Below are 53,888 nucleotides of genomic sequence, written 5' to 3'. Positions count from 1 at the left end.
TAAATAATAAAAACACAGATAACTAATTCTGTTTTACATCATTTAGTTATTTACTAGCTCGAAAATACATTAAATGTGTCGAGACTAATATTATCGTTTGAGTTGAGTACCCAGGTCGATAGTTGTCAATCGCTCATTTTATTAGTGCGAGCGAGTAAGCGAGCTCTGCTATCATAACGGCATCTCGCTCTTTTTTCCGACTTAAAATTTTTATTTTTATTTCATAACAGACACACAATATAAAGTAATAATTATGCACAATTATAGCATATGATCCCGTTTCATCCCATATCATAAAAATATAGATGCCCTTAGAAGGAAAAAATCAGTTTTAAAGCAATTATTGACAACCTAAATCTGTCAAGTCTAGCGCGATGCCGTCCTAACAGCGCGCGCTTTGACCATGTTCCGATGAAAAATTTTACAATAAACTTACACTTGTAAATTTAAAATTATTGAGTTATTTGCATAAGTTAAAAATTCAATATTACTGAAATGTGTTTAACAGAAGTCTTTTTACTATTAATAAATTTAAATTTTCAAAATTTGCTTGAACACAAAGCCAATAAATGCATTCAAAGTTTTGTCGACATATTGTCGACGTTCGAGTACAACGCTTGAAATACGATGTCGACACATAGTCGACTTACGAGCGCAAAGGGTTAATAAGGATGAATTAGACAATATAGTGTAAAGAATGGGACCACACAAAAGTCCTCGTTACTTCTAGAAAAAAAAGGGTTTCACATAAATATTACTCAATTATTATCCGATTCATTGAAAGAATATTTCTTTGTTCCGAAACGGTCACAGGAAGCAATATATTACCGGAAGACAAAAAGCATCGTAGTCACAATATTCTCGTTGCGCAATTCGACTTCAGTAAGATGTCCATGAAGCAAATGTCACTTTCTAGAAGCATTTAACTAATAAATTATTACCAGTTTCAACAGCGTCTTTTTGGTCGAGGTCATATTTCATAGGGTTAGAAAACTTGATTGTCAAATATATTTTATTTTTAATTTCAACTGATAAATATTTTTCTCTATTTTTAAATAAAAAAGGTGTAATTATAGAAATGTAAATTAACTAATATAATTGTAAAATATTTTAAAAACTAAAATATTTTTAAATTATCTATTATAAACAGAAATTTTTGTTGTTTGAAATTTTCACTGTGCGCAATTTTTGTTTGTGTAATAATCAACTGACAGAAGCTCGTTTTATCGAAATATGTTCTAAATATCTGAATTTTGTATTAAATGGCGACTATTAAAAAATAAAATTAATTGATCCTACTCAATGAAACAATATATTAAATATGGAGATTGATAGAAATATATATAAAGGTCTTCTTATGATAGTAAAAAATAATACATACTACATTGAAAGTATAGAAAAGATTGAAATTTCAATACCTATGTTTAATAAATTAGTTAGATACGATAATGAAACATTTAATGTAAAATTTAGAGAGTTTTAGAAGAAACATATATTGTAAATTTAAAAAATAAACGTGTATTGATGAATTGGATGTGAATATAATTAAAGAAACATGGGAAATATTAGGAACTAAATTAAAAAGCAGTATAATCCCAAAGAGAGCATCGGTCTTCGAGCAGATGTGGAAAATAATAAAAAAAAATTAATACTACTCAGAGAATAGATTTAACAGCTTAACGCCCGTAGACTCGTGTACAAGTCTTGATAGAACATTATATAATGGTCGTGGACTCAAGCTTGAGTCCTGCGTCATGCGTTTTCCTTTATTAAAAAATACTGGGATACTATATAGTTACCACTACACGATAATGAAAGATGGTAGCATACTATTTTTATATAATATCAAATAAAATTTTTTTTTTTTTAAAAAGAGTCGTCTTATCAATGCAATGAGTTATTATTGCCTTTTTCGGGTATGTGACTTGTATGAATCACAATTATTTATTTCATTTAAGATATATTATTTTATGTTACACTCTTTGAACAGAAATAAAATTTAGGGGCAAAACTGTTGGACTATGTAAACATAAAAAAACCCAATCAAAAGAAATTGAAACATCCGCATTTGATAGCACATCAATTAACATAGTTTTCCCACTTGAAATACTGTATATTATTGCAAAATTAAAAAATAAAAACGTTACAGTATATGTAGATAGTTCTTTGATAACACAATAATCAAAGAACTTCCAAGAAATAGCATTCATTAACCCACGAACATTTTTACCGGCTGTTTGTGATTTTGATATTTCCCCACCATTTGGAAAACCGCAATGATTCACAAATTAAGAAACCAGGGGAAAAAGCTACAATTCGGATAAATTATCGTTGTATTAGTTTATTGCTGTCATTAAGTAAAATATTTAAATAAAATAATATTATTGCGCTTAAAATAATCTCTGAGGAATAAAATCACGAGCGAATAAATATGTTTTTTTCATTCCTAATATTTCGTGTAAATTGGAAATATTTGCAATGGTTACAACCCAGTTTTTTATAATTTAATAATATGTATGTTTAAATTTTTTGTTAAAAACAATTTATAAAAAACATCCATTTATAATATAATATAGTTTGCATTCACCAAATTTTTCAGCGTCCGTTTTCTGCATACAACTGGCACAAACACATTTATTTTCACAATTACACTTATACACTACACTATATTCTTATTATTATTTATTTTTATTATTAACACTTTTTTATCTATTTCAATATATATTTTTTGAGTGATACGTATAAAAACATTCCTCAATATGAAGAGGAATTTCACAATTTCTGCAAATGTATGCCGTACCTTTCCTTATTCCACGTGCAGAACAAACACGACACTTTCTTCTCACATATTACTCCCTACATTTTATTTTTATTGGCTGATAAATTTTCAGCGTATCCGAAAGCCTTTCTGGTGGATCAACAGCACGGGCACGGCAAGATGTGATAGAAACCGATAATATGTCTTCAAAATCGATAGATTCCACTGAATTCTGCATCCATTCTTTAGCCTTACTCAAAAGAAAATCTTTGAATTTAATTTTTCCGTTACGATTCAAATTTTGATAGACACTGAAAGTATAAAAAAATGCACATTAAAATAAATAAACAACAACGTTTTTTGTTTATTCAATTGTTTTTCGAAATATTAGGTAACTACGTAACTAGGTATTGATCGGCGAGATCAACAAATACCTTTCATGTATTTTTTATAGTCCTTTATACATTGAAGCTTATATATTGTAAGTCTGGTCGTTCTGATTTTTCCCCCGTGTCTATCATCTGGCTGTTATGAAAAGTAGATATCATTTTAAAATTTTGTTTTCTAAATTTGGATAAGCATTTGACCTTTTCTGGCGTGTTTCATATGTAGGGGTCTTAATTTTATATTTTTTTAAGGATACTGGGAGACTCCTATTTCTATGGATAGTTCCACAAAATTCTGTTTTCCGTATAAATAAATCTTTTGCGAGTAAAACGCTTTTATAAGAATCGTCAGCATAAATCCAGCGGGAAAAAATCCACGAGCGTTAAGCTGTTAATAAATATGGAGGTTGTTGGAAATATATATAAAGATAAAAAATGAAAAATATACTATTATACATTGAGAGTATAGAAGAGATGTGCATTCAATACATAAGTTCAATAAATCGGTACTGATGAGTACTTTAGCAAAAGGCTAAAATAAATTATGCTTATTCCAAAGAATAAATATTTCTCACAATATACTACAGGGGTCCAAATTAAGACTAGTGTTGTTTATAGAAAAATTTAAAATAAATCTGTTTTCAGACGACATTTTAATTTATTGTATAGGTGATAATGTTAAAGAAGTTGTAAGTAAACTGAAGAATAAATTAGGTATATAAAAAAGATTGTTGAAAAATAATGTAATTGAACTAAATGAAAATAAAACTAAATGTATGAATATAAATTATAAAGATTCGTTAGATAATGATATAAAAATAGTTATAAATAGCCCTTTTATAAAAATAGTTGATAATATTAAATATTTAGGAGTAATTGTCGATAAAAATTAGTTGAAAAAATAGTAGAAAAATAGGTATATCTAGGATTTTTAATACATTAAATAAAATAAAAAATTAAATGTTTTTTATTTATTATTTTTTCAGTTATATATGTAAATATGTAACTATCTGGGTGACTTAAAAACAGTGAAAGATCAGGCATCGTACATGTATGCAAAGTATTCATTATTGTATATTACAATCATTTTTGTCATCAAATGAAAGTGAACGCGTAAGGCTTTTTTCCTCATTTGGTTATAAAATGAAGAACGAACTACCCTTCGTCACCGTAGAGTACTGGAGGGCGTTTGACATATGACCCGCGGGTCAAAGTCGAGGTCTACGAGAGCTGTGAGCCTTTTCTCGTGTCTAGTCTAATTCGACATTTTCCCAAATAAATTGTGGCGAGAACAGGGCGAGCTCTAGAAACCGGCAATTTGAGTGTCAAATCCATCAATGGTCAATCCGTCCGAGAGATTTACGAATGCGTTCGGAAAAATTAAAGCGTCAGGATAAAGACCGACGGCGAGATCTGACGATAATAAAAACTAGACGATAATTGGAACCATTAAATCATTTGTAACATATCCAAACGGACGATCACGAATCTTCAACGTTTCGAGGTGAACGCATATTTCAACGCGCTCTAACTGGACTTGTGAACCAAATTGGATTATTATGATTTATTTTCATATTTAGCAATTAAATATATACTAGCATCGTATCAGTTAAAAATGCTATTCATGTAAAAGTAAAACAATAATAAAATGTTATATTGCAAAAAGACTCGTGTGTCAGAAAAAAAACTTAAAATTATAAATCAAGGGCTCAGCGAAATAGTGTACCCTAATGTTAAAAATTAAAGCTTTTTTTAATACATAGGTGTACGCTTTTTAATATTTTAATAATAAATACTATCTAAGTTGTCCCTTAAACAAATATCGTTTCCTGATTAGTAGTGATAGAGGTACTAAATCACTCCTGATCCACAAAAAGAGTGATAAATTGTCTATAGAAAACTCTAATCGCCGTTCCTTAAGTACTAGCCAAGTTGCTTATTATAATTATTTAAATATATATCAGGCTTTAGTGATTTTGTAACACGGTTTTTGATCCCGTTTTTCCAGTCATTTCTTGAAAGTATTGGCAAGTATCTCAAGTATAAAATCATTGACTTTCAATATAGACTTTTAAAAATCATTCGGCAAAGTTTTTGAAAGTTAAGCAATTTCGATTGTTCGAACGGTCTTAGTTTTTTCTCAAGTTACTGTAGTTAGTAGTCGTTATATGTAAGCTATAGTAATCGTAGTTGTGACGAGTATTTCGCTGGTTGATCCAAATTGGGTCCTCTGCTCTTTCTTATTTGTAGCAATGAGATACGTGCGTCAACTTAAAATTAATTTATATCAAACATTTACTTTGAATAAAAAAATCAATTCATGACCGGAAAATTCAACTATCACAAATTTTGGCGTATGGAATATTCTCTGTACGGAAAATTCATGTGTGAAACGAACTAGTCAATGAATTCACTGTCAAAGCACTTCAATTACACACAAAGGAATTTATGAACAACGTATAGTCCGTCCAAGATATGAACGCTCATCGTCACAGTATTGGTGAGAAAATATAATAGGGTGACCATGTGAAATTACAAGTGCAATTAATTTTTACTTTTTTAATTTAATTTGTTGAGGAAAGTGTAAAATATCACTTTCTTACTTATTTTGTTTATTTATATACATATTTAACTAAAAAACATGAAATCAGTTTTGGTATCACTCTCCAGGTTGAATATCTGCTCAATATAATATTTTTAAAAATACCAATAGAATATTACAGGAATTGTTTTATTGATTACAAAATACCACAACATGACAATAATTTATAATAAAAATATAACACATTATAATTTTTAATTCAATATCCAACGTATGGTCACCCTACCCTTAAAACAGCCCTGATTTAGTATTGGTGACGTTTTCCTATCGGTGTAAAAAAATTCGCGGAAAACTGTGTATGTATGCATGCATGCGTACACGCACCCTTATTTCCAACACAACTATGACGAGCGCTAACATCTTGGACGGACTATAACTAGTTACTGTATGCTCTCACTGTTCGGTTATTGTCAAAGTATTCAAAATTAAACAATTTATATATTTAAAAGGTATTTTAAAATATTTATTTAAGGTAAACATTGTTGGCAATTTGTGTAATACTCTTTTTAAATATATTCGTTGCAGAGAATTATTCATGGGGTGTTCACTTTTTTGACCAAGACTTGTTTGTACCTAATCCGTGCAACGCTAATTTTGTTTTATAATTTATTGGCTCTATAATTAATTGCTCGTGATAAGGTTGGTTGTCAAACACGCTGTGTCAAATCTTGTTCGTTGACGATGTGACTAGCTCACGTCGGTGAGTTCTTACTAGTTAAAGCATACATTATCTAGTGAAAGTATACACTAAATGTAGCATTATAAGCATAAACTAAAACTAATAGTTAGTGCATACTTTGTCTAGTCATTGTATACTTTATCGAAATTTAACACTTAAACTGTAACAAATATAAGTAAAAAATAAACGCGCAATAAATCACTTATAAGTTAAATGTTTTTATCTATTTTATATTGTCAGTAATTTTAGGTTTGTGGTGATGTCAAAAGAAACAATTAAAATACAGTGAATTAGTATTTATATTAAAATACAGTGCATCTTTACCGATATTACTGTGCATTTCTAATGTAATAGGGTATATCAAAGTATATTCAAATCGAATTTTGGTCAATTGGAGGGCGCAAAAACAATTATCACTTCTCAGAAGTCAAAAATTCACGGCAAAAGCAATAAAATCGTGTCGGTGCCATCGCAGTGGGAACGCTCGGTAACGAGCGTTCCCACTGCGATGGCGACGGCACGATTTTATTGCTTTTGACGTGGATTTTTGACTTCTGAGAAGGGATAATTGTTTTATGCGCTCTCCTATTGGTCAAAATTCGGTTTTTATGTGCCTCATTTAATTTGTAATAATATTATAAAAAATCGTAGTATCAGTGCTAGTCGTAATGTTGATAAAAAACGTCCCATATCATATTAATCATATTAAAAGGTCCCATATTATATAAACATCCCCTTACATTTTTGTAATTTTAATCTTTATTTGGTAATATTTTTTAAAATTATATCGTTATTTTTTTACCGTCATTACATGATGTTTTTCTGTATAAATACATACAATAAAGTAATCAGTAATTCTTACAGTTGTTTTTACTTTACATTGTATGTACTTTTTTACTATTGGTGAAAACTATTATACAGGGACCACTATTTTCTTTAATACATTATCATAAACCAAATATATTTGCTCATTTTTCTATTTTTGAATTGTAAAAATCCTCAAATTTGTTTCAATTAAAATTTCAGTCTCCAGATTATATCTAAAAATGTAGGTATATAAATAATTAAAAGTAAAAATATAGAACTCTCACGAAGTCACAGTTCGGTCAAATTTGAATGGGGTAGATTTGTCATAACTCTTATAATATATTTTTATTTTCGCAATAGTTAATTAATAAAGGTTATCTAGTAAATATGCCGCACGAATGTGCGATTCATTAATAAACATATTATAGCGGACACGGTAAGATTTTCTCATGGCAGTGCTCACAATCAATTATCAATATCGAATCGTCGTATAAATTCTGTATAAAAATCAAGCACTAGCCGAGGTTTATGATATCTTCACTCATTTATCTGCCGTATCTCTAGATCTAAATGGTATATAGCAAGTGTCGGTGGAAAATAATGACAAATGCCTAGTTTGACTATAAAGAAGGCGAGACTTATTCATAGCTACCTCCCGCCGGCTCTCGCTCGTTCAACTTACTCCACAAACACCCCATAGTCGTTGTGTGTGACCTAAACGCTCTAAAATATCGTACGACTTGTCGGAAATCGAAAAAGATTACCGACGATATATGAGCGGATGACTTTCGAGATCGGAATACAAACATTTGTCATAGAGTAAAACGGTGATATTTAAATAATGTTGTTCACGTTACCAAATACTACTGCTGATTAATACTACCGGAACGATGACCCGTGCTACTCATTTCTACTCGGTGTTTGTAACAAACATATTACAAATATATAGTAAATAAATTTAGAGTAACATATACATAGATTACCGAACAACATAAACTTTAAAAAAATATTAAAATGTATACAAATGTAAAATTATATAAAAAGTCTTTAGTTAAAAATAGTGGAATGCATAAATAATCGCTTTAATTAAAGATTTTAATAAAAGTAAAATAACCTTTTAAAATTACTTTTCTAAATCAATAATTTTTAATTAATTATTTAGGAATTAATAAATAATTTATTAAGAGTCAGCATTATTAGCTTATTTACAGCATAGAAAAATAGAGCAGTTATGCATTTTCGGATCGAGGCTCATTAACAGTATCAATAGTGCAAAAGAAACTTGCGCTAAAACTATTGGTACGCTCGTTACCAAGCATTCCCACTGCGACGGCGCCGAAACAATTTTATTGCTTTTGACATAAATTTTTGCCTTCTGAGAAGTGATAATTTTAATTTTTGCGCTCTCCAATTGACCACAATTCGGTTTGAATATACTTTGATCAGCCCTCTTATATTAGAAGTGCATAATAATATCGGTAAGAATAGCTATCATATTTTTAAAATACAGTGTAATATCGAAATACAGACAAACTATGGAACAATATGTGAGATGTGATTACTGTCTGTACATATTCTTTTGTTTATTTTCCCCTGAGAAATTAGTTAGCTTAGTTTGTATTTTATACTTTATCTAATAAAAGTTCTAAAACTATAATTAGTTTTAGAACTTTCATTAGGTTAGGTTTGGGTTTGAACAGCAAATGGATGTTTCGCAACTATCAAATTGAGCTTCATAGTCAACAGCATATTAACGCCTATCAGTTAAATTATATTTTCGCTAGTAGAAATATATATCTATTGATCAAAATGTATTTGGACTTTACTAGTAAAAATAAAACTTATACACATTCACTGTAAAATTAAATAAATAGTGATAAGTATGTATATATTACTACATATAGAATAGTTGAAATCATATAATTGTAATAGCACCAGCCATATAATTTATATTTTCACTATAAAATATGTATCTACTAGTGAACATTTTTTCATATGCTTTTAAAATTTAGTTCATAACCTTTATATTTTTTTAAAATTAAAGATGGTGCAAAAATACGACAAACGTGTTAAAAGAAAAAATATGCTTTTTAAAGCTTTTATGAATTTAAATTTATTATAATAATAAACTTTTAGTACTATTTATTTAAATTTTTTACAGCTTAACAATAAAAAAAATTACTTATTCAAATATTACTTTTAAATTCGAAAATGTGATAATAATGTCAGGTTAAACTGCTTACAAAATTGTTATAATTTAGAAGTAGCTCTAACAACTACACAAGTAATAGAAGAGAGATCTCGTGACCAGACAATTGCGAAAATAATTGATAATATTGCATGGGCCATCTAATAGTTCTGTTCCGAGATGATATTCACCCATAAGTACCACAGAAAAACTATTATTTTTTTGGAAATGACGCGGGCTAGACAATGCATTTTACTTTGCAAATAATACTATTGCTACTTTACCTTTTAATGCCGATCGCCGCAGGGGCCACCAACACCTTTTATTTTTAAGACGTAAACAAATTTTTGTAGGTTTGTCGATACGACGCAATTGGACCGTAAACATCCTCATCTGCGACTCGCCATAGCTGTCTGAAACTAGAATTAATAATATTGTAAAAAACATCAGAAATTATTCAATATTGTTAATAAATAACACTGTATGATTAATAAATAGCACTTAATAACTGTTGAGATTTATTAAATGTATTTCTTTTTACAAAAAATATTATTATAAATTATGTTATAACACCTCAACAATCGTTTAAATAAAAAAAATACACTTAAGTAAGCGTGTTATAGTAATTTGATATTTATTTAATTTTTGCAATATTTTATGTATTAAATCAAACTTTTTGATATGAGATGATTACAATGTTTAAAAATAAACAATTTTAAAGTTCACAAGTATTTAAGATTAAGAACAAACTATGGTTTATATAAAACAAAAAACCGTCGAAAAATACTGTTTTTAAATTCCTTTTTTTCTTTAAAAACTGGTTTTCGAATTTCTACAGAAAACACTTTAAAAATATGTATTTTTAAATTTTCATGTTAAAATTTAGTAAAATCATCACAAAAATATTTATAATTTTTATATATTTTAGTATTGATTGAAGGAACTAAAATAGCCACTAGATGAATACTAAATCTTGTTCTTACTATATATGTAAATTACATAAACTATAAAACATCTCATTGTATATAGAACATATTTTTATCACTTAAATTGCATCAAATGATAAAAACTATTAATTTTTATGTTTAATGGTTGCTTTAAATAATTAAACATGTCTAATTTCAAAGGATCGGAAATTGTTCCCATACAAGAATTCGGATATATTCTAAGCAATATTATTTCGGGTTTAGAAGCTAAAAGGAATACATAGATTAATTTACTAAATTGTTTAACGTATTTGTCTTAATACTTTAAATAACTTTAAGGGATTTCGGGTTAAGAAGTTTAAAATTAAAAATATTTGTCTATAATATAGACTCTATAACATTTATTTACAGATTAAGTTGGTTTTTAATTTCTTCTCATAAAAAACTAATTTTGGAATTTTATTATTTGATCTAAAAATTTGCGGTTAAAACAGGCAAAATTTTAGGGCAAACTATATGTATAGTTTAGTCACCTGTAAGGTCGCATTTTACAGTGGTAGATGTTGAGATTTGATTGTTTAGTTTGCCTTTTAAATTAGTGAAGTTTGTCAATTATTAATATATTTTTTTCTTTATGTAAAATTATTTTTTATTATGTAAGCCTTTAGACATGTATATTCTAAAATAATTTTTTTGCTATGATTCTCGTAAAAGTTTGGAAAATATTTTAATGAAATAACAACATCTTATATGTCTGCTAACGTCAAATTTCATAAAATATAATGTCAAAACAATAGACGATATGGACTTTGCGGCCCTAAACGACGTAACAAAATAGGCCTCGAGTTACTTCTCGGCCACCCTGTAATTAAACGGCCGTCCACCGGTGGACACATGTACCGTGTAATCTTGATTAATGACAAAATTTTCCATAAGCTCTCATTATAATTTCATGGATCGTCGTGAATTATTGGCTTATTTATAACGTTCAAGTAACACGTAGAGCTGCACCAATAACTGGCGACACTGGACGTAATGTGCGCGCCTTATCATATAATCAAACACCAGCGGTTCCCAAACGCGCCGGCACGTAACTTAATCGATAAATATAAATTATGCAATCCTTTGTCATGTAAATATCCGAAATGCCGCGAATGCGCTTCCAGCGGTGCAAACATTGCACTTCGCAACATTTTGAGTTATATTAAAATAATTTAAATGCAATTTTGTATAATTTACTACTTTATAGCATCGTTAAAAATTTATTAATATCAAGATTTGAATAGATTTTTATTTTTCACAAAATCAACAATAAAGATCAGCGTGCTATTTTAAATTATGTTGCAATAATTTTAACTAAGTAGTATTGAGTATAAAAGTCGATTTTAATTTTTGAGAATTGCTTTCGCAAGACAAATTTGCAAGGATATTAAAAAGTGTTCGCCATTTCTCATATGGTCACGGTGATTTATATTAGTCTTCTTCATAATATTACCGATGCAATGTGTAATATAATATATGAAGTATGTTATACGTATAAGTATTTATATAAGTATATAATGAGATCGGTATAAAATTAATAAATAGAGACATTTAATTTATAAAAAAGTTGCATTATGTATATTAATTATTTAAATCTTTATAAAATACAAAATCATAACTAGTAAATACATTTAATTCTCTTACAATAAAGAATTAATTAATATTTTTTTACAATATGCTATTGTAAAAAAAATCTACAAAAATATGTATAAATTCCTCATCTTAAGCGAATCAAAATGTATTTACTAGTTATGATTTTACTTTTATATAATTCAACTTTTTATCGAAAGTAGATCTATGCATATATTGTATTATAATAACATACGTTTTTAATTTATTACATTATATTAAATGCACGTTTTTGTACAATACAATAGTATTCGAGTTATTATATAGGGTGTGCTATATTTAAAAAAAATATTATGAATTTCAAATTTTATACACAAATCTTTAAGTAATATCTAATAAATATCTAATAATTTAAATTCAGCAAAAACATATACTGACATCAATAAAATATTATGTCATTTAAACTGTTCAAGTAATATTATTATATATAAAAAAATAATTATAATTTATGTGTAGGATTACTTAAAAAATACCCGCTAAGCTAATTATTAAGACCAAGTAAGTTGATACCAAGAAAAAGAGTTAACGGCCAAGAAGCGCGCGGTTAATATTCTGCACTAATAAATGCTTCTTTCTGAACACTTAATAAATTATTAAAATTTAGCTGCATTTAGAAACTGATCTGGTAAACATTACATATATATGATATTTATAGAAAATTGATTAAAAATCTGGATAAATAATTTAAATTTCTGGAAATTGCTCAAGGGCATCGTAGACAATCCTTCAGTGCTCGAGCAGCTTCAAATGTGGGCTCCTGAAGGTGGATATAGTTCTCGGTCGCGTCCACTATTCTTGCCTGTTAAGTGTAGAACTGGAGCACTTGCCAACTCTTCTCTGGCCAAGGCCATTTATCTGCTCAATTCTGTCCATAGTAATATTGACATTTTCTCTTGCACTTATGGAGTTTTGGTTCAATTCGTATGGGACAATGCACACCTGTTGAGGTGATTTGTGTCTGTTGTTTTGTCTTGTTTATATTTGTATGTATTACGATGTATTAGTACTTTTGACTATCGTGACGCATTAGGTTTGCCTGTCAGGTCACGATGGTTATAATTTTAATAAATAAATAAATCTCTGAATAATTAAATACAGGTGGGTTTATTAATTAAAAATGTATTTACTCTGTTATGCAATAATTTAAAGATGTCTTCGTGGGGGTGTCCGTAGACTCCAGGTGTTCCTGAAGCAGATTAAACGTCCTGGACATTGAGCAGGACCAGTGGATGCGAAGAGAGAAGCGGCAACTTCTACGATCTTCGCTGGTCTGAAGCATAGTCGGTCTCTTGATCGGATGCCTTAAGCTGCAAAATAGAGTTTTAAGTGTGAATGCCAGTATAAGTAGTCTTTGAATATTTATTTTTATATTTATATTTTGAGATTTTGTTGTCCGCCTCTATCTCAGTAAAAAAATAATTAAATAAGAGAGGTAAGTTTTTTTTACAAATTGCTGTTAACCGCTTAAACAGTTTATGAACGGCCGTTTAAAGAAAAAACCTGAATGCACGCGTTGTCCTTTCTCAAGGGAACGAATTTTTTAATTCTTTTTGCTTTATGACTTCGTGACTTAAATGGTTTTCCATTGTAATATTCTATTTTAACGAAGACACCAATTTTTTCTAATATGGTTAAACGTACCGATTAAGCCATTTTATTATTACATAGCATAAGTTAAAATATAAGTAAATTGTTCAATTGATAAAGCGACACTTAATCGAAAAGTTCAAAAAATATTCATGAGATTAATAACGCAGTCTAATCGGTTGCGCCAAAATTATTTTATAAAACAGCAAGGAGGTAGAGTAAGGATGCTCCGTGAATTATACGACTGTATGGTCCACTGTAGTTTTAGTGATTTCTTTTTTATTTAATTAATTATTCTGTATTTATACTCTTACGATAATTACATTTAATATTTAATACATAAATATTATGATACGATTAATAGCTAATGTCTTAAGATTCCTACAATTATCAAACATCATAAATCTTACGGCAATTAAATATAATGATTATGACACAATTAGTGACTAATGTGTTACGGTAGTAATATTTAGAATTTGATTACATTATAAGTTATTAAACAATATTGATATTACTGAAATAAATTTGGTATTAATTTTAATAAAAAAATAATAACCCTCAGTATTTTGATAATAAAGCTAGCTTACTTATAATATTCAATCTAAATTTAAAAATTAAAATAAAATATAAAATATATAAATAATTACCTAGCATTTATGGATTAATAAATAATTCTATAAACGTAAAATAAACCTATTTCAGGGTCTCCCTTATTTATAAACACACGATTTATATTACTATTTTAAAAGGCAGTATTTGTCCATAATTTATAGGATCTTAATTTTTTTCGTATTTACAAAATTATTATTATAAAATAGTAAAATATATAAAATAGTGTGTTCTAACATAAGCCTAACCTAAACTAAGGAATTTACTTAAGAATGAGTCACTTGTGGCTATAAATTGTTTATGCGATCAATTGACGCGGCGGTAAACTGCTAGCGATTAATTGCTAGTGGTAAATTGCAGGCGATACATTTTTTAAACTCTCGAACATTTTTAATATTGCTTTTGACATAGATTTTTAACTTCTGGTTGAATTAAAATTGCAGTTTATATAATGAATTTTTTTTTTACAAAATATATAATATAAAACTACAACTTTAAGAGCCGCACTTTGATCATCCAAATTATCAGTAATTGCAACGAAAAATTGCCAGCTGTAATTTACGCAAGTATCTCAATTAAATATGATTATAACTAACTGATTTACTTTTATTAAAAGTGTAGATTTTCCTAAAAATATAAAAATTATTATAAAAAGAGTTTTTACAAGAGAGGAATACTAACAATGAAATTCATTTTTAAAAAATAATTTATGCATTGAAATTTTACGTATTTTTTTAATATAATATATGACTTATTTACTCTATCTTTTAGCAGTTCCTAGAGTCTAAGTCTATATGTATAATATATAGATCATGGTCGTGAATCTATATAGAACCGAACGTTCACAGTACGATGTTCACGTTATGACATGGATTTTTAAGGATTAGATTTTATATATTAATATAATAGAAGAGCGTCAACACAGTTATCACTTCTCAGAAGCGCAAAATTCAAGTCAAAAGCAATAAAATCTATTATTTTTGACGTGGATTTTTGCCTTCTGTGAAGAGATAATTGTTTTTTGCGCTCTTTTATTAGTCAAAATTCAGTTTAGATGTTCTCAATAAAATTATCACTTCTTTGAAGTCGTAATATTATTATATAAAAGTCATAGAATAAACGCTAGATAACCGAGAATTTCCACTATGACGGTAACGGCGGTAAATTTTATAAATATTCGGATGATAATTTTTTCAGACCCCTTTAAGAACACATAAATAATATACACACATGTAATGAAAAATTCATAATACGCAAAATGGTAAATAATCCACAATGAGGATATTTATGATTTTTATTTTTAATGAACAGAAGATAAATAAATGCTTAAAATATAAAAAAAATTGGGAATCATATATACAATAGTCTTATTAATGCTGAAAATTCAAGGGTTAAGTCGATTTTGAAGTCTTAATTTTTACGATTTTAAAAAATACCGATAATAAAATATACTGAATTTTTGCTTACAGCTTTTAAGAATACAGCGTTATGGATGTGTCATGTAATACGGAAATGAAAGCGTAGTTCTTTTACTACAAGATATAATCAGTTTCACTTTCAAAATTAATTCACGACATTTTAATGTATTTGAAGGCTCAAGAAAGGATTACATATTATAATGCTAAAACAAATGAAGTAAGTTAAACAAAATATAAAAATATATTTGTACATAAACAAAAAGCATAGTTACGTATTAACTTAAATGAATAAATAAATAATAATCCTCAGTATTTTGATAATATACCTTACTTTTAATGTTAAATGTAAATTTAAAAAATTGAAATAAAATCTAGAATATATATACATATTTTACCTAGAATTTATATATGTCAATAAATAGCTCTAGACACGTAAAAGAACATATTTAAATGTCTCCCTTGTTTATAAACACCCGATTGATATCACTATTTAAAAATACAATATTAGCGCATAATTATATATTTAGTATTTCTAAAATTAATATTATAAAATAGTATGTCCAAACAATTTGTATTTTAGATTACAGAATAATTTTCATCACAATTATATATTATCACGAGTTTGTCTGCTAGTAAATGTCATAAAGTACACAAATGTCCGATATGAAAGTGCGTCCGATAGGAAATCTCGCGAAATGCCGCCACCATCATGCGAAACATATATTTATCATTCAATTTGACATGATCCGAGAATGATAAATGAATAACAGAAATGGAGCTGCCAAAGATGATCAACCGGTACCCGCCAGCTAGACTGGCAACAAAAACCGACATTATACACTTGCTTTTAATGATAGTCTTTGTAATTTGGGGGTCGGAGGTCGCCGGCTCGGGCATTAGGCCCTGGTGATGGAAAACCGGGACCGCGAAAGTAAATTTGATCACTGTATTAATAATGCGCCATTATTTATTTTTTTCGCCGGTGTATTGTCGGTGCAATTACCACAGAATGCCTCGCAGTTACGAATGATCTGTTACGAACGTTTTTTCTAACTTATCCTCCCCTCTTTCTACAGTTTAATGTCTTTGTTTCGTACCGATCGAACGTTACGACTTTATTTGTACAAGCAACGTACCTCGGATAAAAACGATAAATTACGCGTAAGTGGATGTGAGAAAACATCTCAATTTACCCTTGAATTAAAATTGAAAACCATGATATATCAGGTTGTTCCAAAAGTTTTCACGTTTTTAAAGTGCGGGTTAAATGAGTTTAAAATTAAATCATGGAATACTTTTACTGAATCATATTTTTTTCTATAATTATTGTCCACAACAACAGTTTATTTTTATTTTGTACAATTTACCGTGTCGAGTTGTATATCGTAAACTGAGCGCTTTTGCTATATGAACTCTGCCGATATGACAAAGCGTCACATCTTGATTTGAGACAACTCTAACTTATCACAGATGCGGATTTTATTGGGTCAATTGCATCGAAATATGTTTGCGCTTAAAGTGAAAAATTCTAAATTGCTATTTTAACGGATGGATGCCAATAGCGGTTTTTACGCAGATTAGACAATTAATATTGTGCGTAAAGTAGTGCATATTGCACTACTTTACGCACAAAAAGATTTTTCTGGTGCTTACGAGTGGTTAATGTGCTAGCAGGTTAGTGGTCCGTTAAATCTCCTATTATTACGCAATTGTGGTGCTGAGTATTCCCTTCTACTGTTAGGCTTTCTGTCAAAAATGAGCTGTAATTTTTTTTCATAAGCTTGAAATGGAATGACTTCAGCGTTATTAACGGTGCAGATAGTTGGACTAAATATAAAATAATTAATGCCGAAGCTGATATTAAAAGAGTATTAAAAGTCAAGATATTTTTTTATTGTTTAATATACCAGCAGTTTTTTTTTATTTAGAATGATTTTAACAAAAAAAAGACTTAGGACCATTCAATTTAATATTTTTTCCACTGAATTGACCAGCTCAAAGAGATTTCAATATTTTTTAAAAGAATCAAAATTTTTTACCAATAGTTTCGAGACGCCTTAATACTCATGTTTTAATTTATTTTCTAGATAAATACAAAATGTATAAAAATCAGAATATTATTTAGAGATTTTATAAATAAGATAGACAACTGCTCTCATGGTCAAAGTAACTGCTAAAACATATTTTTAGTACTTTTTTAAAAGGATCAGATGTATGCACAATATTTTCGTAGTATTTAAAGAAACCCGATATGCTAAGAATACAAAAAGCCATTGGTTGTGGGGAAAGCTTAATTTTCATTAGATGAAAAAAATCATCTTTCTGTACTTTATTATGTTAAGAATACAATATTATTATTAAATTAAACAATTAGTGTATTCACAACTGCTTTTCTCATGAAATAATAGTACTATAGTAGTTTCACTTTCACCGTATGTTAGCCGATCGACTGGTGTTGCAAATCAGTAAAGATTCAGTAATAATAAGCCGGGAGCCGAAGGTGCGGTGCAGGTGAGAGCAGGATGACATTTACTTGCAGAAGCTCTATAACATATTTTTAATTTGCCATCAGCGACTAAAGGTCTGTCCCGAACTGCAACTCGAAGACTCGGCTCGCACACAGATGGCAAAGGTTCAATAGTTGACTCGTAAAATGATTTGAAATGGGTTCGATTCGATTCGCGCATTCTATTTTACGACTGTGAATATTATTCACACGTGAAGTCATATATTAAAAAATGTGTGAATATAATGCGCATCTAAAATGGTATTACCCGTGGCAAACAAAAATATCTTGATTAAAATTCCAGCCCATATATAATATATCGACAGTGAAGAAAAATAATTATGTCTAATACGCATTAGGAGGCAGACAGAAAATCCAAATATATATTTTTTCATACAAAACCTATATATTTTATTAAAACGAAATAATTTGGTTATTATTAATATGTCGCAAAGCTCCAAACAAAATTTTTTGGGGAATACCAAAAAGTCAGTATTGTACGAGTATTACAAGAAATGATTTAAAAGAATTTCTCGAGATTTTATTTCCAAGCCTAACCCAAGGATTCTTAATCAACGGAAACACAAATAAACACCCGTGTAATAACAAATTAAATATTAAAATAAAAATTAAGTTGTAGAAATTAAAATACAGACAAAGGCTCGCGTGAACAGGAAACTAAAACTTATTATATAATAAAAACATAAGTATGATTAATCCAAAAACAGTTACGCTTTTATCACAATTTAAGTATTACAATATACTTTATTAAAATATACTTATAATTGAATATATGTTTAATTATATAAGATTAAAATCACGTGGAAATAGGGAATAATAACGCATGAATTAATTAATATATGTTGAATAGAGGTAATATTAATCCAAAACTAGAACATATTGTGTTAATTATCAATTTACTCTCAGTCAAAAATTCACGTCAAAAGCAATAAAATCGTGTCGGCGCTGTCTCAGTACTACCGAGCGTTCACACTAAGACGGCGCCGATATGATTTTATTGCTTTTGACGTGAATTTTACCTTCGGAGAAGTGATTTTTTTGCGCTTTTCTATTGTTCAAAATTCAGTTTAGATGTATATAACTAAATTATTACTTCTTGCAAGTCGTAATATTATTACAAAAAAATCATAAAATGAACGTATGATAACAGAATTTCGACGGCAACGACGATACATTTTTCAAACCACCTTAGCCCTTTCACCACGCTTGATATTTGTGCGCGCCATTGTGAAATTTGCTAATATGTGAGGGAGCATTATTTATGCCATAAAAGTATGTTTCAACCCTAAATTATACAAATAAAAAACATATTGCAAGGCTCAAAGTTTCATGACACTTTAGGTGGTCAATGCATACTGTAGATTTTCGTGATGACTTCTATATGTGTTATCCGCGGTTAAAGGGTTAAGAACAGCTAAATAATATATATGTAATGAAACATTCATATCACGCAGAATTTTCGAAGGAATACATACAATATTTCGGACTTTAATTTTTAATGAGCAGAAGATAAATAAATTCTAAAAATATCTTTCTAAATCTGGGAATCATATATTAAAATGTATTATCAATTCCGGAGAAAGTTATGGGTTTGTTTTATTTAAAAGTCTCGATTTTTATGATTTTAAAAAATATTAAGAATAAAAAATACTGATTTTTTTGACTATATAGACTAAATTTTCTTTTAACTTTTAAGAATACAACGTTATGGATGTACTACGGAAATGAAAGCGTAATTCTTTCACTTTCAAAGCTTAGTTTCACTCTTAAAATATCAATTAAAAATTATATTTGCATTAATTTAGGCTTTAATAAATACATATAATAATGCTAAAACAATTATCGTATTTTTAATTAAATTAAATCAGAATTCATGTTTTTGCTATTTGCTGTTTTAGTATCAAGCCACAAATTCGTTTTTAAACGCATGCGCTTAACTCTCTTTTTTGTTATCACACAAAATCAGGTGCTTATTTTGATTTATTGCAAAATACCTGAATGTCCATAACGTTCAGTTTCATTATTTTTTTGTCGATGACTTCAATCAAAAGCGTTTTGGTGAAACGGAAAGGTCAGCAATCAAACAGTTCGATGAGTGGCGATGAATCTTCGCGTGACGTTGAAAGACAGAGGAGGCATATCGAAAACATTTCAACGAACGCCCGATGGAAACAAGAGGATAGACGCGTCTTAATTAATTTAATGAATCTTGAAAACATTAGTCAGACAATCAAGAGCCGACTCGTGGATCATAGCGCTTGATTGACAGATCTTTATCTAGCCTTTGACTCCGGCCAATCGAAGATACCAAATCTTGGACATGGGTCGTGTCACGGACGTTTCACATAAACGATTTGGGCGCATGCATATATACCATGCTATCGCTTCTTGCCAACCGACTGAACAATTGGGTATCATCTTTAAAATAAACTTACTCTAAATCTAAACGGTTTATACTAAAAACATGTATGCATAGAATGACAATTTGAAATGCCTATAAATATAAATACACCTTTATGCCTCAGTAGTTAATTGCTCCTTAAAAATATATTGCTAATAAAAATAGTCCCGGAAGATATACATACATACATATAAAGTATAGATATTTTCATGTAGCAAAATATTTTTTTTATTGATTTGAATAGTGAGTGCATAAGTTAAAGTAAGTTCTAATCGTTTACATCATATACTGCGATTGCGCACAATAGAAGTATTGTAAAAAATATAATCACACATGACGTTGCACGCGTCCTGGGCTCAAATGCACCATGACCCTTGAAATTTTTCAATAAAAGTTATATCGTTGCTCGATTGACTGAAACGGAGATTTAAAAATAAAAAAAACATCGGAACAATTGTGTCCGAAATAAGATGCGGATTCATTTGAGTGCATAAATAAAAAAATGCACGCCTCGAAGGCTGTCAAAAATTATTCTAATCTTTACTTTTTGTTGCATCCGTCACATCGAATAGAATTGAACGTGTGTTATTTTATTATCAACAATAGATCTGCAAAGCAACGTTTTAACAATGTATTTTGCGAGAATGCGATAGTGCAAAACGAATAAGCTTTGTGAATAGAACTTTGCAACTTATAGTAATGCAAATTTTACTGATCTTTTGACGCATTCGCATAACAGTTTTTTACGTAGTTTTTATTTAGTCTTATATTATTTAAATCATATGTAAAATTATTATATTATAATTTAAAAATATAAATTATTAACACACGGACCAATAAAGACTGCCGGATGTAAAATATACATAAATTTGTATAATATTTTTGTTATAAAATATACATTTATTGGTAATATCTTTCACTGTTTAGTAACATATATTATTATCTATATTTAATTTTTGTAATAATTAGTCGATAAAACTATATTAAAAAACAATAAAAATGTGCAGCTTATGTTCTGAAAAATTAACTATAAAAACGCAGACTGTATAGGATATACACAAACAAAAAAATCTGCGAAAAGGATAGTTCTCTTAGATTTAATAGTCGTGGCTGCAATACAAATTGTCATGCTTAGCAAATATTTATTGGTATTTATTACTTTAAGAAAGCGACTTTATTACTTCAAGGAAAAAGTCAGGAAGCGTTTAATAATGATTTTTTGAACCACTTCTTATACGAAAATCTTTAAGCATATAAATCAACGAAAAAAACAAGTAACATTTCAATACGAATCGCACCACTATAATAAATATCTCATCGCCGAAACATTGTCAAACGATGTCACTTTGAACATCATCATCACAATTCATCTTGTATCATTTAACAGTGCCCCTGGGCGCTTATATATCACGGGGCGCCGTGATTAATGGGCCAACTTTAATGGCCGCCTCCACTATCATCATGTTCGAGCGTTGATTTAGCTGCTTGTTCACAAATTGATCGCCCGTGAATAACAAATAAAAATCTGCGCTGGAATTAATTAAGAGCTTATATTTTGATATCGTGATTTTTGAACTTTGACCTTTGCCACCCTTATTGACAAACAATCGTCTCGGAAGGTCGTTCCATAAACAGTCAATCAATTTGTAATGATCGTATTATATGTTGTAGCTTAACGATTCGCTAGAAAATAATATTGCTCATTGTTCTGGCAGAATATATAATATATAAACCTGTAAAACTGAATTGTTTTTGAATGCATATTGTATTTTAAAAGTCATAGTAAATGTTAACGAGTGTTAAATTTTAATCGTTGTATGTTATTTGCGTTTTAATTTATTTACAATTTTATTAAAGTTGTTTTAATACAACTAATAATTACTCGTTAACATTTTATAGCTGAGTTGTTTTATTTCAGTACAATCCAGTAGCTCGATACAAAATTTATACATGTATTTAAAAGAAAAAAAGCACATTTAATAGGTAATTAAACCATATTGCTTGGAATGGAGTAGCACAAATATTTTTTTAAACGATTTTATATTTAATAAAAAACAACTTTAAATATAGCAAAATTTAAATAAAAATAAACCAATTTATCTACTATAATATTCATAAGTTTACGTAAGTAAAAATAAATTTTAAATTATTTTACAAATTGAACCCCGTCAAAAAATTACAATCTGTTCCTTTGAATAATAATGTTTATTGAAAAAATACTACATTGAAAGTGGGTGCTTTTGAAGGCAATGTTCCGCTCCTTTTATTTTTTGTATGTATAAAAAAGGCAGAAGGAACTTATACCTGAAATACATCAGTACATATATCTCAAACAGCTGTAGTTTAGTTCAGATTCATTATTTGAGGTCGATTTTTATTTTTTTATAAATATATTCATGCTATGATTTTTACAGAGTTAAGGAGGAATTTGTTCCCTATCCTTCCCTCTCAGTGGGCCAGCTCCCCACAACTATAATAATATGCTTTTTTGCTGGAAAATATTATATTTGCTATTACACTTTTTGTGAATTATATTCTATTAAATATTAAAATATTACATGTCATATATCAAAAAATATCACACATTACCCTTTATTAGATAAAATATATATTCTTGCAAATCATATTCATAAAGAAAAGTGGTAAGAAATTTATAAGCTTGAGAAAATTGAAATGCAATATAATATATGCTATTAAATAATAATTCACTAAAAACTTATTAGTAAATATATTAAAAATAACCATTTATAAGTATCTATAGTTAATTGTAATTAATTCGAAATAAAATTTAGTTTATATATAATTTTATATTATAATAAGATGACTTTCCTATAAATTTTAACACCAAGATCGCCGAGCGCATTTATATTTTGCTCTCTCATTTTTTAATATGAATTATTGCTTTCACACACGGGTATGTGAGATATTCTCCGATAATACATAATTAATTTGGTGAGGGGAAGTGCGGGGAAGAAACCCACACGACGATATCCCGCTGAGTCCATTTTGGGGCGTCGTTTGAAATCTTTTTAATTTTTAGTTCCTATAAAAAATCTGTTAATAATATTATTTTATTAAATAAAATAACATCTCACTTCCATGATTTAAATATCACACGCGCGACTTTTCTATGCTAGTTTTATTATATTCGCGGGTTTAAAATTAATCAACTTTTCGAAGGTTCGGAGTGTTAAGTTGTTGATAAGGGTCGATCTTCCGCGCTAGAGATGCTTCATTTGTATTGCTTAAGAGACCATTAACGCTGCCTTTCTGTATTTAATTAATGGCTCTGTTACATATACATAAATTAAAATTATATATAAAATAATAATCACGCGGAAAAATAATTCTGTGCGTAGAGACGCCGCGGTGAGTTAACCATAACTGGCCACGGGCGAAGCTTTTCGTTATTTATGTCATCGTGTAATGTATAGGTGTAATTAAAAATGTATTTTATAAAAATAACGATAATAAATATTAACGGCGAGGAAAACTGTTTGATGAATTATTAATTTGTATATTTTTAAAAATCATAAATTGTCGATCGCTTTGAAATTTTACTATTCTGTATATGCATAGATTTAAAGCTTGTCATTTAAAAAAAGTTTTATATCTTTAATTTATTCAGAAACGGCAATACTAGACATGACAGAAAATACACTATTCATGTATAAAAAATGTTACACATAAGATTATATAGTAACTATCATATGTGTTTTTAGAAATTAATGGAGTTCTCGATAACTTTTTTTGGGGTATATTTTTTTTTTTACAAATAACTATATAAAAATATATATTCAGTTTAGCCTCCATCACCAGCGATCTAAAAGATTCTGTTTTAGAGATTTTTAGTCTATTTGAAAATTAATAAAATGCTAATAATAGCAAAACTCGGAACTAAAGATAAAGTAGACCCAAAGGCTTATGTTCTTCCTGATTATCGGATATTCAAGCGAACATCCTTGTACAATGTTAGGAGAGATAACTCAAAGCCATGACGGAAAAAAACTATTTTTCAATTCACAAACGCAAAACACGCTCGATCCAACCGATATTCCGAACAACACAGTTACTGTCCACACAACACACACCAGTCCCATCTTAGTCGTTTTAGAATCAGATACTTCTTAAACTGTCACAGGTGCCAGTATAGTAATAAGAAATTGTGGAGAATGAGAAAACCCTATGCTATCGAGATGTGGCGTCATCCAAGCAAAACTTACATATCTTTAAGAGCATTAACCCTTTAAATATCAGACGATTTTGCCTTATGTGTTTTTTGTTGAAAAATCATCTTTTTCTATTTAAAAAAATGCTTATATATATATATATTTTAAAGAAATAAAAAAAAAATAGTGTGCTTTATATTATGTGTAAATTAATAAAAGGGGATAATATTATTATTTAAAAAAAATAAAACAATATTGTTTTTTTTAATAAATTATTAATAAAAATTAATAAATTTAAAAAATTCAAAATTTCTTACCCTTTTTATTTATTAAAAAAATGTATTTATATTATTATAGTTGAAAAAAAATAGCCATTTTATCATTTTGCAAAGAAACAAGCTTTTAAAACTTTCCAAAATTATACAAAACATTTAATGTGTATAATATATAATGCAATATATTTTAATTACAATTAAGAAAATTTGTTTTAGGTAAAATATCTAAATTGTGACTAAAATGTGTAAGTTTGTAAAAGATATCCGTTTTTGCGATATCTGCTATTATTTTGTTTGCATGAAAAAAAAGTTGTCTAGCGACTACTTGCTTTGAAATACACAAAAATACTAGGAAATGTCAAAAAATACATAAGACACGCCAAATTGATATCTCTGAAGAAGTTTAAATATGACAAAAAAGGCCGAAAAATCGGATCGTTAATGGGCCGAATTTTTGGCTCTTAGGCACTCCACGGTGATGTTTGTGATATCCACATATAATTTTTTTTACAAACGTATTTAATGGCCCTTACATCCCTTACAACATGTTTATTGGGCCACCTCTTCTTAATGAAATAACGACTTTGTAGAACTAAATAGTTATATTAAAATAACTAATTTAAAATTAATAAATTAATTAAATTTAAAACATACATTATTAAAAAAATCACTCAATCAATATTTTTTTTAAATTAACATTAGGGAGAAATACAATTAAGGATTACCTGAATAAATTGAAATAAAACATAATAAAAAACAATCTATTATTAAAATTTATTTTTTAATGCATGTAGTGCAGCTACACTTTTATTTTTGCGGATTGCCATAGAATAATTATTATACAAATTTACACATTAGTACATTATTCCCCTGGCCGTACTCATTTTCGTATACCTAACTATCCTTAAATTGTCTCTATTTCTAATACTACATCTATGTACATCTTTATTTATTTTTAAATGCTCTGGTAACATATTTTTTTAGCTTATGTATTAATACAATAGCAATAATCTCCAATATTTCTTGAATATTCTATCAACCATGCTTCTATAATACAACTAGTAAATATATTTTTATTTAAAACTACTCTCATTGTCCTATTTTATAATTTTTGCAACATTGTTTATTTAATTTATTAAGCATATAAAATATTTTTGGAAAATAATTCAAATGGGGTAATATAACACTATTGTAGATTATTTTTTTGTGATTATATTTATTTTAGAATATATATCTATTTTTTAAGTATGCAATTATTATTTTATCTACCAATATTTCTAAATATTTTATATTATAATGGAGCTATAGATAAAAAGTTTTTTCGCTTCTAGTGATATAAATATAGTATCACACATTTACTTGAGATATGTTTTAATTTTTTAATATTAATGTTAAAGTAGTTAGGTAACTTAAACTTAATTATTAAATTTATATAATATAAATATGGTTAAAAAATAATATTCCTAAAGTAAATAAGAATAAAACCAAGTCTATTTTTATATTATTATCCAACATATCTTAATAAATAATAAACATACATTTAGTTTTATTCTTATTAGGTTTAAGTACATTATTTTTCAATCATATTTATTGTTAAAGTGTAAGTTATCTACAACTTGAATTGAAAACAAATCTCAAGAAAAGGCATGATACTAAATTTATATCTCAAGAAGCGAGTACTTAAAAATAAAAGATGTATTAATTAATAATAAGATCTTACAATATTTACAGAATTTTATGACTAATGTGTTTCTTACATTGAGCTATGGAAAAACGGTTTTGGTGGAGCCAAATCTTTTACTTGGATAAACAACAATAAATTAGTTTGATCTAAAATTGAGAAAAATTATATAAAAACTGCATATAATGCAATAAATATGAATGAACTGTATGATTAAGTGATAATTGCAAGTCCTTTGATCGGCAAAATATGACGATTGAAAAATATTAGTTGCAATGGAAAATAAATATACAACTATTCTGTCATTTCAAAGAAAGGAACACTTTATTGGCAAATCTTGTCAAAATTATATAATATATTTTCGGCCTGCCAGGCACATCTGAACTTATTGAAACAAATTCTCAATAATGAATAATATATCGACTGAAGAAAGGGGTAGAATAGCTTTATTGAGTTGGAAATTTAATGGTGAATTTTTTGACGCGATTAAATGTATAAATAATTTTTATAGTTAATTCCTGTAAGTAATAAATAAATTTTACTTTTTATTACTAAGCTATGATCAGATAAGAATAATTGAAAATTTTTGGTAATTACTCTATTATTTAGCCTTTTCTGTTTTAAGCAAATTAAAAAAAATATCCCGCTTTGAGAAAAACACAGGAATCGTCAACGAATAGTAAGAATTTGGAATAAAGAATAACCTCATTTATATTATTAATAAACAGAATAAACTTTCGAGATAATAACATTAAAGAATACCTGATTAAGCAATCTATTAAACTATTATGTAGGTGGATATCTGCTAAGAAGTAGCATAATTGGAGCTCCAACTTTTGAAAGCAAATTATGTGGCAGTATTTTATTTTATTAATTAATTAAGCTGATATAGCTAATTGTTTATTTAATTATTTTATTCAAGTTGCTGGCAAAGTACTGTTTGTTTGCTATCCATTACCATGATATCCATTACATTTACGATTAAACACTTTTTTTAAATTTGCACAAAGTAAACAGAATAATATATTGAACACGTACATCCACTAAATGAAATATCAGATATGACAAAACATTTACTGTTAAAAAACTATTCGATTTATACCTTAGCATTATAAGTAAGACCATATAAGTACTATACTTAAAACTGAATCTTTCAGTAATATTTTTGTAAATTACTATGCAAAATTTATTTTAGACATGCCAATTATTCTGAAATGAATGCAAAACAAAACAGATACAAAATATGATTTATATATATAATAGTACTTAAAATCCATTTATTTTTTTATAGCAAATAGATTAATCAAACACGATAATGATTCACAAGATTGATAAAACAATACTTTTCGTGCGATTTGCCTTGTTCCGTCTCGCTTTTAATAGCGTTTCGAGGCTGAGCTATAAATTTATTATCATATGAACGAATTTGATTTTTAACCTTTGCTTTTGGAAAATCTCGTCATTGACCCGCATTTTGGAAGCGAAGTGTGGCGAAATTTTCAACGGCAATCAAATTTTCACACCTTTCACGGGCGAGTCGGTATCAAAGAGTCAATAAATCATCGGTCGCTTGTCGTCGCGACGCCATTTGCATTGCAAATGGCGCTGGGCCTACTCGTCTCCATTATTTCCCATTTCATTAGCATTAATTCGAAAACAAATAATAACACGCAGCTATTTGTTGCTTTTCCGCGTTCGACGTTTGATTTAACGCTTAACAGATAATAACACGGAATCAAAGTCAAATTCACGCCTGACAGTCGACGTCGACATTTTCGTACAAAGCCTCTCAATTTATATACAAGCTTCATCTAGTAAGATAGAGAAAGAGAGAGTTAATAGAATCAGTAAAACATATATTAAAAGGCAATAAATTATTATTTGATACGTTCGAACACATTAAAAATATTTCGTACGAATTTCGAAAGTAAGAATCAACACAATATGTATTCTTATATAGTTTTTTACTAAATAAACTAACGTTTCTCTGTTAAACTTTGACATAAATATAGCGAATCTGTAATCAAATAAAATCACGGTATATAAAAATATTGTAATTACTCAATTTGATAAAACAGTTCATAACTAAATCAGTCGAGTGAATTTTATAGTATTCATTACATTCTGTAATATATATGAAGGTACATGAAAAAGTTTAATAGTTAACAGTTGATAAAATATGAATATTTGAAGTATTGCTTGTTTTTTTTTTGTTGTCTTGACAAACACCGAGTCTTACAATTTTTTATTTAAAAAAATTTAACGTACATAACATATTTTTTTATCATATATGAAAGATATTTTAAATGCATTTATAATTAAAATATTTAAATACCTGATTATATATATTGTGTTTGAATTTGAAAGCCTTAAAAAGTGTTAATCTTTACTTATAGTTATGTTTAAATTTTCTCACTCATCATGATTGAGAAAATTGTCAAATTTATTAGTGTAAAAATCACGGGCGGCTCGATCGGGCCTCAGGGGCTTCAAAGAGCGGCCCACTAGTGTGGTAAAATAAATAACAGGCGGGAGGCATTAGGAAACGTAATTATCTAATTTGGTAATTCTTCACTCTCGACTTGTTATGATTTGTTACTTGCGCGCTTCGAGTTCGACTAAAGCGCGATACCGAATAACACCCCGATGCCTGGTCAAAAATATTTATAACACATATATTTTTCATTCGAAGGGGCTCTAAATCCTTAATTTTATTAATAATTGCATTGGTGATTTTACGAGTGGTGTGTTTAATTATTATTAAATCTTTATAATAATTAAACGTGAAGTTAATTGAATACTCGTACTTTATTGAAAAACATTAAACTTTTTATTAGAAAAACAATAATGTACTGATATTAACAATAATCAAGGTTTTATTTGTGTCAAATTAGGAATTCGTTATAATTTTAATTTTATTTAAAAGATTTTTTTTCTATTTTTGATAAAAAAATTGAAAAAAAAAACAGTGCAATAAATACTTTTTCTATATCAACAAATTATTTTTAATATTATTTATAACATTGATTACGTTTTTACTGATAATAATAATCAATGTTACGTGTATATTTTATAATAATTTTGGCAAAATATTTAGGTAACTGTGTTTAATTTCCTAATATAAATTCGTAACTGAATATATAAAGCTATTTGCTTAATTAGTAAATTCAACCTCAATTGATTCATTTTCAATAGCTTATAAAATAAATAATTAAAAATTAAAAATAATTTTGTATAGGTGTAATTTTACTAAAGCAATTTTTTTTATAAATTTCCACGTTTCATTATTTTCAGTTAGTTTCCATTTTTGTTTAAAATACTTATTGTCCATACGTTTAACTAAATAATATGGTAAAAAAGCAATCAAAATATTTATAGCAACAGCCCAAATTATAAGAATTTTATTTTACAATCAGAAGCTTATTTTTTATCTTGAATTTATTTTTTATGTAATTATGAATCCTCTACATTTTAGAAGGGATCTATCCCTTTATTGAAAGGATATAAATTTGGCTCTACCAAGAAAAAAAAAATCAGAAACCAATTAAATTTCTTACGTCTTAAATTGTGTTTTCACAAATGCCTTAGTTTTAATCAAATTGAGCCTATTTTTCGCACACCTGCATTTGCTATTATAAAATTTTCATATAAATTTAGTTCTTGTTATGGACAATATTTGTTTAAAAAACTTGTCGATTAAAATATAAAATGTGTATTAAGAAACGAAATCTTCGTCTATTTTAATGAAAAGCTATTATTGAGTGCTTTGATTAAAAATGTGTTAGCTGCTATAGTAATTATTAATAGTAAAAAGCTAATGTTTATGCAATTAAAAGTAGTCGATAAGTTGGATTTTGTTAATGTGAATTAAATTTATTTATTACAGATTTCTTATTTTCAGACAGAATATCCTGATTTTTTTTATTAACTGCTTATACAATCTTACCTTATTTTAATAAATATAAAAATAATAAATGTAAAAGCAAATTAATTAAATAAAACTAATAAAAAAATTGCTTTTAATAAAATTTAATATTAATACACTAAATTGCTTCGTTTCGTCTATATTATATTTATTAATTCTTTGATTAGAATAAGTTTTATTTTATAAAAAAAAAATTATCAACTTTTTGATTTATATGTAAAGTTATAAGTTGCTTTAAGAACAACAATAAAAATAATAGATATTAAGCAGTAAACTCAATATCTTATTTTAACAAAAAATATCATAATATAGTACAAAAAAAGATAATTTATACAAATTATTTTCATTATTTTTTCTACTTTAAAAATATATAATTAAAACAGAAACCTAAAATTTTATATATTTTATAACAATAAAAACTATTAATGTAATTATCATTGATTGAATTTATCTGTAAATCGAATTAATTATATCTTTTTGGGCAAAACCTTGGTATACATTTCCTTACATTAAAAAAAACTTATGTTGTACTTTGAAGTTTTATTACATTTTTAATTTAAGTAGTTTTTTTTATTTCCTGTATAAATATATAGTTACAGAGCCTTGTATCAGTGTTTTTTTATTTATTAAACTAAACATTATTACTAATGTGAGCTATATATTTTTTTACAAATTAATTACATTCATAAAAATACGATTCTTATGCAATATTATTAGAATTTATAGTAAATCAAATAGTAAACGATATTATATTCAGAAGTATTAAAAAATACAGTTTCATACATACATATCTCTATGTTAATTTAAGTTACCAATAATTAGTCGATATATATATATATATATATATATATATATATATATATATATATATATATATATATATATATATATATATATATATATATATATATATATATATATATATATATATATATATTAAATTTTACATAAGCAATTTTAAATATATAATATAATATATTTAAAGGTGCAAAATATATAAATTTTGCTGCAGAAAAGGCTCATTTAATTACTGTTAATGTGGACTTAATTGCCAACAATGTGTGTCGGCAACTATGAATCTGAATGCAAAAAAATATTACTTTACGAATTGATTTAAAATATGTAAAAAAAAGCAATATCAGAAATTTAGAAAGTCCACAGCTGCATATTATTAACTTGAAAATATGAGTAATTTCTGAAATTTCGGCAACTAAAAAGTGTTTTTTTTTTAATTATTATTTTCCTCTGATTTATTAAGTGTCGACTTATAAAAGTACATGGATAACTAACATATAAAAGTACATGGATGTTTTAAATAATATAAACATTAAAAAATATTTTTTTAAATAAAAAAGAGCACAATTGATAATTGTAAATACTCCAGCGTTATATAAGAGGAACAATTAACTCTATGATTTATTAAATATATACAGTACACAAAATTTAAACTACAAATATAAACGAATATTTGGATAAATATTCAAGTAACGAATAGTTTAAAACGAGCTATTGAATATATTTATTCAGTAATCAATCATTTAGATCAATGTAAGTACCACATATTATTAACAGAAACTTAAATATTTTATAAAATTATAATTTATTTAAATTTTTAAGTCATATATGAATAAATTTACTATAACACAAAAATACCTATATTAAGAATTATTTTAATTAAGCTATTGAATCTGTCACCAAAATTTAAATTTTTATGTATTATCCTAGCAAAGTAATGCTTATTTAAACTATAATATAAAATATGAAATATTTGTTTATTTGTCACAAATAACAGTAGCGACGTGACATTTGCACATATTCTGGCTACATTTCTATGCACAGTTAATGCAATAAACTTTTAATTTAACCTATTTATTATTGATTAAATATATTTTTAATTATGTGGAAAAATGATTCAAAATATAAATTATATAATAAGTCATTAAATATATAAAATTGGGTATTAAGTTATTACGATGTTGTAATTGTATATAATATAATATATTATTTTTTTATTATTCAATGTATGTTTTTTTAAGGTAAATGTTACTTTTATGCTTAATAAGATGTCAATATAATCAATGATATTCCGAGCTATCATAATTTCTGGCATTTTTTTAGACTATTACGAGGAAATGAAGTTTTAAATAACACCAGTATAGGAAATTGCTTTTTTTTTTAAATTGCAATATTATTTTATAGTTTTTTGTTTAATTATCATATTTATAAATTAAAATATTTAGTACAAATATCAAGCGTTAAGCGTTACTGTTAAACACTCATTTTGTGATACTAATATCGCCTTTAACGGAGCGCCGTTTTAAGATGAAATGGACCGCGTTACCTGTTGATATATGGCTTTTTAAACCACCGACGCACGGGGTCGAAATTATTCACGTTCAAAGACCATTTCTTCCTTTGCAAATCGAAACTTAAGCTGCGAAGAAACTGCACATGAGAAGATTTGCAAAACGTCTATTTAAGACGAGCGCTTATTGAAACTTAACGACCCACTCCCGTTTAAGATACTCGATGAATGTGCAGCTTCAAAAGCATTTGATGAAAATTTATATCTTGCAATGTTTTCGTTAAAAAAGCTCTTACAAATCTAATGAGATATTCAAATCCGAATGTTAATTAACAAACGGTAACATAACGGAATTAGCACCGCAGCGCATGATGTAAAAAGTGATTAATCTGGCGATCAATCTCGCATATGTTTCGATTCAGTTTCCTTCAGACGCGATGATACTTATTATGGCTGTTTGAATGCATCGCAAGAGTAAATTAAATTGATGTTTTTGAACAGAATCTGTTCAGTAACACTATAAAAGGGTGCTGTAGAATGCGGCTCGATCTACGTGGTAACTTATTATTGCACGCCGTCGCTTAATTCCGCATCAAATCAAAAGAGCTTTTATGAGGCTAACGATCTATAGAACTAACTAGTGAAATATTAACCGATGCGAAAACAGAAATATCGACGTATTTTATTCGCGTGACAATAAATTTGGGGAATGGGGAACATTATTATACGGTCTAATTAATATATTTTACATTATGGTAATTAAAATATTTTTTATAACATTTTATAATAATATATGTAAATATATACAAGCTGACACATAAAATTCAATTAATCATTTAATGTTTATAAATATTTTTATATAAAAAAATAAACGATAAACGCAATTTTATTTCGAATGTATAAAATTTTAAATTTACTCTTTTATGATCTGACAATTAAAATGAATGCCGATGGATCACTGCGCAATCAATATAAATATTGTATACTTCTCATCATAACGTCTATTATTAGATAGAGCATAATAGGCTTTCTAGCATAACGCCTCTCGCATGCCGGTCTGAAAGGATTAATAAATTCAGCCTCGAGATAATACGCCCTGCCATATCGAACGCTAACTTATCATTTAGATTATTAAGAATTCATTGGATCCGCGTTGTGATCTCTCAATAGACTTTGTCCAGGGGGTGGATGAACGAGGAAGCCTTCGAGCCAGTTGTGACCCCAAAGCCTCGCCATTAACGACCATTAAGGAAATGAAAAGCAACGGGCGGGTGGCTAGACGATCGTACTTCACCCGAGAGTCTTTGCCCTTAACCCCACACTCTATCAGCATATGTGAACATACATACAGTGCTGTAAATATAAAATCGATTCATCTATAGTCGGATTTATGTAAGAAGATCTTTGCTATGCGAAATTATATATATTATAAAATTAAAAAATTTAAAAAGTAGCAATTATTTAAAAAAAATATATAATAATTTTAAATACATATGATTGTGTCCCGACTGTGTCAGGGGATGCGAAGAGAGAAGCGGCGGATTTTGCGATCTTCGTTGGTCTAAAGTTGGGTCGGCCTGTTCTTGGTTTAGGTTTGTACGTACTCAGTAAGTCTAGACAGGCGTCATTTTAGATTTTTCCAGAGGGAGAAAAAGTTGGCCAGCCAGTGGTCGATTCGGCAAAGCAACTGGCGATGACCAACTCGAAAAATAAGCTCTAAAATAAGGCGGCATTTCCGAATACTTATGGCATGAAACTGACGGCAAAGCATAATAACAGCTTAACGCCCGAAGACTCGTACACTTCTTGAACAGAAATACATTTTAGGAGCAAACTGTATTGCTAGGTAAACATAAAACAAATTCAATCAAAAGAAATCGAAACATCCAGGTTGAAAGTACATCAATTAACAAAGTTTTTTAACCTAAACTTCTGTATGTAATTGCAAAATTAAAAAGTAAAAATGTTACGGTATATGTAGAAAAATTATATAACACAGTAATCAAAGAACTTTCAAAAAATATCAACCATTAACTAACGATAATTTTTACAGGGTTTTTGTTATTTTGAAATTTTCATCACCATTTGGAAAACCGCAATGATTTACAGATTAAAAAACCAGAAGAAAAAGCTACAAATCGGATAAATTATCGTCATATTATATTATGGCATTAAGTAAAATAATTTTATAAAAAATAATATTATTGCGCTTAAAAGAATATCTGAGGAATAAAATCATGAACGAATAAATATGTATTTTACATTCCTAATATTTTGTGTAAATTAAGAATGATTGCAATGGTTACAAACTAGTTACTTATAATTTAATAATATGTATGTTTAAATGCTTCTTAAAATTAAAAAAAATATCCGTTTATAATATAATGTAATTTGCACTCACCTACTTTTTCAGCGTTCTTTTTCTGCTCACACCTGTCACACACATTTATTTTCATCACTGCACTTAAACAACACACTATCACTATTTATATTTATTTTTATTATTTACACTTTTTTATCCATTTCAATATTTTTCGATACGTATAAAAACACTCGTCAATATGAAAAAGAATTTCACAACTTCTGCACATGTATGCTGTATCTTTCCTTATTCCGTGTGCAGAACAAACACGACACTTTCTTCTCACATATTTCTCCGCACTTTTTAGCTGATGGCTTTTTAACTTATCTGAAAGCCTTTCTAGTGGATCGACAACACGGCCATGACAAGATGTGGCAGAAACTGGTGAAATGTCATTAGAATCGATAAATTACACTGAATTCTGCACAGCCTTACTCAAAAGAAAATCTTTAAATTTAATTTTGCTGTTACGATTCAAATTTTGAACGAATAAAACAATGCGCATCGAAATAAATGAAAAACATTTTTTTATTCATTCCATTGTTTTTTTTTTAAATATTAACACCTCATATATTTATTACAATCCGTTATACATTGAGGCTTATGGCCGATAGTTCTGGGCTTTTTCCCATGTCCAAAGTAGATATCATTCTAAAATCTTTTTTCTTATTTGTTTTCCAAATTTAGATAAGCGTTTTACTTTATCTGCCATGTTTCATCTGTATGGCCTTGATTTCTGGTTTGTTCCACAAAGTTCTGTTTTCCGTAAAAATGAATATTTTGGGAGTAAAATGCTATTTTCAAAATTGTCAGCATAAATACGGTGCCACATGTCTAGATATGTACTTTCATCGCCGTATTTACTAATCTTCCTATATTTCTGGTGTATTACAATAGTGAGTTTTAATAAATTTATCTACATTTTTATGATTTTTATAATATCTTACTACTTTATTTAAAAAAAATTTTAAGCAGTAAAAGTAATAAATATGAACGTTTTTTAAAAAAAAAATTTAGTTTACTTGTTTTAAAAACACCTATGAAGGATTGGGGTAAAAATTATTAATCGAGCTTAAATAAGCTTTAATAATTTTATTAAAGCGTTTATGCATAGTAAAAAATATTTTTTCAATGAACATTACATCACAGAATTTGGCATGTACTTAATATTATATATCTACAAGCCCTTCGAAGAATCGACTTTGCAAAACAACGCTGTCATGGATCTTTCATACGAGGCGAAATCGAACCTTTCTAGAGGCGCTCGGATAAAAGAATCCAGTTACGGCTAATAGACGACTGACAGTTTAATGTCTCTCTAATATATTTATTGTTATTATTGGTATAATGGACGTCCGAGATGAACGAAAAAAATTATAATATACCCATTGACCGCGTCGAATCGCCACTATTTGTTATGCACACTTCAAAGACAATTTGTTAATGAAACATTCCGGCGAGTGCCGGCACGTCAACGTTACTATACTTTATTGTAACCGATATATTCTTGCCGCGTTAATTTATCGCGCCGTACCCATTATTAAAAGCACTGACCTCAGCGCCGGCTCTGGTAAAGTCGAATAATTAAACGGCTAAAAATCCGAATGATACCGATATAAATCAAAAGTTTCGTTTCGAACAACATCGTCAAATGTTTGCTCTCAGATATAATCATCGGGGCGGAGCGCCTTTCAATTATTCATATTTATAGCCGACGATGATAACGTGAAATACAATGTTTGATCAGGTCGTTTCGGTTATTTATTGACTTTTGGGCACGTCGACTGTAATTTAATCTCCTTCATGCGCGCCAATCGAACGAGAGCTTTTTAATTGACTATTAACGGATTAAATTGCGCTTCATTTTTATATGTAAGGCGTTATTTTTTTATCAATCGTTCAAAGAAGACGAAAAAGCATCTAAAAACGCCATGACGTTACAGTTGACGTTGCTGTCGTTTTGATATTCAAAAACAAATAAAATAAATAAAGAGTTGTAAGATAGAGTCGATATTTCGAGTAAGACCAGGCTTGCTTGAGACATCTATTGCACTTTTTGTATTAATGGTTTTATTGCCTTACGTCAGAATGACAGACTTTTTTTAGCTATCACTACATTATTCATCAATTAGTTGTATATAAAAAATACTTAAAAATTGCGATGGAAATACCACAAATCAAACAGCAACATTTCTCGCAAAAAAATACAGAAAAATAGGCTAATTCACAATTCTCGTGGAAATTATACGGTTGTGCCAGGACGCGCGCTAGACCATACATTCAACCCTGCAAATAATATTATTGTTTTTCTTCGCTTTGGTTACCAATCGCTGTAGACCATCTGGGCCATTTCTCTTTTAAGGCATGAATAGATTTGTGTGTGTCCAAAAATCGATGCAATTGACTCACATAGACCCTCATCTGCAATTTTCAATGTCTCAAAGCAGCATTAAATATTTGAAACTTGGTAATAGAGAAGAGAGACGCAGAAGGGAAATGCTGGATGGAGAAAATTCACGGAGTCACAGCAGCATAGACGAACAGAGAAGAGATAGGAGACTGCGTCGAAACGAGAAACATCACGAGAAGACGCAACTCGACACGCCAATAAAAACACTTTGAGTTTCAAAATCTGCCATTTCAACTACACCGGCTGATAGAAATATCTTTATTTCACTCTATATATAATAATTAAAATATGTAGGTAAATGTTACTAGGTTTTCTGGCGGCTATTTGGGTGCAAAATTATTCTTCTTTGGCTTTAAAACGATTGTAAATATATCAATTCATTGTGTCGTGGCCGACCGGGCTATAACCAGCAATCGATTTGTTGGCCTGGTCTGTCTAAGAGAATTGCGATCGCGTCCTTTATTCTGGTCCGTTGCGCCCAGGATGACAGCGCTCGAGTTCGCACCTCTTGCATGAGCCATCCAGTTTTTAAAGAGCTTACCAAGCATAAAGATGGGGTGGTGTTCGTATATTTTAGGTGGGTACTATATTATTAAAAACAATATTTTAGATGTAATTATTATTGTATAATGACCATAATGACCCATTAGAAAAATTTGTCAAGTCATGATGGACAGATTTGTGATAAATAGTAATAGAAAATATTTGCTTCTGCTTTTTAAATATTTTAATATACTACTTATTAATTTTACGTAACAGTAGAAATGCAATTTTTTATATAAAAAAAATATTATATAAAAAAATTTTCTAATCAATTTATTCAAAAAGGCTTTAAAAAATAGGAGTTATTTTAGCCATGACTTTAAGTTATAAAGGGCGTTTATAGGAAAATTACAATCTAGCTTACACGCTTAATGGGAAATATTTTACAGTTTAATTTTATAGTTTAATACCTATTTTAAAAATGAGATGTGTTATGGTAGGTTTAAGTAAAATTATTTTGCAAATATTTAGTGCTAATTTTATTGATTGATTAGTATTCAATTATCATATTGTGATAAATATAGTTATAAATTTTAGAAGACATATCCTATACGATTAAGAATGATGTAAAATTAGCATTTCTTAAGTTCTGAGGTGAAAGACAGGTGGATAAACTTTTACATTGTTATTATATAAATAAACGTTTATTGTTAAAATATATAAAAAACAGAGGACATTTAAAAATAATTTATGTTTTTTAATTTTATGTTGAATTTTCAAACGAAAAAAGGCGGCGTAAAAATGATAGAAGCTAAAGAAAAATTCGAAAACTACCTGTTCATTTTAATTACCGTAGAATTTATATAAAACCATAACAATAAACATTAATTATTATTTCTCAACATAAAAATATATCACGATTTAAGCCGTTATTGAAGATAATTCAGACAATTTGTGACCTCTCGCATTAACGACGTCACTTTTCCATGAGGTCGGAGATCTCAAATATGTATGCGATAAAATAAATCTATTTTTTACTTCTCCGACCAATATTTCATCATCATCGTAAGATGCGAGACCATAATAAATATGATATCGTACTAGTTCATAAATGTTCCTTGCTAGGCGTTTTCGCCGTATAATAATTGAGGCGTATGTAAATAAAACTCGTTCCAGGATATATCCAATAAAGCGCTCGACCGCGACACCTGCTAGATAAAATAGTCAATTTGGCATGAAAAATGGCCTTTTTGTATAATTGAAATTCGGACCCGTCCATACGTCTGTACCAACATGGCGATGTATGCGGAATCGGATGACCCTAGGGTCAAAGAGATTAAAGCGATACCTGCCCACGTACGGCATGACCCAGAAATGCGATTCTAAATCCATTCGAAGCACATCCTAGATTCGTCGATGCCATATTTTCCAATTTAACAAGGTGTTGAATTTAAGCAAGCAAATTTACAATTTTTATCTATTTATTTGTAATTACTGTACCTGCGTGAAATGTGATTGAACGCGTGTGGTTATTTTTTAATGGCGCGGTGTAAGCCTCGATTAAATTACTATTATAAATAATGAAAGAAGTTTGAGAATCGGCGTTATATAAAAAGCGATTTCGACACTATTGACCTTTGAATTCGTTAGAATCCAAATGTGAGATATATGGCGTTCGAGATTTTAAGCACCTGTTCAATAAGTAATAAAGCAAAATGATACTTTTATAGATGGAAAATATAGAAAAACATTATAATTAAGTGATTATTATTTTATATAATGCCCTTTGTAAAGTGAATTTATTTATTTTATAAATATATGCGTAAAAATAATCATTTATAAATATAAACAATTACTTTAAATCAATGCTTAGTAATCAGATTAGAAATTCTCTAAATCTTTGTATATAATATAAAATAAGTCTTTCGGATAAATCACTGAATGTTAATTAAACAATGCGTTTGATTGTACTAAGATAGAATAAAACAGCGTGCAAAGTTGCGATTCTCGAGCGTGTTCCGAGGCGAAAAGCTCGTGCTTGATAATATAAATAAAACATTTTACTGTTCTTTAATAACATAAAAAATAAATAGATACAAGGGCTTATAAAATAAACTTGATTGGGTATTTAATTGGTTAACTCCTTATTCATTCAGATACTGCTTTAAACCGTCGTTAAGACATAATTTGAGAGTTAAGAAAAGTCAATTTGCTGTTTAAATCTAAATTCGACATAATGAAAGTCTAAAAATAAATATAGTTTTTTTTTTATTTCGATTAGGTTTTATTTATTTTTAATATTATATCATAATATTTTGCCAAGTGATATTATGTCACAATTTTGTGAATCTCTGATCGTGGAAATATGCGTACCAGGTAATCCATATATAAACAAATATATTTTTACTGATAATGAGTAGTGAAATTGTAAATTAATTGTTTGTTACTTTTAACTGGCTGAAATTATTTTTATACTAGTAAAAATATAACTTCACTGTTGATAACCTTTAAGTGTAACATACATATATATTCTTTTTTCAAGGACAGATTAGTGTAAGTATATTATTGAATGAGAGTAAAATTTAAATAAGATTTAATAGAATTTTTCTTTTCGCGTAGAATTATTCTGAAATTTAAGAAAAATCTTACAAGGTTTGTTTTTGTAGAGAGAAAAAGAATAAATTATTGTTTTAATGTATTTAAAAAATCATTAACATATATTTAAAAGTTTAAGTAAAAAACTGCTGTCTTTATTTATAAATATGATTTGATCCTTTGAGTATTGAAAATCTATATATAATTATTTATTTATTTATTTTATTAATTTATTTAGCTTAATAGCTAATCTTTACATCTAACAAATTTAGTAAACATATATAAAAAATATATAAAAAATACATAACAGAAAGAAAAAATAAAAATATACAATAATAAAGACTTAATATTATAATTTATTTCTATATGTACGAAGGTGTTTTTTTATTCCATTTATGAAACCCGTTATATTTTTGCTGTTTTGGATTTCTCTTGGAAGACTATTATATAAATCAAAACCTCCGTACATAACTTCCCTAGCCGTACTCGTTTTCTTATACTTAATTATCTTTAAATTTTCTCTATTTCTAGTATTATATTTATGTACATCTTTATTTCTTATTAAATACTTATTAAAATATTCTGGTAACATATTATTTTCTAACTTATATATAAATACTAAAACATTCATACTCAATATTTCTTGAACATTCAACCATTCTAATCTATCAATCATACTTTTACAATAGTGAATGAATTTATGTTAATTCAGTATCAACTTTAATAACAAAAATATACTATAATTGGCTACTATCAATATATTTATGTTTATAGTCCTAAGAATATATATTATACTTTAACTGAACATATTAAATAAAATTAATTTTATTTGTGAATTTTTTACCTCAATTTTTAACGTTTCATTATTTATTAAAAAATTGTAAACTTATCGCCCGAAATTCACCGCCAACAATTTACCGCCAGCAATTATTTTTTAGCACTTTCCAGCCTCGGTAATTAATCGCATAAATAATTTATAGCTTAGAAATAATCAACAGAAAATTTTACCGTTTAGAGGCAATGATATGTGCTTATAAAAACTCGCTTATTTATTAGTCTAAATTTTTTTATATTAATTTTATAAAAAAATATTGCCGCTCAATATTTTTTTATAAAATTAATATAAAATACAAATGGGCTCTGTAAACTGGACGAGTAATTTGCACAAATTTGGAAGGTGTCAGGATGGTCACGATTCTCAGCAGCGAGGGAGCGATTGAAAAATAAATTATTAATTGAATTAAATATTTTTTATTTAATATATGAATTCAACATTATTTTTTTTTATAAAAATGGAATTGATTTAGGGATTTTATGAAAAGATCTTTGTATATATTTTAGCTATTTACAATTATAATACAAATTGACTAGCTGTATTATATTAAATTTTTTGCTCCAACGTATTTTTTTTGTTTAAATATGTTATCTGCTTTTCTTATATAATCTATTGGTTGTGTACATATAAAAATTGTGAGATTGTGTTTATTGGAATAATAACTTTTTTATGATTACTTAAGGAAAAAATCTTTAGAAAAATACTTTATTTATGTACATTTAATACGTAAAATATTCGCACATTGCTTATACGATGTAGTCGAATTATACACATGAATTATGTAAATATTTTTTGACTTAAATGCGAATAATTGAAACTGGAGGCAAAAAATTGTCATAAGCGTTTCGAAATTTTAGACTTTGACGCGGACATAATTCTGGAAAAATACAATCGAAATATCACAATCGTTGTTTTTTTATAGTAAAAAATAAAATGCGCTATTGCATATAAAAGTATTAAATTGTTATCAAAATATATAAGCAAAAACGATAGATTGGGCAAACAAAAAATATAGTGTATTAATTGAAAAATCACATTACAGGCTGTGTGCTATTATATTATATTATGCAATACAATAATTAAAAAGTTGTATTTAATTTACCCATTATGGATTATTTACTATAGTTTGATTATTTTAGTTCTACATTATACAAACATATCGCGTCAATAAATTATGCACGGATATTTTTAATTAATTCCATAAATATCGACGTCCGACATATGTATTATACTAAGTTTTGTTATATACTTCGAAAGCAATGTTCGCTTTGGACAGATAAGATCAATGGCTAATAAAACCGAGATCTATGGTTTGAATCCATTCGTGGTCGTAAAATCAAAAAGCATTTTTTTCTCCGTGTCATCAAATTGGTCCTTAAGAGGAAATAAACTTTAATAGACCATATTTTCACCTAATCGCCGTCTATCGAGAGGCATGGGTTTCTTATCTTATTACCTATGTATGCATATACATTCATAATATAAACGTTTTATATCCCACTAATGTGTTTTTTCAATCAGTGCTCCATATTAAATAAATTGATTTATATTCCAAAATATTTTCATATAATAAGCGTCAGTCTTTCAATTAAATTATTTTTTAATATATACCAAATTTTTTGTTACTTATTGATTCCATATATAACACAAAAAAAAAATTATTTGCAAGGATACCTTAGTATGTATATGCAGCTAATATAAATATATTATTAAAAGTGCATATAAAGATAGTTATTAGCTGTAAATTAAAATTGTAAAGTTATTAAAACTTTTCTTTATTTATGTGATATTAAACGTTTATTGTTAGAACCGTGAGAAGATCTCAGTGTGGTCTTCAGTGCGAGGTGAAATTTATCCACAAATATCCATAGATTAAACGGTTAATTGATGCCCCCCACAATGAGGTTAATACACCATAAACATATAAAACTTTACAAGAACGTTTTATATTGCGCGCACACATACGAGTGTGATGTTTTTTATTATTATTTTTCTGCCGTTGGAAGTAACATCTTTCGTGTTTTACACGATGGAACACGATTTTATTGCTGTGTAATATCACTTGGAATGTTTTCGTGTTGCAACCTAATTGTTTGTGAACTGATTTTTGAATCAAAAGTCGCTTTTAGAGTCGAGTCGGTTGTAAAAGCTCGGCTAGATCCGTATTAGTCTTTTCGCCGCGAGTTTTTACGATTTGTCGTATAGTTGCCTTTTATTCGGTAGATAACATATGGTGGTGTTATTTTGAAATACTATTAAAATATAGTGGAACATTATGGGTTTGAATAACAGTAAAAATATCGAACTAGACTAAAACATTTGATTGATAAAAATAAATATAAATAAAAAGTATATCGATGTCATAATGTATTTAGTTTGTATTTTTTTTCTGTTTAATTAGTAGTGCTTGGGACAGGTCGTCTGTATCTGCTTTTACCAAAGCTGCATATACGAAAGGTACTGGTAAATAGAGATAAACGATTTCATGGGTGTCAATGCGAAAAAACAGCGCAGTGCTAATAGATAAGAGCTTGACACTATCATAATTCGTAATTAAATGATAGCATATTTTTACATTTAAGATCATTAATTTAATTACGAGAATATAACTATTGGACGTACAATAGTATATTCTAAATAAAAACGAGTATTTTGCTCGTGTTAGAGTACCGCAGGAATCCAATCTGGGTCTTCTGTTTTTTAACTATTCATCAATGATATACATGCCCCAATTAAGGGCTTGAATGGGTCAGAGTATTTTCACACATTATATTCGCTCTCTGATAAAAATATCTGGACTCTATTATAAAAAACATTTAAAGAATATTTTAATTACATATTAAAAAAAAATAAAAAAATAGGTATATTATTTGGGAAGAGAAATATGTTAAGTAAAAATACATAAAAAATAATATTGCCCGTATTAATTATTGTGCAACAATTTTATATATGCTTAATAAATAAGATTAAACGATGTTGCAAAAATTACAAAATAGACCAATGAGAGAAGTTTTAAATAAAAATAGATTTATTTATTAGAAAAGTATGATTGATAGATTGGAATGGTTAGATATTCAAGAAATATGGAAGATAAACGTTTTAGTATTTTTATATAAGTAAAAATGCCCATAGGTTTAATACTATTTAAATATAGTAAAGTAAAACAAAAAGAGTACGACCAGGGGAATATTTTTTCCAGATAACTTAGAATATAAATTTTTATAAGTCTAAGCATTTGGAAACTTGCACTGCATTAGACAAATTTTTAGCTGATATATAAAAAAAATGATATGTAAAGGTATTTTACTTGTACAAAATCAACAGTTAGGGAAGTCCTGATAATATGGGTTCTGTCTATATTTTAATTAATTTTTTACTATTTTTATGTAATAATTACATTTCCATATATGAATTAAAATTTCTGCATTTAATGCAGTAATCAGATACAAAACAACAATTAAATATTTTGATGACAATTAGAGATTTGAGCTACTGAGTATGGGTTAAAATATTTATAAGTATGTAGTAAAATTAAAACATATTTTTGTACCAACATAAAAAGTATATAAAAGTACAGAGAACACAAAAAGTATTGCTATTAATAATACAAAAAATAATAATAAAGGAACTCTGTATATATCAGTCGTGGAAGTTAATGACTAACACCTAAAATACAGGTTTGAATTATACATGAAACCTAATGTTTTTCATCTGGTAGATCAAAATAAGTTATTATTTTTATTAATTAATTTAGATTTTCTTAATCTTACAGAGAAATAGTGATTGTTAATTAAAATAAAACTAGGTCATGCTTATATGATTTTAAAAGATTTCGAGTTCTATATGACACATTTACCCACTCTGATTTAAGATGAAAATTAAAAAAAAAAATAAAGTTAAAAATACTCATTCCTAGAGTTCTCCCATCGAATTCCCCTCGCATTCTCATGTCAAATGAATTATGGTAGTGTTTTGCGGCGCACGCGCACCCTAATTCGATTATGGCGCTCTTATTAATGGCCGGAGCGAGCCACGAGCCCGCGGCGGCCTCTAATACCCTGGCTAATTGATCAATTTTAAAATAATGCTTGTTTAATTGTTCTTTCTCGAGATTGAGTCATTACACGCCCCGAGTCAGGTTTTCGGCTTTACAGGTGTCCCGCTAATGGCCGCGCACTATTATCTCACCGCACGACTCATATATCTTGCTTTGTCAGGATGAATATTCATACCTCGAAATATATACATATATATGAATACAGACACACATGCGAAACTTTCTGAAGTTGTGATAAAAAAAATATCACGTACACATACGATTCACGTTGATATGAACATATCAATTTGATAATCATCATTGTGAAAAATTTGTTCACTGTGAATAACAGACATATTTTATTTGATTTTATAGTTTAAAATATCATATTGTATTGTTAACATAATGTAATAATTTAAATGTTTTTAAAATAATTTTAATTAGAGGTCTTAATTAGTATCAATTAATTATGAATTTAAAATGTAAATAACGTATTAAAAAAAAATGAAAAAATTCATCCAAATACTGATTTAATATTAAAGTCAACGTAGATAAAAAAATATTTTTTGTATCGGAGCTGGTCGCTTTCTCACATATTCTATGTAGCTAAGTTCCGAAGCAACCGTGTCCAGTGAGTGCCTGTGTGAGGTCGTAATTCTACTAACCATGTTTTCTTTGACTCCAAATTTCTAGATCCACGATCGCGTTCACCGCCTTTGGGTGGAGGCGTCCCACCGCTCGCGCCATTTTGTTATAGTCAGCTTTCTGGCTTCTTCATTGCTTTGCCCTCTATGTATTTTCTGTCTCTCCAAAGTCAGCAAGTCTATGGACGGTATTCCTCCGAAACCGTGCGGTATGCCGAGATGATTCTCAACGCATCTCGTCGTTGAAATAGAGCTAGCATGAGCCTCTACCCTTCCATCCGTATGAAGTTTGACTCCACGGGACGCCGCGCTGCAAATTCACACCCATGCATTGGTACTCCAGCACCCTGTCGGAGAAGTAGCTGAGTCAGGTATGCTGAGGTGCTGATTTTTGCAACTGCGTCAAGAGTCGAACTTCACCGTGTCGTGCTGAATGCGTTTCATGCGACTGCATTTTAGTTTGTTTTGATGGTCGGAAGCCGAACTTATGACGCTCTCCTCGAGGTCGGCAAGACTTTGAGTAAAGATGTCTATCGGGAAGTTAGGTGAGAAGTAGCAGTTGTATATTCTGATTCCGCCTAGCTCAACCCACGTCCATCCCTCATTGCTGTCAGTCTCTGAGTTCATCCGGCTCGGCTGGCCCGCAGGCACGAAGATCGCCGCCCTTGAGCCAGCGTCCAAGTACCATCGGTGGGACAAGTTCTGGTAGTGCTCGGATACTATGACGACATCAGCTCTTTTCTCGAAAGCTATTTGATGCAGCAGGTTCTGTTCAAATTTATTAGCATGAAACGTCGTTTGCAAGTTCATCCTGAAGCGCGCTGTAGCAGCTACTTCTACTAATGTGCGCGGAAGCAGCAGCGTTTTTGCTATTCTTGTTGTAGCACAGGACGCACTGCGACGCGTTCTTGCAGTTAGTTGTGACCGGACTTCTTGTAGTGTAAACGCTACGAAGAATATTTGCTTAGGTTTTTCGTCAGAGATTGCGGCGGTGTACTGCGGCGACGGGGTTTGTTCACCCTGCTGTCAGTTGCTCTTTCGATTTTGCTCTTTAGTTTTCTCTGCTTCGCTTTTTGGGCTTTGTCTGCTCACCTTGTAGTGACTTTCTTCCACTCTTTCTTCTTCCAAGACGAGGGAAGTGTGCTAGCCGTAAGCGGTGAATTTTCTTTTTCCGGTTTGGATTCTTCGGTAGGCTAGCATTAATTCTGATACAGCCTTTTTGATCGGTTTGTGCACGTTTGTACGTTTTGTGATGTAAGCATTGAGCTCCATCAATTTTTCTTCGAGCAATTCCAAATTAGGATTTTTTTGGAGTTGTGGCTCCTGTGTTAACGATTTTGAACCCCTTCCCGTATAGGACTAAGATGGCGTCACTCGGATGCGCGAGCTTGGTTGCGCAGAGGGATTCTGTCATCGAGATTCGCGATTTTTTAATACCAACTTCTAAGGACGCAAAGTTGGTACCGTGTGGTGCGCGCGCCGGTGAGCGGTGCCGGATAAGCCGGAGCCCTCCCGGAAAGCAAGTATCGTGTGTAGCGGGCACCATGTCACCGGTGCGCATGCGCCGATGCGCGGTGCGAGCTGTCACTTTTTGGGTTATTGTTAAATGTACTTACCTCGGTCTCCCTCGCTGTCTTCGCAGGATGAGCGATCTCTGTTAGTAGGCTGGCACTGGATTAGCACTTTCGGCATCAGCTCCTCACGAGATCGACTTGTCTCCGACCCTTGGGCGACGGAACACTACGGAGCGTCCGAAGACGATCCGCACCGCTTGGGGTAAACACCTTAAATATATCTACACCACAAAACATATTTTTTCTAGAAATTATTGAAAAAATCGTATTAAATAAATATAAATATAAAATATATGTTGAAATTGAATTTGTGCTATGAAATGTAAAATTATATGTTGAAATTGAATTTGTGCTATAAAAAGAACGGTCAATGCCAGTATTACTAGTATTGATATTAATATTATTATTATTTTAATCAATTGACCAAAAAAATAATCTAAGTATCTACCGTTCGCATGGTTCACCATATTTATTGATTATCAAAATCAAAGCATATTCGAATACCATTGTAACTATTGTTTCGATGAATTAAATATTTTAATTAAAACACGTTCATTGATTAAAAAAAATATTTTCGAAAATACGGGCGCCAAATCTTTTTTTTTAAAGTATTTTTTAACAGTATATTTTGTTTTCGGTGGAACGGTCAATTGGCCGTTTCACCGAAAGGGGTAAAAATTATTCTATAAAGGGGGCATAGATTTAAATACGGGAACATACACTACACTTTCTCGAAGATTAAATTTTCATCGACACTCACATTTGAAGTTCAATTTAAAAGTTCTTGTACCACACAGAGGAGGTCGATCCTACATTAGAGCATTGAAGATCGCAGAAACCGCCGCTTCTCTCTTCACTAGTATAGCTTGACGTCAAAAACTTCAAAAATATTTGGAGCCTACAAACGCACAAACATCTCAATTAAATAGAAACAAACTTTGACTAAAATTAAAATTAAAACAACAGGAAAAACTATATTTATTCAAGTTGAGCGATATTGTATATTTAAAATATTTTAAAATTAATGTTTTTAGGCAACACAAAATGTGACTCATCCTTTAAACATATTTATGATAATATGTGTCCGCATATGGGTATTGAATTTTATATTGTAGTTTATATGCGATTATACAGTTAATGTTCATGTCGGTCGACGTTAGTAAAGCACATCATCGAAGAGGTCGATAAATTTTCATCTAAATTGATCAATATCCACGCGAGACACAATTTAAAATTAATTTTTATACGTGTTTATATATGGAAAAATATTTTATTAGTCGTAAACAACGCTTATTATTTGATATCTCGAATATGCGAATAATCGATTCGATCGGACGATAGCGCACGGATTCCACGCGAGAAAAGCTTTTTATTTCGATCGGTCCGCGTTGTTAATTCCACAAGCTTATGATGTAGATTTCGATGATAAAAGATCCGGCCGATGAAAAACAGTTTGAGGGCACTAAAACAGATTTTTCTCTATGTAAAGTGACCGCGCACAGCACGACAGACGAAACTGGTTCTCGTCTATAACGCAGTCGGAGCGCAGTCCGAGCGCTCGGTGTGTGCGGAAACGGTAGGAGACGTCGCTCGGAATGGGACGTCGATCGGCCGTACGTTATTTGGAGTATTCATTAACATAGGCCTTAATAATGCGACAGTTTGTTTGCAGTCGATCTCCAACTGGGTTTAATATGTGTAAAATATGCTTTTGCTTCGTTTCACGTCGTCCGAAGCGATAATAATAACTTTGTTCGCTTGGAAAATGTCACCGGCCTTTATCTATCCGTTCGGCGTGCCGTGGGTAGGACGATGTGAGCTGTAATTTAACACAGAACAACGACGCCTTCGACGAGCTGATTGAAGCGTACGAGTCTCGAACGGCCGGTAGTCGTGTTGAACGATTTACTTTAACTGCTTTATTCACCGTGCTCGGTAAATTCAATAATTGAATTGTACAATGGAGTAGTCACTGGTAAAAGCTCGTACGTTTATTTATAATACATAAAAGGTTCAAACGATAATAAAATATTATATTAAATCTTATATATATTACTTATGATAAAATAAGCTGCTTATATTGATTGAATATTATTTAAATTTACTTACAAAACATATCTTCTGCGTATTTTTTTTTCAACAATAATTATTGCGAGTTATGTATTTCTTATATATTTAACATCTATCTTTAGTAAAAAATGTTCCGTGGACTATTTGGGTAAAAATATGTTAAAGAAAAAAATTCGTGTATGCAATACCTGTTTGTTTTCACTTCGCCAGCCATCCCTATCATAAAAAAGGGGCCGGTTGGTTTTCCTCTTACATACCAGAATTAAAGATAACTACTGTTATCTTTCATTCGGTACCGTTAGACTTGCCTGAGATAAAGCAAATGTATGCCACACGTCACGCATAGCGAACATGTTAAATTCAAATTTAAAAATTTGCGCCAAAATATTTCGCATATATGTGGTGGGCCTTATGGGGATTAAATAGGATATTATTGTTCTACTTTGATATCCTAACCTGATAAAACTACTTGGATTAATCCCCTATAACGAGCAACATTTTATTTTTAGCTTCTGCTTTCAAGCAGTATACGTATTGTCGTTTTTGTAGTTGTAAACCATAAATATATTGCTTTAAATATTTTTGTTTTCAACGATTTCAATATTTTTTGTACTACCGGTATTACAAAATAGAATAACGTAAATTTTTGCCCTAATACCGGTATTACCGTTATTGCAATTTCCAATCATGCGTTTTAGGTTTGGACATATGAGGTAATTTTGGAATTAGATTTATTTTAAATATTTAAAAATTGTGTCAAGTGTTTAATTTTAATAATTATTATTGCTTGTCAAATTACAATTTTTAATAAAATATGATCAATATCTCGAATAAACGTTTTTGCTAGAGCTACAATAAATCTGTTCAAATAGTAAAAAACATTTTTTTGCTGTATAATATGGATAACGTTAAGTCGACAATTGGTTTTAATGAGTAGTTATTATGTATGTGCATGATACTCACTATATAATTATGTGAGATGTATTGAATTTCTACAAAACTCGTATCCGGTATCAATATAAATTTTAAATAAAATTATAAATGTTAGTATGTTTGTTTAGAATATTAGGTCAAACTTAAAATAACATAAAACCTCGAAAAATCGATGCCAAAGTACATCATTAAAACCTTTTACAAGCACTCTGAAGTTAATATCTTGAAACAAACACTTGTTAAGTAGCTTTCTGATATTTCCAGCGTCTCATATTGACTTTTAGTATGAGATACAAATATAATATTATAATTTGCTACAATTTGAATACAAAACCATTTGTGTATGTTTTTTTATATTTATTATGCGAGCGTGTCACCTACCAGAAGAGGGTAAGTCATTTGAAATTCTCGACGAGTTTTCATATAAAAATAAATACTAAGCGTCTTCCTCCTTCCGATCCAGCCGTATATATTCAAGTCAAACATTGATTTTATTGAATGTTTTCATCGGTTACTTTTTGGTATTCAAAAGTCGTCCACAAGGACCACCAAGTCGGACACATTCGGCCACAATTAGATATTCTCCCAGGGCCGCGAGGAGGCATTCACCGATGGCGAGTGGGCTCAACGCTCGTGATGTAAAATTAGTATATCATGTTGTAATTATGTCTACATTTGCTGGTACGTGTCATCCATCGACATCCCAACATGTGAATGATTGATGAAATGCCCGTAATCGATTTAGAACACATTCAGGGCCGGACTGAACACCTAGAGCGTTCGTTAGTAAACGCTCATAGGTGCATAAAACAATTATTGTTTTAGAAAAACATCCCTTACAAAACCATATATTAAATAAAAATAATTCACTCTAAACAAAAAAGTGTTTTTCTCACGTTTTGTTAAAATATTTTAATCTGTCAAATATAAAATAGATTAGTTATAAAATAAGCGTTCAAGTTATGAACTAACGTATTATACAGAATACGAATATCTAATAAATTGTCATTATTGTTAAGTCTGAGAATTCCACCAATCAGTGAGATTTGAAGGATAGGTTACTTCCACAGCAGCTCTAGGACTTTTTGTAAACACACCGAATACACATTTGTGTGAATACTCTAAAATACTTTTATAATATATAATACATATTATTTAATAAATAAAAAGAAAGAAGAACAATGGACCCAAATTGGATCACTGCGGTACTCCAGAAAAAATATATATTAGATTAAGTTAAGAGATCAATAGAAAAGAAGCAAAATATTCCATACATACAAAAAGTCGAAACAATATTATATTTATTAAAAAAATTCGCTATGCAATAAAACTTGTTTTCGTCAAAGTGAATGCGTCTTGGCCACCCTTGGTATAACAAGGTAAATATCAGGAAAAACATATATTATTAGTGAATTTGAGGAAATATCTGATTTCGCACCTGTTTTGATTTATAGAAAACGAGATGGCGTGCAAGGTCAGATAAGCTGGCGGTTGTGTCCCGGATAGGAGGAGGTCGTGAGTTCGATTCCCACCATGTGGTAGATGACTTCCCAGAATAGAGACTTTCGCAGGCTCATTTGTCTATACAAACAAAACGTCATCCATCAAATTAGAATACGTACGGTAAGTATCATTGCAATGGTGCTTGAAAAAAACAACAACATGCCAATCTCAGAAGTGTTCATGCGTTTTCAGATGAATCATGGACGCTATCGACGTGAAGAGTCAAAAGTGAGAGGAGACTTTGCTAAAAAAAAGGTTGACATATAGTACGTAATTTGAATATTGATAAATATTTCAAAGAGGAAATGCTGACACACGATAATTTACGACTTTCAGACCCAAATTCTTATTGTTTTTCGAGCGTAAATATATTGCTATTATGTAAGTTCTACTATGAATACAATTTTTTAAGACAATCCAAGGTTTTGTATGTAGAAAAAACGTATTTTTATTATAATACGTATTATTTATTGAATAAAAATAAAATTTCAAACATGATGTATTTAAATATGTATCTGTCTCGAATATAATCTACCTGATTCCTTATACCTGTCGATCTCATCGGAGTCGCCAATTTGAAGATAAAAAAGACGTCGAGTACAAATTACAAATAACGTTTATTGATCACAGTAAAGATATCAAGATGTTGTTACTTTGACCTTCGCACATTCATGGTCTCAACTTCAGAAGCATTGAAGCACACTATTACATATCTCGAATACATTTTTCTATTGGGTATTTTTTAGCGAATAAAAAATTACATTTAAAAATATATTTTGCATATAATACTTAATACAAATGAAATTAGTTGAATATTAGTTACCCGACAAGTTTTTTTTATTTATATTTATATTTCTAATTTTTTATCTAATTGTATCCTATTCAATTGTAATAAAATCATGTTAACGCCGTCGCAGTGTCGCTCGGTTACTCTATATTGTTAAAAAAAGTGTTATTATGAACACGAGATAACCGAGCGTTGCCACTGCGACGGCGACGGCACGATTTTATTGCTTTTGACGTGGATTTTTGACTTATGAGAAGGGATAACTGTTTTTTGCGCTCTCCTATTGAGCAAAATTCGCTTCAGATTTGCCCCATTAAATTTTTAATATTATTATAAAAAGTCATGAGTGATAGATATCCGAGCGCTCCTACGATTTTATTGCTTTTGCCGTGAATTTTTGAGTGTCCTGATTTTTTTTGCGCTTTTTCACTGATCAACATATGGTTTAGATGTACTATATCTAATTTTAACTTCTTGGAAGTTTTAATATATATATAAAGTCATAAAATGAACGCTAGATAATTTTTACTTTGGTGCCAATGGTATGATTGTACTGCTTCTGACGTGAATATTTGCCTTCTGAGAAGGTATAATTGTTTTTTGCGCTATCCTATTTGCAAAAATCATTTCAGATATGCTTCATCCGATTCTCACTTATTTTAAGTCGTAATATTTTTATAAAAAATCTAAATATGAACCTTTCTACTGCGACGGCGACGGTACGATTTTATTGCTTTTGACG

The 53,888-nt window shown here is 29.1% G+C and overlaps 1 long non-coding RNA gene across 1 annotated transcript; it reads right to left on the bottom strand.

The window, feature by feature from the left end:
* Positions 1-2,724: 2,724 nt before the first annotated feature.
* Positions 2,725-48,070, bottom strand: LOC148226789 (uncharacterized). Its single transcript, XR_015812243.1, has 4 exons — positions 47,896-48,070; positions 13,145-13,324; positions 9,705-9,839; positions 2,725-3,069 (listed from the first exon to the last, which is right to left on the bottom strand). It is a non-coding gene; the product is annotated as an uncharacterized LOC148226789 (long non-coding RNA).
* Between the last annotated feature and the right edge of the window lie 5,818 nt (positions 48,071-53,888).

The sequence above is a fragment of the Plectrocnemia conspersa genome, unplaced genomic scaffold, assembly GCF_051122295.1.
Source record: "Plectrocnemia conspersa isolate PC_06_02 unplaced genomic scaffold, ASM5112229v1 ptg000014l, whole genome shotgun sequence".
Taxonomy (NCBI): Eukaryota; Metazoa; Arthropoda; class Insecta; order Trichoptera; family Polycentropodidae; genus Plectrocnemia; species Plectrocnemia conspersa.
Note: the sequence above shows the minus strand (reverse complement) of the source record. Positions and strands in the feature narration are given on the sequence as shown.